Genomic DNA, 57,523 nt, shown 5'->3' on the forward strand with positions numbered 1-57,523 from the left:
CCAGGATGAGACAAGGAACATCCAAGAATACATTGGGAAGATGGCCCCAACTGACCGAGTGCTCAGTGAATACCTCAGGCAGCAGAAACCCAAGAAAGAGGAGGGAGACGAGGAACCATCATGGAAGGACAGGCCCCTGCACGGTATGTACCACCGGCAGATAGAGGAGGTGGCTGATATCCAGAAATCCTACCAGTGGCTGGACAAAGCTGGACTGAAAGACAGCACAGAGGCACTAATCATGGCAGCACAAGAACAAGCTCTGAGTACAAGATCCATAGAGGCTGGGGTCTATCACACCAGGCAAGACCCCAGGTGCAGGCTGTGTAAAGATGCCCCAGAGACAATCCAGCACATAACAGCAGGGTGCAAGATGCTAGCAGGCACGGCATACATGGAACGCCATAACCAGGTGGCCGGCATAGTGTACAGGAACATCTGTGCCGAGTATAACCTGGAAGTCCCGAGGTCAAAATGGGAGATGCCCCCAAGGGTGGTGGAGAATGACCGAGCTAAGATCCTGTGGGACTTCCAGATACAGACGGACAAAATGGTGGTGGCTAACCAACCGGACATAGTGGTGGTAGACAAACAGAAGAAGACGGCCGTAGTGATCGATGTAGCGGTTCCAAATGACAGCAATATCAGGAAGAAGGAACACGAGAAGCTGGAGAAATACCAAGGGCTCAGAGAAGAGCTCGAGAGGATGTGGAGGGTGAAGGTAACGGTGGTCCCCGTGGTAATCGGAGCACTAGGTGCGGTGACTCCCAAGCTAGGCGAGTGGCTCCAGCAGATCCCGGGAATAACATCGGAGATCTCTGTCCAGAAGAGCGCAGTCCTGGGAACAGCTAAGATACTGCGCAGGACCCTCAAGCTCCCAGGCCTCTGGTAGAGGACCCGAGCTTGAAGGATAAACCGCCCGCAGGGGCGTGCTGGGTGTTTTATGTATATATATATATATATATATATATATGTGTGTGTATATATACACATATATATATATATATATATATATATATATATATATATATATGTGTATATATACACACACACACACACATATATGTGTGTGTATGTATATATATATATATATATATATATATATGTGTGTGTGTGTGTGTGTGTGTGTGTGTGTGTGTGTGTGTATATATATATATGTGTGTGTGTGTGTGTGTGTATATATATATATATATATATATATATATATATATATATATATATATATATATATATATGTCTGTATATATATATAAGTAATCGGAGAACTAGGTGCGGTGACTCCCAAGCTAGGCGAGTGGCTCCAGCAGATCCCGGGAATAAAATCGGAGACCTCTGTCCAGAAGAGCGCAGTCCTGGGAACAGCTAAGATACTGCGCAAGGGCGTGCTGAGTGTTTAAGATATATATATATATATATATATATATATATATATATATATATATACACACACACAGGATCCCAGCTAGGTCATCCTTGGACATTTTTTGCCAATTACCTGCTATTTAGAGGGTTTGAATGCATTCTGACTCTAAAACTAGATTTGTACCTACTTTGATTATATCATGATGCGTGAATTTATATTGATTGTTTGAGAAAACAATAATAGCTTGAAATATATGAGTTAACCCATGAACATGTGACAAGTTTGATTCAGTGCTTAAGATTTTAATGATACAGACAAGCCAGAAAGAACAGTTCATTTTTGTACTTGAACCTTTGCTAAAAGTAGCATTTCCATTACACATTCCTGAAAGTGAAAAACTACATTTTCTGTCATTTTATTTGCATTTTTTTTAGCATCACTGCAAAAGAACTGAAGCAAAGATGTAAAATGAGAAGCAGACTCTTTGGAGGATATATGAGACAGTTTGCTTCTTTGCCAGGTACTCCATGCCTTCGTATGAGGTCAGGAATCACCAGATTTTCTTGACGCAGACAGATGGGCGGAGGCAGGAACAGAACACACCATTCCAACACTTTTTTGCTGTAAGCAACAAAAATCACATTAACTGAAACTGATTAATAGCAGTGAGTATTTACTACTACTATCAAATCACAATGCAAAAATTATTGTATATTTTATTCCTATAAAATTTAATGTTTTTATTCACTTGTTAAACAAAAACAATTACATTTGGTATTCACTTGTTATTTAACCCTTTAAAGCCGGTCCAAGCGGACACGCTCTGTTTTGCGTAACTATTTTTAAATCCCGGTAGCACTGCAACCACGTAAGCTAGCGCAATTAGTTTTTTTTTGCATATGAAACAGGAGGAGTTGTACTTACATCTTATGCCATCAGCTAGGTCACAGTTTCCTTCCACATATAGCTTTGCAAAAACTGCATAAAAAGCGCTTGCAGCAACAAAAACATAATATTCCAGAAACACGCTTTGCCGATCCGATCAGCTGTTTGTAATACTTCCTACGTCCATCAGCACGAACTATCGCATGTCCGGCATGACCAGTTTCTATGTCACCATGAATAAAAATCTCATCCCATGGAAGGCACAGCTCCTTTGGGGCATTTGGACATAAACTTTAAAAAAACCCATTTTGTATTCAATTTGCTAATGTTAGTGGTGAATAACTCACAGACAAATTTCAATGCTAACAGTTTTAATTTAAGAATGAGATACAGTTCACTCTACAAAGTAAAGGTCTGCAGAAAGCTTTCTTTTAATCATACAGAACATTCAGCTCCAATTCATTGCACATGATGCCTGATTGCTTGCATCATAGCGATGGTGTGGAAATACAGAGAAAGAAACAGCACTGAGAAAGAAAAACACAGATCTTTGTGCTTTTTACTGATGCATTATAGAGTTGATTCACAATTACATAATAATGTTTCCACAGATAGACGGGAGCTCAGTTTCACAGTCCATGCTCTCTAAGCATCCACTCTTTTCCTCTGCAAGAAAACCAAAATAAAACACAAATATCACACTCAGTCAGTGCTACTCAGACTAAAAAATGTTTCCAACATGGGGTGACAATGTTTAGCAAATAAGTGTAATTTTAGTTTGTTCAGTACTAACTGTGAAATTACAGTATTTGTAAATGGTAATGGTATTTACATTAAAGGGTATTTGTCAAGAAGACTGACACAAACAGTGATTAGCTGTTGTACTTCCTGATTCACAGCCACTTATGTTACTCAAGTCAGTGCTCTGTGCCTATATGTCCCTGTCTTTTTAATCTGTTTCACCCACCATGTTTGTACACAATACTTAGTTATTTTTTGTACCGCACAATTAACATCTTAGTGAGTGGACAGCAATAATCATAGACAACATTAATCCACCTATTAATAACCCAGTACATAGAAGTTTTGAACTTAACATGATAGCTTTGTGTAACTTCAGAACACTGTATTTTTTTTTTTATTTCTAAAATCTCAATTATTTAATGATGCATCACTGGGAACACAAACTGTAAATATTCTAGGATAAGAAACAATGCTCAGTGCAATAATAATATATTTCAAAGAAAAGAAAAATATACTTTAATACATACTTTTAAAACACTTGATAGACTAGTAATGAGTTTGAAGTGATAATCAAAATAAATTAATCCAAATAAGATTGTTTTGTTTTTTTAAACACTTGACAGACTTACCAGTAAAAGTTATTTGCAAACAGTGGTGCTCATCTTCGACTGTGTCTCCATTACAAAAGTCAGCAAAAGCAGACATTTCCATATAATCACTCCAGGACCAAGAAGGATTCTGTTAAAGCAAAATAAAATATTATATAAATTCATATTCATAAAAAAAAACAATTGTTTCTCAAAATCTTAGACATCGTGCTATTTACCCCTGGACTATTATGGCCTCCAACCCAAAATTCTCCATGATCATGTCCAGCACGCTTCAGCTCCGCTTGAATCTCATAAGCTTGAAAGTCATCATACACAGATGCAAGCTGTCCTCCATGAGAGTGACAGTTATTCTACGATGGAGATAAACAGCATGGAGTGACCAAGAAAATGTAACATTTATTAATAGGAAAAAAGTCATCCTTGTTACCTGAGCATCGTCCCACGTCATGTTTTCTGGAACAAAGAGGAGGCACTGTTGACTGTGCATACTCCATCCATCTGGGCAAGATGGATGCCAGCCCCCAAATGAGTCATCTGCAAACAAATAACAAATAAAGAAGAAAGCATGAAACGGAGTCTGCAGTGTAGATTTTCCTTATGTTCAAACTGAATTTTAAAGAAGGAAAAAATAAAATAAATCCATATACTCCAATAAGTATACCCACCTTCTGTAGATGGGGGTGCTGGTGGTGTTACCCAAAAGTCTGCATCTACAAGAGTTAAAATGTTTTTTAGTCGCAATTAATTTTTTAGGGTAATAAATTTATTTATTAGTGGATCAAAAAAATATATTCTCATTAAAAGACAACTTTTAGATTCACCTGGCACAATTGTTTCCTCTGGAAGAGCTGCAAAGACAGTTTGAACCACAGATATTTTTTAGTGTATCATGGCTGTGGTGTCATTGATTACCTTCTATGTTCTACAACATTAAAAAGAAATACAAAATGCAGGTAAATTACAGAAGTGAAGAGATATTAGCAAAATGTAAACTAAGAAATAAAAATGTTACCTAGCATGTCCTTATATACAGTATAATCACTGTATGATTACATAAGCTTATGAAGTGTATTATATAACCTTATTGTACAATATTGTTTTAAACAACTAAATAAAGAATAAAGTATGAAACTGAGTGTTGTGGCAACAGTTGTGGCCAAAAGTTTTGAGAATGACACAAATAATACTTTTCAAAAGGTTTGCTGCTTCAGTGTTTTTAGATCTTTGTTTCAGTTGTTTCTGTGATGTATAGAAGTATAATTACAAGCACTTCATAAGTTTCAAATGTTTTTTATTGAGAATTACATCACGTTTATGCAAAGAGTCAATATTTGCAGTGTTGGCCCTTCTTTTTGAAGACCTCTGCAGTTGGCCTTGGCATGTTGTCAATTAACTTCTGTGCCAAATCCTGACTGATGGCAACCCATCCTGTCATAATCACTTCTTGGAGTTTGTCAGAATTAGTGGGTTTTTGTTTGTCCACCTGCCTCTTGAGGTTTGGCCACAGGTTCTCAATTGGACTGAGGTCTGGGGAATTTCCAGGCCATGGACCCAAAATTATTTGTTCCCTGAGCTACTTACGTATCACTTTGGCCTTATGGCACGGTGCTCCATCATGCTGGAAAAGGCATTGTTCTTCATCAAACTGTTCTTGTATGGTTGGAAGAAGTTGCTGTTGGAGGGTGTTTTGGTACTATTCTTTATTCATGGCTGTTTTTTGGCAAAATTGTGAGTGAGCCCACTCCCTTGGATGAGAAGCAACCCCACACATGAATGGTCTCAGGATGCTTTTCTGTTTGCATGACACAGGACTGATGGTAGCGCTCACCTTTTCTTCTCTGGACAGGCCTTTTTCCAGATGTCCCAAACATCAGAGAAAATGACTTTGCCCCAGTCCTCAGCAGTCCACTCGCTGTACATTTGCAGACTATCAGTTTGTCTGTGGTGGGTTTTTTTGGAGAGAAGTGGTTTCTTTGCTGCCCTTCTTGACACCAGGCCATCTTCCAAAAGTCTTTGTCTCACTGTGCGTGCAGATGGACTCACACCTGCCTGCTACCATTCCCGAGCAAGCTCTGCACTGGTGGCACTCTGATACCGCAACTGAATCATCTTTAGGAGACGATCCTGGTGTTTGCTGGACTTTCTTGAGCGCCCTGAATCCGTCTTCACAAGAATTGATCCGCTTTCCTTCAAGTTCTTGATGATGTGATAAATGGTTGATTTAGGTGCAGTCTTAGTAGCAAAAACATCCTTGCCTGTGAAGCCCTTTTTATGCAACGCAATGATGGCTACATGTGTTTCCTTGCAGGTCACCATGTTTAATAGGAAGAACAACGATTTCAAGCATCACCCTCCTTTTAATGCATCCAGTCTGTTATTCTAACTCAGTCAGCATAACATAATGATCTCCAGCCTTGTGCTTGTCAACATTCTCACCTGAGTTGATGAGAACATTATTAAAATGATCTCAGCAGGTCCCTTTAGGGCATGAAATGCTGAATGATGAAATGCAGTGGAAATTGAATTTTTGAGATTAGGTTCATTTTCATGGCAAATAAGGATTTTGCAATTCATCTGATAACTCTCCAAAACATTCTACTGTAGAGTATATGGATATAAAAACTGAAGCAGCAAACTTTGTGAAAACAAGTATTTCTGTCATTCTCAAAACTTTTGGCCACGACTGTACAGTATAGATTTTTCTTATGCTCAACTTTAATTTTAAAGAAGGAAAAAAATAAAATAGAATAAAAGAAAACCACATACTCCAATAAGTACTCACCTTCTGTAGATGGTGGCGGTGTTCCCCAATTGTCTACATCTGCATGAGTTAAAATGTTCTTTGGTTCCAATTAATTTTGTAGTGCAATAACTTCCATTATTTATTAATGGATTGAAAAAATATATTCTCATTAAAAGACAACTTTTAGATTCACCTGGCATGATTGTTTCCTCTGGAAGAGCTGCAAAGACAGTTCGAAAGACGTTTTATTTGAAACACAATTCTTTTTTGTGAAAAATCTAAGATATTCCATTCTCTGGTCATGTGTTGCATGCATATTCTGTATCTGCAGAGTATATAAATGTATGTATAAAGTAGAAAAAGTGAGAGTAAAAAATACTTGAGTTTTAAATACTCACAGAGACTGTGTGTGAAAGTCATCATGACACACACATGCAGAAACACAGTCAGCATCTTCACGGTGCAGAAATGAAATCTGATGATAACGTTTGAAAAACATATTAGGAAATGTTACTTTTGCAGTCAGCTCATAATGCTGTACTGATATTTAATAGATAACTACTAATTATTCATTAATAATGAAGAAATAAATCGACTGTAAAATTACCTTTTGTTTGTCCTTCTCAGTGTCAGTTTGCCTGCTTTGAGCAACTGTATGCAGCTCCAAGTCAGAAAGAAATGACTAATTCAAACACGATCAAGAGCTTTTATTGGCCTGACAACACCCTCATCCTTGTCCAATGAATTCTTTTTGTTCTGGAGGCAGCTCACCTGACCTGCCACCAGAACAAGTAAGGTAAACTTTATAACGTTAATGTGTATTCAAGGCAGTGGATATATAAACTAAAGCAAATAATCATTGTCTATTGTGGATTTCTCTCTACATGTCACTTGACGTGTACAACACATTATGTTTGTGGCTAGTCCTCACAATAATAGACCACAGAGACACCACACCTGTGCAGCATCCTTTCACAAATACTTTCACATGATGAAGCTGACCCTTCTAGAGGCCAGCTGACAACAAGCCCATGGAAGTCAATTTAAGCCGAGCATACACTGAACACTAATTCTTTATAATGGTAGAATGACAAATTGATTATTATTATTAAAAATGACTACATTATATTGTAAATGTTGGAGGCTCAGCCAATGAAATTGGGGCTAGACTACCCTAGTTTACACCTCGAATGGTAATATCTAGCCAAAAAATGTATTTCCACCCTGCCATCTGCATGTTCTTTCTGGGGTAATTCAGTTGGTTCGGTCTTTTTATTTTAGTGTAACAACAAGACAGCAGCAGCTCCTGGACAGACTTCAGGTTTTATAACGTGGTACTTTAACCTCCAAACACCCGAACTCTTTCATGGCATGCATTTTTAACTTCCAGTCTTGGGTGTAATGCGTTACTAAGTAACTGTAATTAAATTACTTTTCCACTGAAAAAGTAGAGTAACTAATTACTGTTCATTTTTAGGTATTTTAATTACAGTTACTTACAATGCACTTGCGTTACATTGTCAAATAATTAAACTCGCTGAATATCATTATTTAGTTTCAATGATTTATCTTCTAAATGTAGAAGTAAACTCTGCCGCTTTAACATCGCTGTAGTGCAGCTGTACGTCATTTCGCGCCAGTTTGCTGCATAGTCGTATTCTAAAGCGGAAGATGTCGGACTCGGCTGAAGCGAGTGTCTGTGTTTTGAAATGGACATATTCCCGTCTCTTCACTTTTCTGAAACAAGCAGACACGAACATTACAGTAATATGTAAGCTATGTCCTGGGGACAAAAAACTATCGTCTGCTGTTAATAGCACGAGTAATCTACTGAAGCGCCTGACACGACAGCATAGACGAACACTTCTGAGTGATCCTTGTTCATCATCCGTGGATAACACCGCGGCAACTCCTGCTAAGCAGGCAAAACGTGATTTTTACTTCAGCAGCACAGAAAGCGTCTGAAGGTGATCTTAAAAAAATAATTGCAGGCTACATTGTGGAAGAGATGCTACCGCTGCGTACTGTAGAGTCTACGTCTTTAAAAATATTATTTATTATTTAAAGAGTTTAATTTCTATTGTTTGCCCACTCAAGGTTTATAGGGATTTTAAGAAGTATTTAGTTAAATTACTTTTTTAGTAATTAACCCTCTGGGGTCGCCGGACGCACCGGCGCATCAAAATCACATGACCAATTTAAGACGACACAGCTACAACATGCAGCATGTCAGAGTCTCCATTTCAACTTGGGTCGAAAGTGCGGACTTCAAACTATATACCAGTTTTTGAATTGTGTCGATGGGCCACGTAAAACCAGAGTTATAAAGTAAAAAATACACGCAATGTTTTTTTTCTGAACAAAACAGTTGTTTACAGCGGGAAGAATGGTAAAAATTGCGTTTTCTACAGACAGCGCTAGCAAACACTCTCCGCTTGCGACTGAAAAAAGAAAAAACACCCCTTCCCTATTGGTGTGAGTTTACCATGTAAGCCAATCAAAAAAATGATATGGCAACATATGACATTTGGTTGTTTAGGGAGAAGGGGAAGTTTTTAGGAGTGACACTCGCAACGGAAAGCGGGCGAGCAAAAGACAGAGAGAGAGAGTGAGTTTTCATATGTGAGACATTAGTGACGTTTAGCATGTTTGGAGGCTGTAGTCAGTGTGTTGTGTAGTTATTGTCTTGTATTGTGTGTCAGTTATACTGATGAATTTCATATTTGCTCTAAAAAAGCCGTCAAAGGCAGATTCCAGTGTAAACTCTGTTCCCACATGGAAAACTGGACGGATGCACCTTCTGCTGTCAGACCTGCAGGGTTTAGTCCTGTGGTGTCCTCCTCTGTCTTATACTGAGCACAAACTACATTTTTGGACTGGCACAAATAATTTGTGTGCCTCATTATTTGATGCAGCACACCTGATTGTTCTGTAAATAGATTTAAATGGTTATATAAAAAACCCCTGAGGCCTTGGCTGCCTTTTTTATTTAAATAGTACCATATAACTTTGTTGTTTGCAAAACTTGTGCATAATTTTTAGAAATGTACAATTTCTATTTGCATTTCAAGTTATGAAAATGATTCGTTAAACATGTTTGTGGGTTATACAGTCAAAAATATAACTTTTTTCTACTCGGATTTTGAATTTTTTGTCTTAATTTAGATCAACTGTGCTAATATAGTATACCAAAATGAAAGAATAACTCAAATTTCAGATATTTGAGGTTGCGCTGAAAATAATGATACCAAACACGGCAAGAAAAACACATTTTAAAGGTGAAATATAGAGGTCAAATCAAAAGTAGTCAAAAACGGCCAATTAAACCCTGGACCCAGGAGGGTTGAGTTACTTTTCTAACACAGTAATTAGATAAGTATTTTAAATACAATATTGACTAAGTAATTAGTAATTAATTACTTTTTTAAAGTAACTTACCCAACACTGTTAATTTATCTTTGATATTTGAGCATATTGGGACCCAGTGAATGTAAAAACAAAGAATTACCAGATTTCTTTCTTTTTTTACCTGATTTTTGTTCCTAAGAAAAAATGACAGCCACATATGAGGATATTTGTTTAAAATTTCAATAGAACAGTAGCAGTATAATGTCCTCGTAAGCAGTGTTGGTCAAGTTACTTTAAAAAAGTAATCAGTAACTAAGTACTGATTACTTCCCCCAAAAAGTAATCTCGTTACTTTACTGATTTCTTATTTTCAAATGTAATTAATTACTTAGTTACTTAGTTACTTTTTAAAAACACGATTTATAACCTGAATAGGTAATAAAGCGAAAGATCCTTCAGCCCAATTCTACTTTTTCTGCATAATCTCTTTTTAACTTGTTTTATTAGTTTTAATCTTTTAACTTTATGCATCAAGCAAAAACGTAATTATATGCAACATTCTCTGACTGGAAGAAATTTGTTTAAAATTTAAACCTATTTTCTGCACATTCCAGCACATAAAATAAAATATTTTTTGTGTTTACACTCACTCTTTCAAATAGATGCAAGTAAAACACAGCAGAAAATAAATAAAATCAAAGACTCAGCGGTCCTGTTGCTCTATTTTCACCTGTAAAGCAGGAGTGGGGAAGGCGGAGGTTTGTCCTGGTGCAGGTGTGCTGCAGCGATCAGTGGAAGAATCCGCGAGTTTCTCTGTGAACTTCCATTACGTTGCTGCGCACTCGGTGCTTGCTCTGAAGTCACGGTTTTAGTAACGCAGTAACTCAGCGTTCCTACGGGAAAGTAACAGTAATCTAATTACCTTTTTTGCAATAGTAATCCCTTACTTTACTTGTTACTTGAAAAAAGTAAAAAGTAATCGGATTACAGTAACGCGCATCTCTGCTCGTAAGTGGATATCAGACCCTTGTAGAGCAAAATTGATTATTTTGGTCTAAATAACCCAGAATGTGATGTCCACATAGGTGGACGCCAGGTACTAGAGAGTTAATACTCCTCTGTTTTATTATGGAGGAGGAGCTAACCCAACTGCAAGCAGAAAATCGGCAGATGCTACAAGAGCAAGAACCTGATCAACCTGCGACCAGCACTGCTTCCACCAATCTGTCTACTCATAGGTATTCTTCTGCTTCAGTTCCAATAACAGAGAGTGATCTACCTGCCTCATGAAAGGAAGTGCTCATTGTTCAGAGGTAAGACTGTATAAGTATCGTTGAGTGGGTTGAAGAAGTTTAGGCTTAAGGGCACGACCAGCCGAACAAGCCCTTTTCATTTATCATCATCTAGAAGGAGACACTTAAGAGATTAAGTATTGACTTTAAAAGGAAAAAGAAAATCCAGAAAAGATTCTGACTATTTTACAGGAATTGTATGGGTGTACTAAGTCATATGTATCTTTCTTTTCAAGACAAAAACAGGAAGTAGAACCATTGCAGGAATTTTCACATGCTCTTATCTTTCTAATGGATGGAGATGTAAAACAGTCCCCTAATACTCTGCTGAAAAAAAAGCCTGTTTATCACAGAATTAATTTCTGTGATAAACAGGAAGCCAATGAAGAGAGGACAGGATAGTTGAAATATGTTCATGCCTGTGTGTACCAGGCCAGCAACATTGAACAAGCTGAAGACATGAGATGGATGCTTGGCTGTCTCCAGTATAAGGTGCATTGCAATATTCAAGCCAAGTTGAGATAAAGGTGTGTATTATTTCCTTCATGCCTTGACAAAACTGGTTTAAGCTTTGCTATTTGCCTAAACTGGAAAAGGATTTTCTTCAACACAGAACTGATTTGTTTATTCAGTTTAAAATCCAAGTCCATAATGACTCCCAGATTTGTGACATGCTGTTTGACCTAAGCCAACCATAATTAATAACTGGGTTGCATGAGATATTATTAGGCCAAAGTATAATTACATCTGTTTTGCTTTCATTCAAGCTCAAAAAGTTCAGAGCCATCCAAGCCATGACATCTTCAAAACAGTTTAAAAGGAATTGGATGGAGCCTGGACTATTAGGTGCTAAAGGCAAGTAAATATGGCATAGATCTGTGTAGCAGTGACAGGATATTTTGTGTTTTCTAAGAATAGAGTCCAAAGGGAACAAGTACAATGAAAAAAGAAGAGGACCAAAGATTGAGCCCTCAGGCACCCCACAAGAACAGGGGGCTGACGTTGACAAACATCTTTCAACATAAACACTAAACATTCTGTCACTCAGATAGTAATGAAGCCAACCCAGTGCTGCACCTTTAATGCCAACCCAGTGTTCCAAATGGGAGATGAGAATAATGTGGTCACAGTATCAAATGCTGCAGTAAGATCTAAAAGCACAAAAATCACAGAGCTTCCAGGATCATTTGCTAGAAGGACGTCATTGAAAACCTTTAAAAATGCTGTTTCCGTGGAATGTAGATGCAACCAGACTGAAAAACCTGATTAATACCATTAGTATTCAAAATCGCATTCAGTTGGATAAAAACTATTTTTTCCAATAGCTTTGAAAGGAATGGGAGTTTTGAGATTGAGATTGTTGATTGAGATTTGAGAAAATTGAGCAACCAGAGCGGTCATTGAAAGTTTATTGTTTGTTTTGTTTTGTAATAAACATATTTAAAACCATCAGTACCACACTGGAAATAATACTGCTATCTATGATAACGTCTGCGGGAGAGCCAGAGAGTTCAATTTGCAAATGAAGACTGCATTCTGTCTCTGCTTGGGTTTTTTGAGTGGAAAATAATGCCTTTTGGGTTGTGTTATGCCCCAAGTACATTCCAGAGGATAATGTAGTGTTTGGAGGCCAACACTGTCAGTATTCACTGCCAAACACATCATTTGCTAAGAGCTTGCTGACCTGCAGTCTATTTAGACCAAGTGGTTCAGTACCAAAGCCAGGAAAAGACCTCTCCCACCCTGACAATGGGCTCTTCTCACTGTTGAAGTCAGGGAAGCAATTCCACCCCTTGAGACCAACACAGAGAGAATGAGGAGGAGCTTTTCCTCCCAGGCTATTAAGGCCCTGAACCAGGTGTAGGACTGGACTCTCCACATCTCTACTCACCATTGCACATGCGCTTAATAACAACAACAATGATGTACTTCTGATGTGGTCTGTCTCATATCACATCACTGTAGATGTATTTACCGTATTTCCCGGACTACAAAGTGCACTTGAATATTAGCCGCACAAGCTAAAATCAGGGGAAAATCCTGTTTTGTACATACATTAGCCGCACCTGACTAAAAGCCGCAGGTGTTTCAATGTTGACTTATCATATGTAAGAGAATATGCACAAAGCGAATTGTCAGGAAAGAGATGGCTGTTTGGAGACACACCCCTCTTATTAATATTTTGAAAAACAAGTTATGGGTACATATTTGCATAACTTTTTAGGTATATGTACAAGTAGCGGTAATTACAAGTACGAAACATGTACTGTGCTTCATGAATGAGTAACAAATGTAGTACATAACAATAACCTACAGCACACCAGAAAAATAGATTCAGACTACCTTTTAGGCTCAGGTGCAGCGACACGGCTTTAACAACAAGAAAAGTCAGTCATTCACCACCATCTTCCTGCACACTAAAACCACCAAAGTCCTCTTCTCCAGTGTCAGATACGAACAGGCTCAGGATGGCTACGTCATCCACTCTCAGCATCTCTCCATCGTTGTCACTTTCAAAACCAAACAAATCCTCGTTGTCAGTGTCAGAGTCGAACACCCTCTGAAGGGCCGTGGCGGTGTCCTCCTCTCCATCATGCAGCAGTCCAGCCCTTCGAAATCCGTTGGTGATCATGGATATTTTCACACTTTTCCACGCTGTCAGATTCCACCGGTGGAGTTGAGCATAACTTGCTTTTTGCAAGTTTATCGCCGCACAACATCCATGACTCCCGCTGAACGCTTAGCGCTACTTTGAAGTTTGTTGTTCGCACTACTTGTACGGCACTATGTTGCCTGGTGGATGGACACGTGACCAACACACCACTCTTGAACCCCGATACTGTGTGTCTGATCACATGCCCTTCCGCCAGGCAACGTAGTGCCGTTCAACAGCGGAACAAACAAAACAAATCGTCTTACGATATGACAAAAATCATGGACAATCCATAGAAAAGCCGCACCTGACTAAAAGCCGCAGGGTTCAAAGCTTGTGCAAAAAGTAGCGGCTTATAGCCCGACAATTACGGTAATAACAGAATAATGTACCTCAATGACACACCTCATAACTGTTTTTGACTGTTCACTGTGAATCTAAAAACACTGCTGATTTGCACACCTTATTAATTTTGATTTTTTAACATTCATTTTATACTTGATTTTTAAAAGATAAAATGGTCTCACACATTTACACTTAAAAATAACACGAAACTGATTGAAACATTTAAGATGTACTATTCCCCAATCACATATTTTGTATGTAAAATCTAAAACACAAACAAACAAAACAAAACACACACACACACATGAAATTTGGGCAAAAGCCATCATGGTGCACACATGCAGAGGGATAGTAAGCATCTTCATCATGGAACCTTAACATTTAACCTTGATAATGACCTAAAGCGGGGTAAAATTTGAGTGAGTTTACAAACCAATACTGAGAGCATTCATTTCATTGAAAAGAAAGTAAACCTTTGCAAAATGACCTTCAGATCTTCCTTCTTGGTCTCAATCTGCAGATACAGTCTGTCTGTGTGGGGACCTAAAGACAGCTGGGCTTAAGAATCAGAATACTTTATTAATCCCTAAGGAAATTTAGTGCATTACAGTTTCTCCAAGACAGTATCAGACTAAAATATTAAAACGATACAATACAATTCTGAATATGCCTGTTCACAGGGGTGAAAACGAGAAAAGGGGTCATACACACTCATAACACACAAAACAGAAAAGGTAATATAAATTTAACTTGAAAAATGACCCAGCGATTTTACTGGCACATCAATGCCCTCATCCTGTTTCAATGAACTGCTGGAAGATCACCTGATTTTTCTCCAACACAAGCAAAGTACAGTTTATAAAGTTCATGTTTATTCAAGGCTTTGCCAGTAAAGAAATGTAATCCATTTATGTTTGAATATGGGAGATGATCTAACACCAGCCCTGCCATGAACAAAGAAACTTTGTTTAATCCTGAGGTGTCTAAGACATCATTGGTGATGCCCTTAATCCTGACCTCTAAGAAAATGCAAAATCTATTTTCAGTTGTTCCCCAGAATCAGCTTGCATGAGGAGCTGTCATTCTAAATGATTATTTAAAAGTGTTTACATAAAAAAAAAAAAAACATAGAGTTAGGGTTTTGGACTAGGTTGAAGTCTTCATGACATCAGAGCAAAAAAGTAGTTCAGTAAAGATGGATTAGCTATAACTTTCCAACGTCATGACTGTGTGACTACCTAACAGAAAATGACAATTACTTCACACGTCCACATCTATATCTTTACAAATGCTCAGCCACAGTAATTAGCTACATACATCCCTGAACATGGACAAATGTCAGCGGGTATTTTTTTAAAGTAAGGGAGAATTTAAATTAAAAAGAGATGAAAGAAAAAAAACTTAAATTTAGTGAAAACAAATGTACACACCAGTTATGTTTTTTGTGTTTATCATGTCTTTAATTGTTGAATCAATGTTATCCCACTAGACTTCACGTTCTACCTTTAGATGGAGCATAACACTCAGGAGGAATGCAAAGCCCTTTGAGAATGAGGGTTTCTACAAAAAACGTTTTTTCCATGGGCTTCCCGGTGTCATCTATTGTAGTCCGTCTTTAAGTGGGAAGTCAGGCTGATTTGAAAGTCCACTATTATGTCCACTATGAACGACTACCCTTTTTTTTTTTTTTTTTTTTTGGAGGGAACAGAATTGATCCCATTTGACAGACTAGTTGCACAATATGGGATCAACAAGAAAAAATTCTTAGAATATCAACAAATTAAATCCATTATAAAAAAGAAATTTAACCTCAGTCAAGTTGAATTACAAACACCACCAAGTGCGGCACATTTCCTTACTCTTAAATCCCCCAAATTATTATCTAAAATATATAGAACACTTACTAAATTAGATGAATCAATATCCCTTCCTATTGCAAAGTGGGAAGCAGATTTATCAGTCAGTTTAGACCAAAACTTCTGGTCTCAGGTATGCTTAAAAACTTTTAAATTAATTAAAAATCCCAGTCTGCAATTAATACAATACAAAATACTACATAGAGTGCACTATACAGGTCATCGGATGTTCAAGATGGGCTTTACATCTTCCAACAACTGCTCACACTGTCAAAACAATACACCAGACAATTACATTCACGCTCTTTGGTTCTGTCCACCAGTGCAGAAGTTTTGGCACGAGATATGTGAAGACTTATCAAAGTGTCTGAAATGTAACATTCTAACTTCCCCCTTAGTGTGTTTACTGGGCAGCTTAGATAATGTCACTTCAGAAAACAATATAGCCCATATGGTTTTCACTGCCCTATGCATAGCCAAGAAAACTGTCCTCATGAACTGGAAAAATAAAAACAATCTTAATTCTAACCAATATAGAAATTATCTATTAGACTACATTAGTTTTGATACAGCCTCTGCCACCACATCAGATCAATTGCTCTGGGCTCCTTTGATCGGCTCCATCACCTAGTGGGGGTGGGGGGTCATAGTTTGGTCCCGCCTTCAATGTTGTGACTGGTGTGGGGGTAGGGACAGGCTTAGGGCGTCAGGGGATTCCCCGGAGGCATCTTCCTTGGGGGGCTCAACTCGGGGTAGCGGTCATGTCCGGTTGGGGGCTCTTTTCTGACCATTTCCTTGTGGCTGCGTGCAGCGGGGCTAGGGGAGGGTCTGTGGTGATGGACGTGGGTTACTGACCTGGTGGCCTGTCTGCCCCTGGGTGGGTCCGGGATGGGCGTGAGGGTCTGGGGGCGCTCCATCTCTGGGCCGGGGCCCTGGCTGGGCCTCGGGGCCTTGGGTCCTGGTTTGTGTGTTGCCGGGGTTGTGGGCGGGTGGGTGCATGGGAGCCCATCCCTGGCGCAGGGTGCCGCCGGTGTGTCGAATCGCCTGTGGGGCTCTTCAACCGATGGGGGAGATTGTTACACCTTGCAGGAGCTTTCCTCCCCTCAGGAACTCTCTGCAGGAGGGGGAGATACAGGAGAGGTGGAGGAAGATCTCAGCCTGGGCGTCTATTGTCTCATGCTTCACTGAGTGAATGGGTTAAATGCAGAGAGCAATTTCCCCACGGGGCTCAATAAAGTACAATAATAATGTAGTCTGGAAGACGAGTGGATGGTGGGGTGGGTGCAGTTTTCTCTGTGGTGGGGTTGGGTGGACTGTCCCGGGCTCTGTGGGGCCGGGGGGTGCTGCCGCGCTGGGCCCCGGTCTGGATGGGCCTGGGCCCCCTTTTCCCTGGCGGGTCGCAGAGTGTGGGAGTGCCTACTGGGGTCAGCGGGGGAGCTGGCCCCAGGGAGGGGTCACTGCCCCTCCCTTCCTTTCCTCCCCATCTCCAGCTGCCTCCCTCCTCCCGCTCCACCACAACCACCCACACATGCAGGGCCTTGGAGTAGGGGTATGTCACCAGGATGCAGAGGAGGCTACCCCCCCTCTGTCCCCTTCTGGCTGCCTCTGCCTCAATTTTATCCCACAACTTAGACATTCACATTACTCACACCCTCATTACACATACATATAGGATCTTGGGGGTGGGCACAATACACGGAGTCCAAGTTACCATCAGGGTGTACACCTCACCCCTGGCTTCGTTGCCCACCTCTCAATTTTATATACATGTAGACATTGAGGGCTAACAGGAGGGACTATGCGCTTACCTGCTGCTCTCTGGCAGGTAGCTCCATGCCCTCCTGGGTTTTAATTGCACCTTAGAACACACATGCATCAACACTACTATGAGCGGGTGGAGGGAGGTTTGGAGTCTTTTCTCACCCCCGTTCTCTGCGGCCTGCTGGAGCAGGGGGGGCTGGGAGGAGTTGGCCGTCCGGCTGCGGTCTGGTGTGTGGGGCCTCCCTGCTGCTGCGGAGTCGGGGCGGTCTGTCTCTCCCCACCGCAGGGAAAAGGGTAACACAACCTGGGTCTGGGTGCAGTTCCCCCCTCCAGGGGCAGGGGTACCTAGACCCGGTATGTAGAGTACGCTTGGGGAGTGTGATTGCGTATACAGCGTCTCTTTATATTTGTCTCCACGTTGGTTGAGTGTAAAGTGCACATGAGAGCATGAGGGTGGGAATGGATGTTTGTGTCTGTGTGTGCCTGTATGTTTGTATCTATATGTCAGGTTGGGTATCAGACGCCACCTCTCTGGGGACATCTCGGGCCTTCCAAGGTTTGGAGGCCTATCTCCACCCACCACCACTTCCCCTGCCGGTGGCGGACTCCCTCAGGTGTCGGTGCGTTGGTGGTTCTTTGTATCTGGGGGTGGGCGTCCGGGTACACACCGGCTCACTCCTTGGCGGCCGCTTATTGGGGCTCGCTCGGGCCATTTCGGAGGTGGGGTGCCCCCGGCCTCTCGGCCTGGGGCTCGGTCACTCAGGCACAGCTGGCTACCGGCGGAGCCCACGGGCGCATCACTGCAACTCCCCCTGGCTTCTGCTCCGCGGCTGCTGAATGAGCCCTCATCTGGGACTCTCCTTAGCTCTAACTGGGACAGTGGCGCAGCTGCCCCTCTGTGGGTCTTCCTTGGTCTCTTGTGTTCTGGGGGCCTCTGGATGTCTGGAGTTTTGATCTCCTCCATACCCGCTTGATACCATAAAGGACAGGGCTGTGGCTCCCCACACTCCCTAACAGATCATTACATGGAGAAACCTTTGGAATGCAAGCATGCTGATCCACACAGGTATGCACACAGGTGTACACACGGGTATTCACAGACGCGGACTAAAGCTTTCTTGGCTGCTGCCTCAAAGCACACTGTGCGCTGTCTATCTTGCGTAGTAACTATTGATATTTATGACTAGGTAGTTTATTGTGATAGTGCTTTTTTTTTCTTCTATTTATTATGTTGCTCTTTGTTGTTTGCTGTCTCCTCTGTTTGTTTTTTCTCCATACAGGTGACCCAGGAGTTTGGTTTTTTTTTTGTTGTTTGTTGTTTTTTTTCTCTCTTCCCCCCCTTCTCACCGTCTCTTCTCCCCTTTAGTTTTCTTTCTTTCTCTCCCCCTCTTTCTTTCATTCTTTCCCCCTGTCCTATTAAAAAAAAAAAAAAAAAAAAAAAAGATGACAAAGGATGAACTGAAGCTCCGCCATCACGTGATGTCACATGCTGCTGTTTCTGATGTCACTTAAAAAAAAAAAAAAAAAAATGAACGACTACCCTTGAACAGAGGAGGTGGTTTATGACACCAACTGCCATCTAAAATCCAGTTTTGAGATCCCTTCCCAAACACTTTAATGCCCACTCACATCTTGTATAAGATGATCTCAATAAGTCGAGTCTTCAAGAAGTCCAGTCACTTTTCTTTCCAAACTCCTTAATTATGATAACCTGAATGACTGAAAACTACACAGTCACAGTAATCGAGACCACTATGGTTACATTTAAAAATACTCAAAAAGGAGGTGCCGCAGTGTACAACCACAGGACAATTAAACTTCTGATTAGCTAACCCACATTGCACCCTTGACATGTCACAAGACGGTGACAGGATTTGCCTGTTGTTAGCATTAGAGATTATCTGTACTCAAATCTAATGATTATTCAGCTTGAACATCACCTATTTCCTCTTGTTATTTATTTTACTGACTTTCTGAGAACTTGTTTAACCATCAAGAAGAGTATAAATCAAAATAGAAAACCATTTGCAATGAGATGTTTTATGCTGAATTCGAAATACTTTCAAGCAAATTTTTCTGTGAAATGAAAATTTGAATAGTTTCTCCTTACAAAAGCTCCTTTTTTCTTCAATTTAATTTTATACTATGCAGAGTACATCCATGTCTGAGACATAAATTATTTGCTGTTTTAAAGGAGTGGTGTTGCTGCCACCATCGTTGACATCGTTGGCAGGCAAAGGACAAAGGTGGACAATAGAAAGAGAAAGAGGACTTTAAGTGCAGCAAAGGAAATGTTTACATATCAGCTAACTGTAGGACCATAGTAGACTGTTACATCCTGGGAGGCTGTGGGAGTGTGTGGGCGTGGTGTTGTCTTCTCTCTCTCCTCCTCCTCCTTCGTTCTGGCCCCTCCCCTTGTCTCTCTCTGCCCCTGCCCTCTCCTTTAGTTCACACCTGCTGCTCATCTGCTCTCGTTAAAACCAATTACCCTCAGGGGTGATATAAGCTGGAGAAGAGCAGTGTGGAAGAGGAAGGAGAGGTTTCTGGTGGTTTTCCTCTGTGCTGGTCAGAGTGTGCTACTGACTTAGGTGTGGAACAGCCTGCTGCGTGTGACCAGCCTTCTGGTGTGTGGCTCTGGTGTGTGAGTAGTGCTTAACTGAGCAGTGATTGCCCATGAGTGACGGCGGCCTTCATTAGTTTGTGTGGCCTGCCTGGATATTGTTTGTTAGCAGCGTTGCTGTCTCTTTCTGTTGAAGCCTTATTGTTGCTTTCTTTGTTGAGTGGTCATCACCACTTTGGGTTGACCTCCCTGATTTCTTATTAAAGCAGCGGTGCTGTCTCCTTTTGTTGTTGCCATTTATAATTATTGAGGTGTTTTCTTACAATAAAGATCTATTTTATATTAAATACCTCTGCCTGGCGTTCTTTTCATTCCACCTGGATCTAACTGTTACTATCCCCCCCACCCTCATCGCCTAGACATTTAAGAGGGGACGTAACATAGACCAAGCAAATAAGTGGATGAGTCTTAGCTATATACTTTATGAAAAAGGAAAGTTTTAAGCCTAATCTTAAAATTAGAGAAGGCCTTTGTCTCTAAAATCAAAAGTGAAAGTTTGTCCCATATAACAGGGGCCTGAAAGCTGAAGGCTCTGCTTCACATTCTACTTTTAAATACTCTAGATATCACAAGTATACCACAAGGTCTATTAGTATGATATGGTATTATGAGATCTTTAAGATAAGATGGGGCCTGATTATTCAAGACCTATGTGATTAGAAAGATTTTAAACTAGATTTTGAACTTAAAATTAAATTTAACAGTCAAAAAAGAGAAGCCGATATAGGATTCTCTCTCTTTCTAGTCCCTATCAGCACTCTTGGATAAACCAAATATATTTAAGTTAGCCTTTTTAGGAAAGACTGATAATACAAATTAGTCAAGATGAAAAGAAAACAAGTCCATCACTGAAGTAATAACTAAGACGTAAAAAGCTATTTTTTCAGCATCACCCTAAAGTGAAGATGCTTTTTTTTGGTGCATAGAAACTCTGCAACCATTTTTTATGGATTGTTTTCCTGCTGCTGTTCATTTGATAACACATTAAAATTTACTTAAATTAAATCAAAACCTGCTGAGCAAAAATGCAAAAATGAATAAATCTTCTCAGGCTGTTGGCTTAGCATGCATGTTCCGGATGGCACAGTTAAGCAGCATCTGGGGCAAGTTCTTTTTTTGATTTTACTTACTGTCACTTATGAAAAATGCACTTACTGCACTAGATTTGTTGGCAAACTCAAAATCTCAATTTTAGAAGACACATACTGATAATTGTGGCAAATAATTGATTATTAATAAAAGTTTTTCCTTCAGACGCCAAAAAAATAAGCAGACCCCCTGTCTGAGAAGATTTACCACAGTAGCTAATCAGTTTAAACTCTAGTTTGCTGTGTTCCTCCATGCTTTCTTTATGTGTTTGCACATACAGCACTGGGCAGAGATCCCCCACCCCCAGCTAAACATCCAAACACTGTTAGTATGCAAATGACCCAGTGTCAGGTTTCATCAAAGTCAGCAACTGGTGAGATTACTAACAGGATAAAGGAGAGTGGAGCTGTTCAGTTGCAAACAAGTTTAGTTCCCTGCAAAACAAACAAGCTTAAAACATGACAAAAAAGAAATAGCTTAAAATGTTCTGTTCTCAATCCGTTGTGGTTGGTTATGTTGAGAGGTCTTATTTTAGTCTTACCTTATTTTACAAATTTATTTGAGAATTAGTCAATCCAAATCCGTCCAAAGACATGCAGCTTGTGGGGATAGGTTAATTGGATAATCCAAATTGTCACTAGGTGTGAATGTGCGAATGAATGTGAGTGTGAATGGTTGTCTGTCCCTGTGTGTTAGCCCTGCGACAGACTGGCGACCTGTCCAGGGTGTACCCCGCCTCTCGCCCTATGACAGCTGGGATAGGCTCCAGCCTATCCTCGCCTTCCGCTTATCCTTTTCAGGGTAAGGATAAGCGGAAGCGAATGGATGGATGGATGGAATTAGTCAATCCAATGAAAATACATTTCGTCATTATTATTATTATTATTATTATTATTATTATTATTTTGTTATTATGATCCTTTGTTCTAGTTTATGCCGACTGTGTGTTTGGGTTTACACCCTTTGGTTCTGCACACTGTTTTGTGTCTGCCCATGTGTTCCCTCTGTTCTGTCTGAACCGCATCTCTGTGCATTTCCTGTTTTATTTTGAAGGTCTATGTCTTACGTCAGTGTATTCAATTTTACTTCTCCCTGTCTCGTTAGCCCTTATTTCTCGCAGCTTCATCTCACTCCTGTTTACCATTCCCTAATTAGGTCTCTGTGTATATAAGCCCTGTGTGTTCCTTTGCTCTCTGTCGCACTGTTAACGTCTGCTCACCTGCAAACTACTCTGTGGGTTCTGTTTACCTGTTTTGCGTGCCTCTTAGTTTATTTTCCCCCAGTATAGTTAGTCTCCTCAATCTGCAACCTGCAATAAAGCTGTTTTTTTTTCGAGTTCACCTTTGCTCCAGTGAGTGCTGCATTTTTTGGTCCTGCACACAGCCATGACAAATTTTATGTCGATGGTTGTAAATATCTGGATGGATATTTTGGGGGGGTTTTCATTCAATTTTTTTCAGTTTTATTTTTCAAGACTTTGTGAATTTACTTTTTTTTTCATAACTTGGCCTACCCTTCTTAGTTTCGTTAATACTGGCAACAGTGGGAAGTGTATTGTCAAGGTACATGTCATGTTTTTAGTTGTTATAATTTGTCGAGAGATTGTTTTATTTTTCAGTTTTCCCCCTGAGGAATTGCCACCTTAGCGTGGTCAGGGGGTTGTGTGGCTCAGTGTCCCTAAGAGCTAGATCGGCAGAAGCTTAGGGCCAAGCTGGTCAGGTCTTAGAGTAGAGGCCTGACAAAGTGCAATCCGATTACACAACAAAAGCAGTTTTCCAGAGCACCCCACCATCACCTCTTTCCTGCCTCTGTTACCACCATGTGTCCCCATTACTTTTCTGTCTGCCTCCTCATACGTGCCTGTCTAGAACGGACCCAGATGTACATGCATCCACTTCTCACACTAAAATAAAAATTACCTATTAATCTTTAAATAACAATGTTATTGTCAGAGGCTGAGTCTGAGACCCAGCATTTTGTGTTTATTTTTGTATTTGTGACCTCTGATATTATATTGAAAATTTGTTAAGTTCTTGTGTTGGTGTCTTCAGTTAGGATTTAGTTGAGTTTTATTCTAGTTTAGGTTTACATCTATATCCCCTTGTGTGAATCTATCCTTGACTTCTCTGTCAGTATGCCATGAATTTCTGGTTTGTATGTTTCATGTTGTCAAGTCCGTGTTGTCATGTCTACTGTTATTTTGAAAGTCTCGTTTCTATGTTCAGTGTGCTTAGTGTTGCGTTTCTCTGTGGTGTCATGGTGCTCATTTGTGTTAGTTGTTTTCCCATGTGTTTCCATTTCATTGATCTATTCCTGTGTATTTAGTCTATGTGTTTTCCTTTAGTCTTTGTCAGGGCATCTGTTTTGCTTCCCTCAACATCATGTCAGGTTTCTAGTGTTCTCATGAGTCTCTTCAGGGCCTGCTTGTGTTTCAAGTCTTGTTTAATCTTATAGCTACTAGCATGTTCCTGCTCATAAACATGTTCATGCCAGGTATCATAGTTGTCACAGTTTGGTCATAGTTATCATTGTTTAGTTTAGTTCAGTTTAGGTTTTAGTCTAGTTCTGCCCCTGGTTACCTACTGTGTTGATCTCATGTTATCAGCCACAACAAAAGACTCACCTTTTGTTTGAAACTGAGTTCCGTCTCATTCCCTGTCTGCATTTGGGTCCCCTTGCCCTGCCATGACAGTTATGATCTTATAGTTGACAAATAATGTCAGATGTAAAATGCTCTTTCCGCATGAACGTTATCCAAATTTGCAGCTAAATCTTAAACCAGAAATAAAAATCTTGACTTTGGTAGAATGCATTAAATAGTTGTTAACTTAGCTACTGATAAGTTTGTCAACCACAGAGAAACCCTACCTCTTGCACAAGATGTGCAATGCTTTACCAATATTACAAGTCACACAAAAAGCAAGTAAACAAATACTGGCTAAATACTAGCCAACACAAATGTTGAGGTGTTCACAAAATGTCCAGTTTTTTCAATATGGCTACATATCAAAAAAGGGTCCATACCTTGCATTGTAATTTAAAGGAATAACAGCCTGGTGAGCAATTTTGGATAGTTCAATGAAAATGTGCTGAATAGCTTCAAAAGTGTACTTGTATTCCTTTGGACACTTCTTGATAATTTCTTTAAGCATTGGTTGTTTTGATTTATAAACGGTCTGTCTGCAAGAAATGATTTAAGACTACTTAGCTGACAAAGATTAAAAAGAAGAAAACATGACATAAATGCTGTTTGGTAGGCAGTTTGAAGTTTATCAGAATATTGTAACTACAGGTAATGATTTATTACCGAACTCATCGGCACCTTTCAAGCTATCTGATGTATTGTTTCTATGCATCCCTGTTAAACTATTGCTGATAGTTGATATCTTAAGTGTGGACCGCCATGTGTGTGATCTGTAGACCCGTCCTTGCAGGTATCTCTAAATAGAAGGTAAACTCAACAGTATTTTAATGTATTCACCGTTAGGAAGGAACACTATCCTCCTCTCTCCTTTTAGCATTTAAGTTTTGATCAACGTCTGCTGTATGTCACCTACTAACTGGAAGGTTGTTGGTTCGATCCCAGTCTGCTCCAGTCTGCATGCCAAATATCCTTGGGTAGGATACTCACCCCAAGTTGCTCTCCGATGCATTCATCGGAGTTTGAATGTGTATGAATGTTAGTTAGGTAGCACTGAAAACCTAGAAGTGTGATTGGGTGAATGAACAAGTTGTATAAAGCACTTTGAGTGCTCAGATTGAGTAGAACCAGTCCATTTACCATAGAAGACAATAAACAGAGGTAAAATTCACCAAGATGTATTTACCAGTCGCGATAGGAAAAGCTGCTCAGATTTGTCATGAACAAATTTGGGTACCTTCCTGAAACACTACCCTTCAATGCAGCCCAGTTTCAGTTGTCTGATAATAAGAAAACGACACGACTTTTGATTGTAGCAGCAATTAACAGAATTTCAGCATTTTTGAAGTAAGATTAAACTTAATTTCTCAGATGAACAGGATCAATGTCTGGGGGTATCAGATGGATAATTTTACTATTACATTTCAGGCTGATTGTGACTGACTGTCATCAGTCTTAAACATTTTAAATAATAAACTACCTGATAAATGTGCATATTTTTTGAAAAAAAAATAGCTTTTTGAAAGAGAAAACTACCTACTCCTTAAGTCTATTCAAGAGTTCATCCATGTCTTAGCATGGTACAGGTTCAACAGAAGGCTGATCTAAATTACCCAACAGGCCTGTGGTGGTGACATGAAAGAACTCTCTCTCTATATATATATATATATCTGTAGACACAAAAGCACCACAGAAAACAAACAAACAAACTAAAAATTTCACATATGTCCAATAACGATATATGACAAAAAGGACCAAACCATGTCTTTGACCTGTTTTATTGTTTTCCAAAAATAGTTTAAACTTCTGATATGTCTGACCACAGAACAGTTTTCAATTTGGCCTCAATTTAACTATTGAGCCAAATTATTCGCCTTTCTGGATTATGTACACATATAGATTTTTTTTTGCATGAGTTTTAACCAGCAATTGTGGATCACCTAGTGAAATCTGCTGACACTATTTTCCTTGTAAGTAATCCTCCAATACAGTGAACAGAATGTTTTCAATGTAGCACTGCCTGACAGCCCAAAGATCATGTCTATGCAGTTTTTTGTTTGTTTGTTTTTTTGGCCTTTGTCTTGAGCACAGAGATTTCTCTAGATTCTTAAAATCTATTGATGATAAACATAACTGTAGATGATGAGAGACTCGATCTATTTGTATTATTACATTGAGAAAAAAATTTCTAATAGGATTTACTTTTAAGAAAACTGCCTCTCTAAGTTACTATTATTATAGAATATATCATGTTACTACCCTGTTGCCAATTAATCCAATTAGCTGCCAGCTGTTTTTTGTAGTACCACTGACTTTTCGAGCTAGATGTGTTGCTATTAAATTTAAGACGAGTTGTTGTTTTTCATATAATGTTAAGTTTTCTCAGTTCAAGCATTTTTGTATGTTTTCTGTGCTTTGTTATGCATAAAATCTGGATTCATGAGTTTGGGAATCATTCAATTATTGCATTATGTGTATTTATTTATATAATCAAATTTTTTTTCTGTAATTAAACTTCCTTGGAACTGGGGCTGTCTAGACAAATGTCTAGACAATGTTGTTTTGTAACTTCTGTTTTGTTTGACAAAAGGAATTTCATCATAGATTTCATCATACTTTTTTTCAAAAGTTCTGCTTTTTACTTGAAAGTTTTATTAATTTTTCTATGACAAGAAAAATGTAGTTCTCATACTTATCAATTTCTCATGTCTTAAAAAACATTAAAAGTGAAATAACAAGCTATGAAATCCAAATTCAACATTTTAAAAACAACTTCAGATATTCTGTCTGGTTCACTTTCATGAATGAATAAGGGAGTAGGCCTCATCTGGCCATGAAACTGCTTTTAAGGTAATTGTCCAATGAAATACGAACATGGGAGAAAATGGGAGACTGTGTATAAAAATGACTGTGACTGTGATTGTGCTTTTTCTCTTGAGTTAAAGCTAAAGTCTGTACTTCAGTCACATATTGATTTTTTGATGTACAATCCACTGTGGTAGTGTGCAGAGACAAAATGACAAGTGTTAAGTTTCTGTCTCTGTACCCACGCTTCGTGTTGTCTCTTTTGCTCTTTTGTTTATAGTTTAGTGTGCTTAGGTTGTGTGCCTAGTTTTGCTTCCCTTGTCTCGTCCTGCCTAATTAGGCCCAGCTGTGTTTCCCTTCTGTCTCCCATTTTCTCATAACTCTGCTGTGTAATTTAGCCCTCTGTCATCACCTGCTTATTATCGTGTCGTACCCTTACATTAGTGAGAGTACGACAAGCATTATGTGTTTCCTCCATGCTCCTGGTTCTAAGTGTAACTTGTTAGTTTCTTAGTTTCTTAGTTCTCTGTTTCCAAGTTTAGTTTCCTTGTTTCCAGTTATTATGTTCTGTTGCCTGTATTTTGGCATCTGAGTTTTCACAGCACAATAGAAACTGCCTCTTCTTGTTCATCCCTCTTTTTTCCGAGTCTTGCGTTTGGGTCCTTTATCGCAGTGAATCATGGCACTTTCTGCTCCTGTGCAGAGCTGGTTTTAAAATTTAAATTTGTCTCTGGCCACATCTGCAAGGACAGAAACACCAAATTAAAAGACACGCTTGCACTTCAGTAACCCCTCATTGATAATAAGTCCAATATTTATGTGCTAAAACCAACTACGGCCGTTTGGCAGCTTAAGTTAAAATTTATGGTTAAGTTTTCCACTGGTGATTTTTTTTTTAGCAGACTCTTTGTATTTGTTTTGTTGTTGTTGTTTGTTTGTTTTCCTGAGTTTGTTTAAAATGTTCAGGCTAAAAAACAGTCTAATTATTGTTAATTGTTCACAAAGTTACATGAACAGTACTCTGTACAACTTACATCCTTCAAGAGAAATAATTTAAAGCGTTAATATTTGCTGTCAAATACCCAAGCAGCACAAACACCAGTTATGACACCTATGTTGGTGACCATGATGCAGCAGCAGATTGAGCCAGGACTGGAAACTTTTTCCATCATCTCATCTTTGCAGATCTCCATTTAAAAAGCACCAATTACTCAAAGATAAATATTAGCCTGGATAATCTGATAGTATATAAGGCTTTTTTAAAATAAAGTAACAGCTAATGTCAGCTGAAAAACATGTAAGAGTAAAACTTCAGATCCTGATGTGTGTGAGGACATGGAAGGATTAGCTTTATTTCAGATTTGAGAGACACACTTTATATTTCATAGCTTGTGATGATTCTGTTCTCTTTGTTATTACAGAAGCTGGTCTCAGATTCAGACCTCAGGACTTACAACAGTAACTGCAGCTGTTTTACTGATAAAGTTAAAGACAAACAGTCAAAACGATTAAGCATCCATGTAACTGTGACTATATATCAGCAATAGTAGTTCAAACAGTATCTCAGTTTGGTGTTTCAAAAAGCTGCTGATCTCAGATCTTCACAGCTTGTTTTAAATACTGAACGTGCATGAAGAAGACACAATGTTCTCTCTAGCAGCATTAAATAAAACTTTATTTAGGTCAAAGGTCTTCACATGTATGTTGAAATAAAAACTATAATCTGGAATTATTTCACACGTTTTTTTGCCAATAGTGTGTTATTTACCATAACGTAATTCAGAGTCATTCATACCAGAATAACCAGAGAGGATAATATATATTGAATATATATCTTTCTGCAGGACTGAATCCTCTGAGGATTATCTGAGTACTTCTGAAATTACAAAGAGGATAGGTCTCTATCACGCTGTTCATGAAATCTTGGGTTATTCATCTTCTGGGGCAGGTCTACAGTGGAGCTTTGACGAGTTCCCAGGGAGTTGGTGGTGAAGATCTTGAGTCCTGTGTGATGCCTGCGACAAACTTCAGGCTTTCCTGATGTTTCTGAAACGATGCCTCTCTCAATGGGTCAACATGACAGCTGTGATGAAAGAAAGGGAGGAAGTTTCTCCAAACCTCTAGACTCAAGAATCCCAGCTTGGTCTTAATGGTCTCCCTCACTAGTTTCCCCCCATAGTGGATATAGCTGTTGGTAATCAGAATCAGAATACTTTATTGATCCCTAAGGGAAATTATTTTGGTTACAGTGCTCCAGTATAAACAGTAACACAGACAGACAATACACTAAGTACGGAATAGCACAATATATACAATGTATGCATGCATATGCACATATATATACATGTAAGTCACTTATTGATAAATAGCTGAATAAGAAAGAAGAACATGTGCAAAAAGGGTGTAGCTATTGCAGTATACAGTGTGTTAGGTGGAGGAGTTGTAGAGGGAGATGGCCACAGGCAGGAAAGTTTTCCTGTGTCGTTCAGTGGTGCTTTTCGGTACTCTCAGTCTCTCACTGAACATGCTCCTGTGACTGACCGGCATGTCGTGGAGTGGGTGGAAGGTATTATCCAACATTGTCTTTATCTTGGACAGCAGCCGCCTCTCCGACACCACCTTAAGGGAGTCCAGCTCCATCCCCACAACATTACTGGCCTTACGGATCAGTTTATTAAGTCTGTTGGCATCTGCGACCCTCAGCCTGCTCCTCCAGCATGCAGCAGCATAGAGGATCGCACTGGCCACAACAGAATCATAGAAAATCCTGCGCATTCTTCAGCAGATGATGAAGGACCTCAGTCGCTTCAAAAAATAGAGACGACTCTGGCCCTTCCTGTAAAGTGCTGTGGTGTTTTTAGCCCAGTCCAGTTTATTGTCAATGTGTACTCCAAAGGTATTTATAGTCCTCCACAATGTCCACATTGATCCCCTGGATTGAAACAGGGGTCAAGTGTTTCCTGGTCTTCCTGAAGTCCACGATCAGTTCCTTGGTCTTTGCCACGTTGAGCTGCAGATGATTCTGCTCACACCACGTGACAAAGGAGTCGACCACAGCCCGGTACTCTGTCTCATCATCCCTGCTGATGCATCCAACCACCGCAGAGTCATCAGAAAACTTCTGAAGATGGCAGGCCTCTGTGCAGTGGCTGAAGTCTGTGGTGTAGAGGGTGAAGAGGAAGGGGGAGAAGACAGTCCCTTGTGGTGCCCCTGTGTTGCTGATTACCTTGTCAGACACACACTGTGGGAGACGTACATATTGTGGTCTTCCTGTCAGGTAATCAACAATCCAGGACACCAGAGAAGCATCCACCTGCATCGCTGCTAACGTATCACCCAGGAGGGTCGGCCTGATGGTATTGAAAGCACTGGAAAAGTAAAAAAACATGACCCTCACAGTGCTCGCCGGCTGGTCCAGATGGGTATAGGCACGATTGAGGTGTCAGGACTCTCACAAGAGACAACAGCGCTATGTGAAGAGAGAGGGAGGTACAGTGGTGTTGTTCTGGATTCCAGGCTGACTACAGGTGAGGTTTTTTTGGGGGGGGTGGGGGGGGGGGGGGTGAGAGCAGTCACTGCAGTTTCGAATCTGTTGAAGAACAAATTCAACTCATTAGCTCTATTCTCACCTCCCTTACCTCCCCTGCTGTTGGTTGGCCTGAATCCAGTGATGGTCTTCATGCCATTCGAAACCTCTCTCATGCTGCTTTGCTGGAGTTTCCACTCCAGCTTCCTCCTGTAATTGTCCTTAGCCTCTCTGATCTTGTCCTTCAGAAACACCTGAACCCTTCTCACCTCTTTATCTTAGTCACCCACAACGTGTTATTTGGGAAACAATGAACAGTCTGAGCTGGAACAATTGAGTCTGTGCAGAAAGTTATGTAGTCTGTGATACACTCAGTAAGCCCATTGATGTCATCGGCGTGAGGCTCACAGAGTATCTCCCAGTCGGTCACCTCGAAACAGCCCTGTAGTTCCGCCAAGGCCTCCTCTGACCACCTCCTAATAAGATAAGATAAGATAAGACTTTATTGATCCCACAGCGGGGAAATTTTTGCGTCACCTCAGCTCAGGTACAGATATATGAAGGAAATACAAAAATACAAATAAGTACAATCAATGAAAAAAGTAAGATAATACACTATATACAATGGTAGCATACACAGTATGTGATTATGGATATAGTTGGAAATATGGAAGACATAAACTATATAGCTTGGAAGGTCATGGAAGGTCCATTATGCATAAAGTGGTGACTGTGGATGTTCACAGTGTCCAGTGACTTATGACATCGTGATTGAGGAGTTATAGAGTCTAACTGCTGTTGGGATGAATGATCTGCGAAAGCGCTCCTTCCTGCAGCGAGGGTGTTTCAGTCTCTGACTAAAGGAGCTGCTCAGCCCACTCACATACTCACGCAGTGGGTGATGTGGGTAATGCTCCTCGTGGTGACAGGTTCCCTCCTCACCATTGGCACATAGTGGGGGGTGAGGTGAATCAGGTTGTGATCTGACCTTCCAAGTGGGGGGAGGGAGGAGGAGCTGTATGCATCCTTAGCATTAGCATACAGTAGGTCTAAGATTCTCTCCCCCCTGGTGGGACAGTCTACATACTGTTTAAATGCTGGTAATGTATTGTCCATGTAACATGGTTGAAGTCACCCGAGATCAGAATGAAGGCACTTGGGTGCTGAGTGGGTAGTGTCACATGCAGCTCTGGGGTTAGCCGAGGGAGGAACGTAAACAGCCAGCAATCTGACGTGAGCAAATTCCCTGGGCAAATGATACGGCCCGAATCCAACAGCACACAGTTCAATATCCGGGCAACAAAACCTTTCTTTTATTGTTATGTATAACAAAAACAGCAAGCCCACCTCCTTTCTTTTTACCACTACTGATGCTGTCCCTGTCTGCCCGAACAGTATGGAAGCCTTCCAAGGATGTGTTATCGTTGGGAATGTCCTGGTGCATCCATGATTTAGTGAAAGACATAAGACTATACTCCCGGTATTCCCTCTGACTCCGTACAAGCGCTGAGAGCTCATCAATTTTATTTATTAACGATCGCACATTTCCCATACGATAGACGGCAGACACGGTTTATACCTCCTCCTTGCTTTGAGCCTCCGCTGTCTCACCGTCTCCTTCTTTCTTCTCTTCTGTCCTTGACCTCTGCATCCCCGATGTGTTTTTCTCCAAATTTCAGCTGGTACGTCTGCAGGTCTGGCCAGCGAGTAAACAGTCCATGCAGTATATAGGTGTTGTCCCGTTCCTCGACAAAAGTAGCACTTCTGCGTCCACCAGCAGAACAGAAACTCTCTCAATCCACATGATTGAGGGAAAGATAATAAACAGATAAAAGTACAAGTAAGGAAAAAAAGCTAAACTAATGAGAAAAAGCAGGACTAACTGTAACAGGCTACATGCTGGTTGGCACATGCGCACTATTATATTATAGTATAATAGACCTTACTACTCTATTAAATGAAAAGAATAAATTACACATCTATGAAACCTGCAGCTACTGTCTTTATTTAAAGTTGTAAATATTTAAAGTCCATGTTACCAGGTTGTAGAGTTCTCTGTTAGTGTAATGGATTTAAAACTGTTTAAATCTTCAGTTTTATCTCAAAGGACAACATGATATTTCTTCCAGTTTACATTTAACTAACTGCAACAATCTTTTCAGTCACAATTACGTTATCAAGGGGTGGCAATACATTCTTAACTTTTAGAACAGGAGGAAGACGTTATGCATTGTATCTTTTTAAATACTGATAATGACACTAATTACAATGTATTTTAATATCCTTGATCCTTGTAATCTTTGAAACCTCTCTGTTGACTATCAGTAAATATCTGAAACCAAGTCAGCATGAAATCAAATTAGGGATGAGGCAATTGGGTTTTTGTTTGTTTGGTTGTTGTTTTTTTTGGTTAAGAAATAAGTTGTTTCCTGATTTTGCAAGTATACAAATGTAAGAGTATATAAACACTAGTCTCAGAGCTGTTTCTCACCTCTATGGTGGAAGACTGAAGCTACTGGCTCACACTGAAAAGAAAGAAGACCTTCTACAAAAGGTCTGGTACAAACTCTTAAATTATCTTTTCTCCTTTCTTTAAAGATTTGTCAGTACTTATTGTCTTCTGTTTTTTCACAGAGACACCATGAAGCTCCTGGTTGTGGCTGCACTTCTTTGTGGATCGATGTTTCTGACCACTGCTTGTGAGTATTGCCGTATAATGTAAAGTATGTAAATATATGTCAGTATGTACATGTGTAAATAATCAGTCACCATCTATTGTTTTGCTGTGTTCATTTCTGCCACGTGAAGATGTCAGCGGTGGTGCAGGAGGTTTAATTCCAACTGGTCAGTGGACATTTCCATATTTTCACCAGAGTTAATCAGATTTATAAAGAAAAGAAAATCAATTGTGTCATGCATGATGCGACTCTCAGTTTAGAATGTAGAGAACACATTTTAAGGAAGGAAAGAAAAACAAAAATGCATTTTAAAATTTATATTTATATATCACATTTATATGTTTTTTGAAATTTTACTGCCTATTACTTGAAATGATTAATATGATGAAAATGATTAATAATCAATAAAAAAAAAGATTACAGCTGCATTGATATAATTACAATATATAATTGTGAGGTAGTCAAAGTGCCCTGTATATTGTCGATCACTTAAATATGTAATATTTAATTGTCAAGCTGGTATTTGGTTGTTTTTTGTTTTTTTTTTCAAAATTGTACATGTCATAATAAAAAATCAAACAGTACAATATCAGCTGGAGATACATACATACATACATACATACATACATACATACATACAGCTATTTATTTGTTCCCAGCAAAGAGTTACCGGTTCAACATGTCCTCTGGTTGTCCTTATGGTTGGTCTCATTTCAATCAACGCTGCTTTGTCTACATTCCACGATCCATGAGTTGGGCTCAAGCTGAGGTAAGTTTCTCTTATTTGTATTGTCTTCAAAACTTGATTAAAACACATCTAGCCTCGTTGTGACTTTAAAAACCTCTCTCTGTCACTCTTCACTGAAGAGAAACTGCTTGTCCATGGGTGCACACCTTGCATCTGTGCACAGCAGCAGCGAGTACCATCACATTCTGAAGCTGACTGGTGATCATGGCTACAAAGAAACTTGGATAGGAGGAACTGATGCATCTGAGGTACTTTTTTAAATCATTACGTTATGTTTCTGTTTCTCTTAACCCTTTAAGACCTACCATAGAACCAAGTACGCCAGAGCTTATCTTTATATTTTTACATGCTGTAGTCCCATTTTTGGGAGCATTTCAAGTTGCTATACATCAATAAAACCATTATAGCCCAAATTTTAATAATGTGTCTGCATTACGTCTATACTAACTTCATAAATTTAAAAAAAAGAAAAATTGCAATAAAGTCCACAAAAAATAAAATACTTTTTGTTTTGTTTTTACACATATTTCATTTTATCTCTCAAAACTGTAAATACAAAATAGTTGCACAAAATAGTTTCCAACCACAGGAAATTTGTTTTGAGTGTCTTTATAGTTTTATTTTTGAGATTAGTTTTTTATATACTGCAGGGAAATACTAATAATGATAAATAAATAGTATAATGCAAATTAGCAAAGAAAACAGCATGTGCATCAAACTAAACTATTTCCAGCGCTGAAATTTTAGTTCTAAGCATCCCAGAAACTATACAGAAAAGCACCAGCATGGGTTTATAAAGGTCGTTAAGGGAAAACCAAACTAAGTTTCCCACAAAATATGACGTCACTTCCGGTTTTAGCAGGTAATGGCGGACATGCGACAGTTCGCACCGATGTCTATTCTAACATAGGAAGTGTTACGAACAGCTGATCAGATCAGCAAAGCGTGTTTCTGGAATATTATGGGTTTGGTTTTTTTTTTGTTTTTTTAAATGCAAGTGCTTTTTATGCAATTTTTGCAAAGCCATGTGGGAAAGGAAACTGTGACCTAGAACAAGCTGAATGCATAAGATTTAAGTACAACTTCTCCGGTTTGCTATGCAAAAAAATAAATAATAAAAATAATAATGTGCTAACTTATGTGGTTGCGGTTCTACCGGTATTTAAAAATAGATACGCAAAACGAAGCATTCCTGCTCCAATAGGTCTCAAAGGGTTAATGATGACAGATTACCATTATCTCAAAATGTAAAATCAATTGACATGAATCAATTAAAAGCAGCTTAAATTATATTATAAATAAATAATTGAGATTCACCAGCTGCCTACATTGGTTATGTCAATTAAATAAAGCTGATTTCACAAGACTTTGGCTAGGCATGATCTTTTGGCCTGCCCGAAATGATGCTATCAATTTCTGTCTTCTAGGAAAATGTTTGGCTGTGGAGTGATGGGACCCCTTTCCACTATACACACTGGTGCCCCGGAGAGCCTAATAATACAGACAAGCAGGATTGTCTGCAGATGAATTATGGCGGTAATTCAAAGCACAATATTTAACATGATTGCCTAATTTCTGAATGACTTTTTTTTTTAAATGAATTTACTAGTGCCGTCAGCATTAATCTCGTTAAAATGACATTAACGCCATTACCGTGGCTCACGCCGTGCATGGGCTGCATGGCATCAACCTGTCAGTGTGGTTGGTTCATTAACGCTTTGCAGCCGTGTGCAGCACCTTGCATGGGGCGAGCTGCGTTAACTTGCTAAGGGCGATTTGCCGCGTTAATGACGGTATGGCGTTAACGTCATTTTAACACGAATAACGCTGACAGCAATAGAATTTACTGATTTCTGGTTTTGAAATTTGCAGATTCCAAGTGTTGGGATGATATGCAGTGTTACGCAAATCGGCCATCTGTCTGTGCCAAGAAAATATCAAAACACCAGGGCTGAGACTGAAGCATAAATTTTCCAGTAAAACACAAACCGATGTATAAGTGTCTGTGTTATGCTTGCTCCTACTTCTTTTCCTAGTTACATTTTTCCTTTCTTGGTACCAATCTAAACATCAAAATGACAAATCAGCAAAAGCTGCATTGTCTTTTAGGCCTTGTGTCTTTAACAAGAGCAGAGTGATTGTGTTACCACAGCATTTATCCTACAAAACTGTTGTTTCTTTGTTTTTTCTTGTTTTGCAACATTAAAGCTTTCAGTGAAGCATCTGTCTGTGTTACATCTCTTGTGTCAAGGCATATAAATATTCAGCAGTCATAATATACATATATTAAAATTAGGGAATTAAATATTTATCTGCACTTGCTGGTGTTAATAATATGTCCTTCTAGTCCAAGACTTTGGACAGTTAGAAAACAATATGTCATCATGGGCATTACAATTTGATCCCCCCCTTTTGTTTTTTGTTTTTACTACTGCGTGGCTTCTATTAATAATATTCCAAATAAATTAGCCACTTTTTAGATGTCTCTGTACAGTTGAAGTAAGGGGAAACAAATATGAGTCTCTTATTTCCCATTACTCCTGTGGGTGGTCTTTATCCTTCAAGCTTGGGTTCTCTACCAGAGGCCTGGGAGCTTCAGAGTATCTTTGCTGTTCCTAGGACTGCGCTCTTCTGGACAGAGATCTCAGATGTTATTCATGGTATCTGCTGGAGCCACTCACCTAGTTTGGGATTTACCGCAACTAGTGCTCTGGTTACCACTGGGACCACTGTTACCTTAAACTTCCAACTTTTATTTCTTAAGATAAAGTGAACCAATTTTTTTGGAAACGATCATGACTGATGCTGCTGGTATTTCATAAACTCTCAGCTTGAACTTTGACAATGCTGCTACCAGTAAATGAACTGGCCCTAGAGAAAACACTTCTTTCACAACCTAAAAAGAGACAACCAAAGGTAAAGACAGAAAACAACAATTGTTGACACACATGACCAAAACACAGGCAGTTCTGATGAAGAATACACTTACCAAAGGATTCTGTGTTAATGTCTGGAATTGTTGTCCATTTTTGTAAACTTCCCTTGCCATCCATCCCCAGAAGTTCTCAACTTGATTTAGATCATGGGAACACGTAGGATGGTCCAAAACAGTGATGCTATCCTCCTGGAAGGAGTCCCTTGTCCTGCGAGCATTGTGTACTGTAGCCTTGTCTTTTTGAAAAACCCAGTTGTTACCACACAGACGAGGGCCCTCAGTCATGAAGGATGCCCTCTGTAACATCTGGACATAGTTAGCGGCTGACACCCTTGCACCTCCTGAAGCTCTATTGTTCCACTGAGGGAAAAAGCTCCCCAGACCATTATGGTGCCCCCTTCACTGTGGCATGTAGAAAACATCTCAGGTGGGATCTGCTTGTAGATCTGCATCTAAAGCATAAAGGTTACTGTTTTGAGGATGCTGATGTTCACATTTTGGACAGAGAAGACAAATGATTTGTTTTTTGCCCCCCAAGCAAAAAAACAAAAAAATGAGAGAGAAGGAGAGAGAGAGAGCGAGAGAGAGAGACATGAAATTAATACGTTTGAGGCTTACGGGTTTTTTTAAGCTGGTGACCCTCTGAACGAGGAAGGCATGCCCAAGAATGCATTGCTAATACAGGACACCACCTCTAAAGTTTTGGAAAAAATTTTAGTTGTCAAGGTAGAAATATAGTATATATAGCATTGTTTCAGATTTCTGCAAAAACATGGCTGCCAATCTATCAGCTACTGACTCACCTCGTCTTTGTAAGTGTATGCCAACAAGCAGTGCGTTAGTAGTAAATGAGAGACATAGTTACAGTGTTGCTTTAAAGAATGAAAATTGATGATGGAGTCGAACTCAGTCGAGTCGACCTCTGCTTGCATGAAACAGTTATATAATACACTGCCATTTAAGCGATTATATATTGTCTAGCACACTGTATACAGGAACTTCTGTCATATTATGTACTTTGGTTTGCTTATACTGAAGAAAAGACTGGAGGATTGTTTCGTGTTTCACTCATTTCTAGCTGAAATTACTTTATTTTAAGAAAAATACCCAGAAACATACCCCCTTGTATTGTATTCATATCAGCCGAGTTAATCTATATGAACAGAGCAGGACACCCTAACTGCTCTCTTTTAAAACAGTCTCACAATGTCTGGTTTAGACACCGGTACCACCTACATTTAATTATTCTACAAACACAGGTCTACTATGTTTCCATTTGGAAATAAATATTTGTATTTTCTATGTCTTTGTGTGTGAACTTTTTGAATTCTTATGTAACATAATGGAGAATTGGTATGTAATACCAAGGTGGAGTAATAATAATTAAGCAACATGTCCCTCAGGTCCGGAGATGCACAGGCCTACAATACAGCCAGGGCTAAGCTAAAGAGGGGTATCAATAAAGCCAAACACCATTTTAAAAAGAAGGAACCCTTCTCCAACTCCAACCCCCGATGCTTGTGGCAAGGACTCATGACCATTAGATCGATGTTCCCTCTAATTTCTCATGTGTCTGAGTGAACACACAAACTCCCTGAGCGGTCCCTTGGACCACTGTGAGCAACAGCAGACATGTGCACTGTGGTCACGCCAGCATTGAATCCATCCAAGTTACATAGTTTATTAAAATAATCAAATTACAGCATTTACATTTATGTTAGACTACTTTTAATTAACTGCTTTAATCCACTTACAATGAAATTTTAAAAACATCTTGTTCATGACCTGTGCAGTATGTTAACAATATTGGAAGTAAAAATAACTTGAACTCCAATTTTGAAAACACAACTTTCTTTTTTTTATATATATATATAAAGCTCTGACTTGTATTATGAGTATGAATCTGTGGTCTGGGAGAGAGTCCTGTAACTCTGCAAAATACAGTATATAAAGACCAATGTTCGGCAATTGTATAGTTACTTCTTCAAAAAAGTAACTGAGTTATGCAGAAAACAAAGTTTTTTCCAGCTGTTTAACTAAAAATGCAGCCAAGGCATTTTTTAAAATAAACATTTCAAACTATTTACAGAACAATCAGCTGTTCTGCATCAAATTTGATGCCACACAAATTATTTGTGCAACTCCAAAAAATAATTTCTGTCCACTATGAGATAAAGAACAACAGCCTGATACCTGCAGGCCTGACAACAGGAGATGTATCACTCCTGTAACACCTGTAACATTTAGCAGTCGCCTCATTGTTCTGACACACACAACTAAACTATTGACTACACTACACACTAACTACACAGATATGCATTAAATGTCACAAATCTGGCCTGCTTTAAATCCACCTCCATTGTCCTGATACCCCAAAACTCCAACCCATCTTGCCTCAATGACTACCGCCCAGTAGCCCTCACCCCCATCATTACAAAGTGCTTTGAGTGGCTGGTCCTAGCACACTTCAAATCCTGTCTTCCCCCCACCCTGGACCCCCACCAATTTGCATACTGTCAGAACAGGAGCACAGAGGATGCAGTCTCCATCACACTGCACTCTGTCCTCTCACACCTGGACAACAACAACACCTACGCCAGAATGCTGTTTATAGACTTCAGTTCAGCGTTCAATACAACCCTCTCCTCACAACTCATCAGGAAACTGACAGACCTGGGCATCAGTTCCCTCGTGTGTAAATGGTTACTGGACTGCCTGATGAACCTGCCCCAACATGTCCGGCTGGACAACTACTGCTCATCCACCATCACCATGAACACCGGTGTACCACAAGGCTGTGTGATGAGCCCTTTCCTCTACTCCCTCTTCACTCACGACTGCAGACCTGCTGATGGTTCCAACACCATCATTAAGTTTGCAGATGACACCACGGTGATTGGCCTCATCAGTGACAACGATGAGGCCGCCTACATGGAGGAGGTGGATCGTCTGGCTGAGTGGTGCGACACAAACAACCTGCTGCTCAACACCGAGAAGACCAACGAGCTCATTGTGGACTACAGGAGGAATGCTGACTCACATCCACCCATCCACATTAAGGGGACGGCTGTGGAGCGTGTGAGCAGCTTCAAGTTCCTGGGAGTCCACATCTTCGAGGATCTCATCTGGACGACCAACTGCTCCAAGCTGGTCAAGAAGGCTCACCAGCGCCTCTTCTTCCTGAGGACTCTGAGGAAGAACCACCTGTCCTCAGACATCCTGGTGAACTTCTATCGTTGCACCATTGAGAGCATCCTGACCAACTGTATAACAGTCTGGTACGGGAACTGCTCTGCCTCGGACCGGAAGGCGTTGCAGAGGGTCGTGAAAACTGCCCAGCGCATCGCCGAAGCACCACTTCCTGCCATAAAGGACACCTACAGGAAGCGGTGTCTGAAAAGGGCTGGGAAAATCATCAAAGACCCCAGTCACCCATCACATGGACTCTTCACCCTCCTGCCCTCTGGGAGGCGCCACAGGAGCCTCCGGACTAAGACCACCAGGTACCGGAACAGCTTCTTCCCCACAGCTGTCAGACTCCTGAACTCTGCCTCCTGACATCTGACCCACGTTAACACATGGACTGGACATACACACACCCACAACCACCTACTCACACACACACACAATGGACAACTGTACCCTCAGACACACAATAATAACATGGACTGGCCCACATTAAACTTTTTCATGGATTGAACATACACACACCCACAACCACCTACAACTGAACACACAGACAGTGGAAAAAACAAGCAAATGGACAACTGCACTTTCTTACACACAATAATAACATAGACTGAACCATACTAGCACTTTATATAACCCCACTGATCTAAACTGCACTACTGTAAATGCTGTATAGACAATCATTCTGTACAACCAATAATTATAATTGTACAACTGTTTACAACTGTTTATGACTTGCATAGTTCAGATTTCTGTATAGTTTTGTTAATTATATCATTTTCATAACCTGTACATAGCTTACACACTCACTACAGCCTGTACATACTTATTGTTATATCATATTCATAACCTACCTTCATACCATGTACATTGCAACATACCCATAATAGACCCATATTGTGTACCCTCATTTCTATAATAGACCCATTTCTGTAATATATCTATATATCTATGTTATTGCTAATATATATTTTTGTAATATATCTATATCATGGCTAAAGCTCTTTTTGGATGGATGCAAACTGCATTTCGTTGCCTGTACTTGTGACATGTGCAGTGACAATAAAGTAGAATTCTATTCATTCTATTCTATTCTATTCTATTCTAATGCTTAATAGATTGATATTATTCTAAAGTGTTGTCCAAATGTATTACTTACTCTGCGGTGGACTATGAATGTAATAGAACTGAAGATGTATCACAAAACAGACAAATTTATTACAATGCTAATAGTTTTAATTTGCATGCAGAAATGAACTGCAGCTCAATATACAATATAAAGCTTTGCAGAAAGCTTTCTTCATCAGGCAGAATTTTAAAGAGAAAAGCCAGTTCCAATTTATTGCATGTGATGCTTGATTGCTTGCATCATAGCAAAAATGCAGACATACAGAGAAAGAAAAGGTAATGAAGACATTGTGCTTCTTACTAATGAGTTAGAGAATTATTGCAGGATCATATGATAAGGTTTCCAGTTTCACAGTCCATGGTATCCAAGCATTCTCTCTTTTCTTCTGCAAAAAAACAAACAAAACAAACCCAAAACACAACAAAACTGCAATAGTTAGTCTCAGTCTGTGCCACTCAAAGCTCATGTGTAATCAGAATCTCCATAATAATGAAACACATTTACAACAGAGGTGAAAGTGTTTAGCGAGAAAGTCTGAGTATAGTTTTTCAGTACTAACTGATAAAATGTGTTTTTCTACATCTATATCACCTGAAATATTCATTCAAATATTCTGCAGTGCATCAAAAACAAAAGAAAACCATTAATGAACATATGAACATCACTTGATGCTGCTGAAGTGAAGCAGAGCAAAGTTACAGAGGTTTTATTAGAGACACAGCGTTTTGCAATTTTGCATAATTTAAAATTTTTTACATTTGTTCAGTAGCCTATTGAACGGCAGAAATGAGGTTTTCTTTTCGGAAGTAAGTCAAAGGAAAAAAAAACAATGGCCGACAGCACTGTAAGAATGGTAGAGTTGTGCGTAACAAGCAAGCAAATAATGCAGAAAAAAGTTTTTTAGACGGGAAACTGTTCTTGAAGTATACTGAGAGAGAGAGAGATGTGCATGTAGTGTGATTTTATCATGGTGGCAGCAAAACAATAAGAGGGAATTCATGACGATGTTTATGTGAAGCATAGTTTGCTGCTTTTTTTGCTGCTGGTTTACTCAATATTGTTTGGAGAGAGATAAAACCTGCAGCTTCAGAATCAGGGCAAAAAAGGCGTAAAGACAAAGTGCGGACCCGCCGAAACTTCAGAATCAACGAGCTGTCGGCTTTCAGCTCGTGTCTGTGTCCGTGCTGTCGGGAGAGAAAGAAATTTTGTGAGGTTTAACCTGAGACTCTGGCATTTTGGGCAAAATAAATTTATATTAAAAAATCGATTCAGGATTTTAATGGATTGATATCACGTTATCCAAGCAAGAATCGATTTTAATCGATAAATTGATTATGAAAACCCACCCCTACTTGTCAGTGTCTCAGACATTGGGGAAGGTGAAGGAGGCTCACTGTGGTGCTCAACAGGGTTAGCACCTCGTTCAGTTCCAGCCCCAGCTCGGACAGTCTCGGTTATTGTGTCCTTGGGCAAGACACTTCACCCGTTGCCTACTGGTGGTGGTCAGAGGGCCCGGTGGCGCCAGTGTTGGCAGCCTCGCCTCTGTCAGTGCACCCCAGGGTGGCTGTGGCTACAATGTAGCTTGCCATCACCAGTGTGTGAATGTGTGTGAAAGCGCTATACAAATACAGGCCATTTATCCTTTTCAGGGTCGCAGGGGGTGCTGGAGCCTATCCCAGCTGTATAGGTGTACACTAAAAATTACTTACTTCATGCTGTGCTTTGAATATAGTAGAACTATAGCTGTAACATGGAGCAACAGACCACCAGTTTCTTTCAATGTTTTAGTGTTTTAATTTACATAAGAATATGAAATACAGTCCACTTTCCAAAACAAATGTGTACATTGTGTGAAAGCATTCTTTTATTTTTAAAGACTTTCCAAACATAAAATCCTTCTGCAGTTTATTGTATGTGTCGTTTGATTCCTTATGCTGTAGCAACAGAACAGAAATACCAAGAAAGACTCAATAGCTGAAAAACACGTCAGTGTTTTTACTGATGAAGTATTGGTTTGCATTAGTGATGAGATCACATGATAAGGCTACCACAGATAGATGGGAGCTTAGTCTCACACTTCTTGTCATCCAAGCATCCTGCCTTTCCTTCTGCAAAAAACATACAAAAAACAAAACAGGAATCGGTCTCAAACAGTGACACTATGACTCAACGATCCTCTTTCATCAAAATTTATAAAATGTAACAAAAACTTTCTGAAATGAGGGGACAATTTTTAGCAAAAAAATGAGTGTAGCTAGTTGCTAAGACACAACTAAATACAATATTTGTCAACTTATTTTAATTAATTATATTTGGCTATATCATCATTGATGCATGTGCACAGTTAAAAGCAGAGGACAGTTCTGTGGATTCAGAGGAATATGCATCAGTGTTCACCAGCTACATCAGCACATGCATTGACAATATTGTCATGCTACAAAACGTATCCAAATCAGAAGCCACGGTTGAACTGTACATGCCATGCTACATGCACGCTCCGCTGCATTCGTCTCTAGTGATGCAGATAGAAACAAAAAGGCCAGACATGATCTGCGTAGATACATCATGGAAACCAAGAGGCAGTACAGGCTGAAGCTGGAAGGATACTACAACAACAGGAAGGCTTTCCAGCGTGTCATTAAAAAGGCACACTTCATCAGTAGAGTGCCCCTCCCACCACTACAGGACATTTACAACAGTCGGGTCAGGAAAAGGGCACACAACATCATCAAGGACCACACACACGCCCACAACACACTGTTCACACTCCTGCCAACTGGCAGACGCTACAGGAGTGTGAAAGCAACGACAACCTGACTAAAGAACAGCTTCTATCCACAGGCCAGCAGTCTACTGAATCACTCACTAGTTGTTGATTATCTTTGACCTGAAAAATTGCTATTTTGTTCATATACAATCAATACAATACAACTTCATACAATATAAACATGTTAATATTGCATACTCTGTAAATATCACCACTGTGACAGTGTTGCAACTACTTGCACTTTATTCTAAATTACCCACAGATAAGCTACAAAGCTCTTGTTTTACTTTATTATCTTCTGTGCTATGTTCTACGCTCAGAGTTAAGTTTACTCTTTATTTTAGTTAGTTGATTATTTAGTTGTGTGAAGAGAACCTGCAAAGTAAGAATTTGTTTGCTCTGCATCACCACTTGTGTTTTGCAGTGTATATGACAATAAACTTCTTGAATCTAGCAGTTTTTTTTCTTTTTTTTGATGGGGGTTGGGGGTAGACTTACCACCAAAAGTTATCTGCAAACAGTGGTGCTTATGTTTAGCTTCCTGTCCTCTGCAAAACTCAGCAAAAGCAGACACGCCCATATAATCACTCCAGGACCAGGAAGGATTCTGTTAAAGCAAAATTTAAACAAAATTGCTAATTCATATTAATTAAAAATGCAATTGTTTCATAAACTGCTAGACACCATGCTATTTACCGCTGGAGTATTATGGCCTCCAACCCAAAACTGTCCATAGCCACGTCCAGCACGCTGCACCTCCTTTTGAATCTCGTAAGCTTGACTGGCACTATACACAGATGCAAGCTGTCCTCCACGAGACTGACAGTTTCTCTACAGCGTAGACAAACAGACAGAATTAAGTGACCAAGAAATTTTACATCATTAATGTACTCCAAGCTTTCATAGTATACTTAGTGTAAAAATTAATATCTTTGTTACTTGAGCCTGAGCCCAGGTCATGTATCTTGGAACAAAGAGGAGGCACTGTTGACTGTGCATACTCCATCCATCAGGGCAAGATGGAACCCAGCCACCAAAAGGGTCCTCTGAGGACAAATGGACAAGAAATGCTGATATTGAGCTGCCAGTGAATAGTTAATCTGTTGTCACTCTTCATTTTTTGGCTTTTACGGGAAAAACGAAAATAAATAAATATTGTTATATTGCATCTGTTGTAAATGGTTTCATTCACCAAATGTCTGCATCTGCATGGGCTGAAAATGCTTTTGGTTGCAGTTACTAATGTAGAGCATGTGCTGTTCTAATTTTTTACAGGTGGATCATCGAGATATTCATCCTAAAATAACCATCTTACATTCACCTGGTACAGGAGGAGCATCTGTCAAGGGTATATTACTGTAAACTGGAACAGTTGCAGGGACAGCTTCAGCCACAGACAAGAAATAAACAAGAGAGTTAACACAGTATCATAAATTCAGTACCACAAAGATAAAATGCTCATGAACAATTAACTGATTGAAACATCTAAAATCTGCTATTTTTCAATCACGTTTTGTATGTAAAATCTAAAAACATCTACACATTTGCCTTTAAATACTCACAAGAAACTTGGGCAAGAGCCATTATGGTGCACACAAGCAGAGGCACAGTAAGCGCCTTCATCACGGAGCCTTAACCTCTGATAAAGACCTGAAGGGAGTTTCATTTGCATTGGGTTCACAAACCAGTGGTGAGAACATTCATTTTAATGAAAAGAAAAAACTTTTGCAATGTTACCTTCTGTTCTTCTTTCTTGGTCTCAGTCTGCAGATCCTGTGTGGGGAGCTGGAGACTGCTGGTCTTAAATATGCCTATTCACAGGGGGGAAACAAGAAAAGAGGTCATACATACTCATAACACACAAAGAAAGAAAAGCAAATATAAATTTAGCATGAAAAATGAACCGGGGCTTTTACTGGCACATAAACGCCCTTATCCTGTGTCAATGAACTGCCGGAAGATCACCTGATTTTTCTCCAGCACAAGCAAAGTTCAGTTTATAATGTTCATGTTTATTCAAGGATTTATCAGTAAAGAAATGTGATAGATTTGTGTTTGAATATGAGACATGACCCAGCACCAGCCCTACCATCCACAAAGAGGCTTTATTATTTAATCCTGTGATGTCTGTAACTCTTTGTTAAAAAAGCAGCAGTTAGACACCCTGCATGTCTGTTTAGGGACGGGTATTGATAAGATTTTCACGATTCCGATTCCATTTTCGATTCTGTTTAACGATTAGATTCTTTATCGATTCTTTTTAAAAAAGGAGAACACTAAGGTCAATTAGCTTAGAACTTTGTTTTATATCTTCTCTTTGAACAAGATAGAAATTTACAAGTAACATGGCCTTACAAACCCAGCAGTGAGATCTTAAGAGATCCAGCCTACGGCTCTTCAATGGAGTGTCACAGGGTCCCCAGGAAAAAAAATTGTAAATGTAAAATAATAAAATAAATATTCTTCTGTAGCAATAACAAAGTATAACATAAATTATTCAGTAGCAATTACACAAGAATATCCAGTAATGTCCTTGCCTACAATTAAACACATTCACTTACCAAAAATTGGGGGCATCTGCTGTGGCAAATGGGTGCAAGCCTTTTACCACAAACTTAGTCTCTGCTCGGTGACATTAGTCTATCCTGGCCTGAAAGGAGACGCTACCGGTAGACTGCAGCGAGAACTGCCAGCATCTGAGCCAGACAGACTCTGTCTCTCTTATCATGATCACCTAAATGCACAGTAATGGCAGGTTTTGTAATAAGGCAGATCGCGCTAACATAATATGCACTGTTAGTTGATTATTTACCTGCTGCATTAATGGGAGAGGACGTGCAAACGTTACCGCTGCTGCTGGGTTGAGATTCACGAGTCCGGAGCGGAATTAAAAACACGACATTCATTTAAGGTCATCGCGTGTTTTGTGAGCAAATGCTTTTGCATATTCGTAGTGTTTCCTCCCTTAAATGAAATATCTACTTTTCAAGTTGCCCTGTTGTCATCTGTTCTCATAAAGTATAACCAAACTTTTGAGCATTTGAGCCGCTTTCGCGCCGTGTTTCCTGCCAGGTAAATGACGCTCCGCAACGTGATGACGTCATTCGGGACGACTGGAATCGATAAGGGAATCGTTTGCAAAAATGGCAAACAATTCCAAGGAATTGAAACAGTGGGAACCGGTTCTCAACAAGAACCGGTTTTCGATACCCATCCCTATGTCTGTTTACTTTATCTTTGACCTTTTCCTCCAACTCCATTCTTTTAAATGTTTTCTCCCTCTTTTCTATTTCTACCCTGTCTTTCGCTAGTCTGTCTTATTATTGCAATCAACCAGAAAACCACTCTGCTAACACTGCACATCAAAAATAAACTATGAGCATGTACTGTGTATTTCTCTCCTCTGTGAATTACACACAATATGTTTGTAGCCAATGCTTATAATAACAGACGTCACAGTCATGACTTGCATGTGTTTAAGGTCCCCGTGTTGCATAAACTGTACTTGACAGCTTTTCTGACTACCCTGTGTCACCCTACCCAGAAAAACTTCTCCACCCATATTTGCATATCCAGTATTTGATATGAGGGTGTCTGTTGGTCAGTGTAGCAGCATGCAGCAACAGTGCCAAACAGCATTATAGTAAACAGTAAACCCTCAAAACTGCAGATGATCTTTGGCGGAATGATTTTAAAAAGTTTATTTAATTGTTTCGAGGTTTAATTCACCGTGTTGGTTAAAGTTGATTTTTAGAAATAACATCTGACGATTGCTCCCATTAAAATATAATCTCTTAGAGTAGAGTTATCTACTGTGAAAAGCAGCTCCTTACCTTGCATTATCAAAAATAAACATGTCTTTGCATTTAGGTTGTGAACACAGATTAGGTTCAGCAGAATATGTGTAACCTGTGACACATTTGGAAATCATTTAAATAAATTGAACCAGAGAGTAAAACTTGTAAAATAAATGACCTTGAGGATGTTACTATTTACAACAGATGTGTATACACAAATATTTATTTATTTTAGAACATCCTGTTCCCAGTTGCACCAGCACCAGGTTTCTTTTTATGTTCTTGGAAACACAAGCAGAGGAACTCTGTCACTGCCACGTGTTACTGGAGCAAACACAGCATCTCACATCTTCACTCTCTATCACACACACACAGTAAGTGCAGAATGATTAAAGACCCCAGTTGTGTGTGTATAGCCTGGAAATAACTAATTTTCAGTTCAAACATGCAATATTCTTATACACAGTCTTCAAATCTTAATGGATATGTATGTTATATATGCTTCTAAAAGTATGTACTTTTTAGTACATATCAGTATGTTTAACTGCCATAAATGTAAATTATGTCAGTTTGTTTAATTTATTGTGTTCATTTATGTTATTTATTTTCTTTATTTATTGTTCCTTTTGGGGTAGGAACTAAGGTTCATTCTGTGTTGCACACAGGCCTTTTTAAGTGACGTAAAGGGAAGTAAAAAGCATGTGCAAGAAGCTAAGTTAATAAGTTAACTAAGGCAGAAGAAGGAATAAATAAGCAGTTTAAAGTAAAAGAAAGCTGCAAAGAAGAAGAAATTGGGAATTATTTTTGTTAAGTTTTGTTCCTGAAGCGGACTCATTCCCTCACGGTTACGTGCAGCCAGCGAGGTACGTTAACTGTGTTTGTTTATCGCGTATATGTTAACTTGGGTTTAAATGTTTATTTGTAATATTTATGTTGGTCATTCTGTACTTTTATGTAATAACAGTTTGACGGTGGATTTTATGGTGTTTCTGAGGAGAAGTGTGACAGAAGAATAAATCCATCTGTGAATGAAGAACCGTGGTGTCGTGTATTAACTGGAGGGAGTGATAGTCAAACTCGGACCTGCCCAGACTCGCCCTATCAGCGCAAATTCGACAGCTCATCAAGACGGGAACACAGATAAGCCACTGTTTAGGACACACAGGTTCATAAGGTTTTCATGAAGAAGTCTATAAGCCAGACTCTAAAGTTTTTGGTCTGAAAAGTAACACAAGAGTTGGAAACTAAAAGGAACTGTGTATAGCCTGGCAGCCACGCTGTTTCACGTATATGAATGTGCATTTACGTAAGAGATGTAAATTCATGTTCAGCTGAATAATTATAGTTGGCTCTGAAAGGGCAGAAGTAAACTTTGTACATTTTGACAGAAATTCAGTTTGTATTTATGGTTCAGTGTCTTTTAAGAACTCTGTTAAGTGTACTTACTCTGTAATATTCTACATGTATGGGCTAATTTGAATGAGAGTGACTTCATTTAGTTAAGCTCATTCTTTCAGTATTCACAAATGTTGTTGCAGCTTGCTCTTCTATGCTGCCTGTGTATATTTGTGTCTAAATAATCAAAATGTCACATACAAGTAAAGAAGCTCAGGGTGCAGTAGCTGCTCCGGAAGAAGAGACTGAGTTAGAACAGACAGGTGAATCAAATATCGGGCAAAATATAGCACCACCTGAAGAGCCTCGTAGAAGTGAAAGAGCCCGAACATTAACAGAAAAAGGAAAAGAGTTTCAGAAAGAGCAAATCAAAGGGCTATTGCTTCGCTTTGACAGCAAATATGAACGATGGAAAGCTCTGATTAAGGTAGCTAAAAGATCTGTATTAAAACAGGATCCTAGTGACATCCTACAAGAACACATCACCAGTATTCAAAGGGAATTATCTGAGTTGAACATTGCTTATGATGATTACAGAAGAATTGATCAACCAGCCCATGACATGCGTCGCAAGATGGATAACTGCATCTCGATCACAAAGACTGTAGTACAAAATGCTCAATCTGAAATGCAGGGAACAGCGGAGGAGTTGATTTGGCCAGATAATAGTTCTGTATTCTCATCGTCAGCCTCCAGTGTTTCACTTCCTGCCTCTAATGGTTCTAAAGCTTCTTCTATTCACTCAAACGTATCTTCACTTAGAAGACAAGAAGCTGCTGCCGAGTATGCAGCTACACAGGCTGTACTGCAGATTATGGCTGAACAAGAGGGCCACGAAGAGAAACTGCAAAACCTTGAAGCTGAAGAGAGGTTGATCATTGCAGACCAAGAAGCAGCAGCATTAGCTCGTCGTCTTGAAGGAGAAAGGGAAGAAACTGAACGTAGGCTAGAAAGAGAGAAACAAGAGGCTGCTCTCTTAAAGAAACAGCAAGAAGAGAATGCTGCAAGAAGAAGGTCTGTAGAAAACCTAAAGAGAGAACTTGAGCGTTTGGAAAATTTGAAAAGGCTGAATGCAGCCAAAGCAAGGCTTCAAGTATATGATGAGAGTGAGCTCAGTCCAGCCCAAGGGAATGCTGCACAGAGCCTGGATCTACATAAGGTTATGCAGCCACTCAATCAGGTGAAGACTGAGGACCAGCACTCACAACCACCAAAGGATGCAGTGCTAACACATGTGCTCCACGATAGCACAGGAGAGCTCGTGAAGGTCTTAGCTGAGGCTATATCAGCAAATAGGCTACCCATTCCAGAGCCCACAGTTTTTAGTGGTGATCCACTCAAGTTTAATCATTGGAAGTCATCCTTCCAAACTCTTATTGAAAAGAAAAACATTCCAAGCTCGGAGAAAATATTCTTCCTCCAGAAATATGTTGGAGGAGCAGCTAGAGAGGCATTAGAAGGTTATTTTCTGATTGGTTCAGATACTGCATATGTTGCTGCATGGGAACTCCTCAATGAGCGATACGGCCAGCCTTTTATGATTGCCAAAGCCTGCCGAGACAAATTACATGCCTGGCCAAAGATAGCATCAAGAGAGAGCGCTGACTTAAGGAAATTTGTGGACTTTTTACGCAGTTGTGAATGTGCCATGGCTCACAATGAGAGTCTGCGTATTCTTGATGATGGCATTGAAAACCAAAAACTGACAGCCAAGTTGCCTGATTGGTTAAGCAGCAGATGGAACCGAAAAGCCACACAGTATCAGCTGGAGCATGGAAGGTTCCCAGATTTCAAGTATTTCGTAACTTTCCTGACTTTGGAGGCTAGTATTGCTTGTAACCCTGTTACATCTTACTATGCTTTGCGGCAAGGGGAGCCAGAAAGGACAAGATCTAAACCTCAGAATGTAGTGACCTCTAAGAACCAAGCAGCAAATGCAAGGATTTTTACAACTAACACCACTGAGAAGAGCATAAGCACATGTATGTTTTGTAAGAAAACAGGGCATGTCTTGCACAAGTGCCGTAGACTAACTGCAAGGCCAGTTGCTGACAGAGTGAAGTTCATACAAGGTGAGAAACTGTGCTTTGGCTGTTTGAGTCCTGGCCATCAATCCAAGCATTGCAGCAACCGGATGGTCTGCGACACCTGCTCAAAGCGCCACCCCACATGCTTACATGAGGGTCGCTCAAAGCAAAAGGAAAATGACGAGACAAGTTGCAGTAAAGAAAGAAAGCCACAATCGCCGCAAGACACCACTCACGAAACCACATCCAATAGAGTTGTGCATGATGGTAACAGTGCTCAGACTTCAGCAATAGTTCCTGTTTATGCATCAATGCCAAGTGATTCAAACAAAGAAGTCCTTGTCTATGCTCTGTTAGATTCACAAAGTGATTCTTCATTCATTCTTGAAGAAGTGGTAGATGCTCTTGATGTTAATGCAGAGCCAGTCAAGTTGAAGCTGTCTACAATGTCTTCCAAGGAGACAATTGTACCATGCAAAAGACTCAAAGGTCTACAAATAAGAGGGTTATCTTCTTCTAAGAAGATCACAGTGCCAACGGTCTACACTCGTGAATTCATACCTGCCAATCGTACACACATTCCAACACCAGAGACTGCAAAGGCATGGCCTCATTTAGAGCATCTTGCGGAACACATTGCCCCGCCGAAGAAATGTGAAATCGGTCTTCTTATCGGGTATAACTGTCCACAAGCACTAATGCCTAGAGAAGTTGTATGTGGTGAGGACAACCAGCCCTTCGCACAGAAAACTGACGTAGGCTGGAGCATAGTGAGCTATGGTGATCCAGGTGAACACTACAGTGATGCAATAGGAGTAAGTCACCGCATCATTGTAAAGCAAGTGACCCCTGAACCCAAAGTAACAAGTAAGTTGAAGAGCGAAGTTCATTATGTTTGCAAAACAAGAATTAAGGAGATGACTGCTCCAGAAGACATACTTAAGGTGCTGGAATCTGACTTCAGTGAAAGGCTTGGAGAAGAGACAAATCTCTCGCAAGAAGATCTCCGGTTTTTGACTAAAATGAAAGAAGAAATTAAGCACAAAGAAGACGGACATCTTGAAATGCCTCTGCCTTTTAAACAGAGCAGGCCAGAGCTACCACATAACAAGCCAAGTGCTGTTCAACGCCTCATGTGCTTGGAAAAGAAGCTCAAGAGAGACCAGAAATATCGGAGAGACTACATGAACTTCATGGAAGACATTATCAGTCGTGGTGAAGCAGAAAAGGTCCCAGAAAAAGAGCTTGATAAACGATCAGCTTGGTATATTCCCCACCATGGCGTATACCACCCTCAAAAGCCAGAGAAACTGCGAGTGGTCTTTGATTGCTCGGCAAGATTTCAAGACATGTCATTGAATGACTACCTTCTTACAGGGCCAGAGCTCACAAACACCTTGGTGGGAGTTCTTTGTAGATTTCGAAAGGGCCCAGTCGCTATTATGTGTGATGTGGAACGAATGTTTCATCAATTCCATGTAAAGCCTGAAGACCAAGACTACTTGAGGTTCTTATGGTGGGAGAATGGTGATCTTGAGTCTCCGCCATCAGTTTTTCGGATGAAAGTCCATTTGTTTGGAGCAGCTTCCTCACCTGGCTGTGCCAATTTTGGACTTAAACATCTAGCCACAGAAGGTCAAGATCGATTTAACCAAAGCACTGTCAAGTTCATCCGAAGAAATTTTTATGTTGATGATGGACTGGTGAGTGTAAGGTCTGATGCTGAGGCAATCAAGCTGATCAAGGAAGCAAGAGAGCTTTGCAGCACAGGCAAGCTTAGACTACACAAGTTCATTTCCAACAGCAAGAAGGTATTGGAGTCAATACCAAAGGAAGAGTGTGCAGACAGTGTCAAAGAACTGGACATAGATTTAGGGGAGCCACTCCTAGAAAGAGCACTGGGCGTGCAATGGTGCGTATCCTCTGATGACTTTCAGTTCAGAGTAACTGTCAAGAAACACCCAATGACGAGAAGGGGAGTGCTATCCACAGTAGCTTCCATCTACGATCCTTTGGGTTTCGTAGCACCGTTTGTTTTGCGTGGGAAGTTGATCTTGCAACAGTTGAGTCGAGAGAAAGCTAGTTGGGATGAACCACTTTCAGAGGAGTGCAGATCACAGTGGCAGTCATGGTTACAAGATCTCCATAACTTGTGTCAAGTAAAGATTAAGAGGTGCTACATACCAGCAAGCTTCATAGATGTCAAGCAGTACGAGTTACATCACTTCTCAGATGCTAGCTTCACAGGTTATGGGGAGTGCACTTATCTAAGAGCAGTGGACTCTAATGGCAGCGTACACTGCTCACTTGTCATGGGGAAAGCACGTGTTGCCCCCACTAAGGTCACAACAGTTCCAAGGCTTGAGTTGTCTGCAGCAGTGGTTGCTGCGAAGATGGGTGCCATCTTAAAACATGAGCTCGAAATAGACAACCTTAAGGAATATTATTGGACTGATTCAAAGGTTGTTCTCGGGTACATTAATAATGATGCCAGACGCTTTCATGTTTTCGTGGCAAATAGGATCCAGAGAATCAAAGCCACCACAGATGTCAACCAGTGGTATCATGTGCAGTCCGAAGACAATCCGGCGGACCATGCTTCGAGAGGGTTATCGGCAGATCGGCTCGTTGCTTCAAATTGGTTCACTGGCCCAGACTTTCTGTGGGAAAGGGAGCTACCCACAAGAGATGCTAAGGTGGGAGAGGGTAGTGATACTGATCCAGAACTTCGAAGGGCTCAGGTGCTCAACACCAGCGCAAGGATAAATAGAACATTGTTGGACCGCCTGACTAAGTTTTCTGACTGGAAAAGAGTTGTTAAGGCTATTGCTTGTCTTAAACGTCATGCTAAGCAAGTTAAGGGTCTTAGTCCCAAACTCAATGGAAGTACAAGTGTTGAGGAAAGACAACAAGCTGAACTTTTCCTAATCAGATTGGTCCAAACAGAAGTATTCAGCAGTGAAATCAAGAATTTACAGCAATCCAAGGACGTAAAATCCAAAGACAAATAATAAGCATGTGTTAAACTAAATGCTTATAACTTGAAGATGCAAATCTGGGAAGAAATCTCAAGTTGAGATTTGGTGGGAGTTTAACTGCCATAAATGTAAATTATGTCAGTTTGTTTAATTTATTGTGTTCATTTATGTTATTTATTTTCTTTATTTATTGTTCCTTTTGGGGTAGGAACTAAGGTTCATTCTGTGTTGCACACAGGCCTTTTTAAGTGACGTAAAGGGAAGTAAAAAGCATGTGCAAGAAGCTAAGTTAATAAGTTAACTAAGGCAGAAGAAGGAATAAATAAGCAGTTTAAAGTAAAAGAAAGCTGCAAAGAAGAAGAAATTGGGAATTATTTTTGTTAAGTTTTGTTCCTGAAGCGGACTCATTCCCTCACGGTTACGTGCAGCCAGCGAGGTACGTTAACTGTGTTTGTTTATCGCGTATATGTTAACTTGGGTTTAAATGTTTATTTGTAATATTTATGTTGGTCATTCTGTACTTTTATGTAATAACAGTTTGACGGTGGATTTTATGGTGTTTCTGAGGAGAAGTGTGACAGAAGAATAAATCCATCTGTGAATGAAGAACCGTGGTGTCGTGTATTAACTGGAGGGAGTGATAGTATGTGTTTATATATTGTATTTTTATTGTATTTATGTCAGTAAATGTCAGTGTTAAATGTTAGCTAGATGTCAGTAAAGTGCAGATATCAGGTCAGATTTCTTATCCCTCCAGATTAAAAGTGTAAAGTCCTAGTTATAGGACATATGTGTTTTAGTCAGCCAAGAGACACAAAAACAGTGCTGTGTGATACTACAGATTTTAGTATTGATCTGATACCAAGAAAATACAGAGGCAGTATTGTTGATGCCAGTACCAATACTGATACTCTTAACCAAAAAAAGGCAGCTTGTACAGGAGAGCACTGTGTCATGATTTTTATTTCTATTTGGAAATTATGAACGGATTTTAATGGCCACTAAAATCCTTAATTTTGAATTACAAGCTTCCAGGCAAACATGGTCTGGTAGTTTGTGGCTGTGGTAGGAACATTGTTGAGCATCTGTGAGTAATGATGTCACTAGAGGGAAGCAACAATCGCCTGCTCTTCAGTGACTTACCGTATAAAAGTAGAAATTGCGATATAACCACACAAAGGTTCTTTCTCTAACTTCGAGTGGTTTAAATTCCTTCAATCTTACTACACTCTTGGTGTCTTCTCTCAGTATAGCAATCAACAATTGATTCTATTAGGAGATCAGGTTGCCTTAATCTTACTACATTATTAAAATAATTTAAGATGTTTATGTTTTTTTGGCATTCCTGTTTTCTATAATTTTCTTAAACAAAAGTTAAAAAGAAAAGATTTGAATCATGTTTGAGGTTGATGTCTTAAAATATAATATCAATAATGCAAAAGTAAGGCTCTGGCTAGACAGCTCTAAATGTTTAAGCCTTCAGAAAAAAAAGAAAAGAAAAAGAAATCATCCGTAACAGTAAACCTGAGAGTCTGATTTATTCATATTAATATTCAAACTAGAAACAAACAAACAAACAAACAAAATCCCCCCACAAATTTCACATTATGTGGCCTTGCAGCAACCAGCAAAACATGTGTTAAACATGTACTATAGCGTCACCTTGTGGAAAAAACTGGAAATAATTAAATCAGAAGCGAGCCCATTTAAGCTGTACTGAGGTGTAACCCTACTAAAGGTTTATTAGCAAGAAAAGTCCTAAAAGGCCAGTATAAGATGATCTAGGATTGGCAGGAAGCCAAGGTATAAACATCAATAAGGAAGGACCACACCAGGGTAAACAGTGCACAAATTGTTATATTTGACTATATCAGCTGCAAATAAATGTACTTAAAATAATAAAATAAAATGCTAAATACCCCCCCCCCCAAAAAAAAAAAGAATAACAAACTAAATTAAAGTATACATATAGCTTTTCTCTGAGTCATATGTATGAATGAATAATGTCTGATAACTGATGGATCATTGGGACCTGTTCTGTTTATTTAACTGTTGTCCTACTGCTGAAAAAAGAAAGTTTGTAGTCTTGCAGGTATCTGAAACTTTGATGGGAACGAAGCTCTGGATTCGATAAAACCTCAGCAAATCCTATCCACTTTTGAACAATAAGTATCAGTGTAACTTTTATCTTAATATAATAACTATTATATTGGCCATATCATATTTACACTGACATAAGTCTCATGAACAACATTAGCTAATTGTTATTTACTAGCTAATCTTAAATGACTGTTCAGTACAGAAATGAAGCCCAATAATCATGTTTTACAGTCCTGTGGTCTCAGCCTCAGATACTTATTAGATCACACAAAGCTTGTGTAGAAACAAACAAACAAATGAACAAAATATGCTCTCCTTCATTTCTGTCAACCACACGTTTCCAGCTATCATGGTTGCTAGGCGACCTGGGCAGCACGACAGAGGCTAGACCGTCCCGTTTCACAAGCCTCGCACTTCAGGCCTTAGCGGTCTTTGAGTACATGGCCCTTGAGGACCGTTGAGGCTGCGTACTTTAAGGCTGCAGACCCTGAATTGGGATACAGCCTGTGTCTGAACTTCTCTGTGCCATAATGGTTCTGAGAACTACTCACATTTCTGTTATGTTGCCTTTGTGTTTTTTCTAGTTACGATTGTCTCGTCTGTCTTATCTAGATTCCCTGGTCCTGTCCTTGTTCCCGGTCCCTGCATTAGTTGAGTGCAAGTGTGAATCGCAAGAGTGGAGTGAAGTGGAGCATGGCAGAAGAGGATCGTGTGTCGAATTCCCCTCACCATTCCCCGTGGAGCCTTGGACCCCCTTTCCTTCCCTCACCTCTTGTATATAGTTACAGCAATGAGTGTTATCAAACAAAAAAGAACGAGAAACAAGAATAGACTGTCCACTTTCACTCTATGATGCAAGTGGTTCATGGTTGGCTAGCTGAACTGAAACTAGAAGATCCACCTGTTAGCTGCAGCATTAAGGTCGATAGAGCACTCTCTAAATGAGGACTGTGTGAGGACTGCTTGTTTGACACGGGTGTTGATTCCTGTCCCAAAGAATCTGGGGGGAAAGCAGCCTAGGTACTTCTGTTGCATGAGGAGTAATAAGTAACTGAGTTAATGATAGAATGACTTTGAATTGAACTTTGAATGGGGTGATCATGGCTCAAGAGTTTGGAGTTCGCCTTGTAATCGGAAGGTTGCCGGTTCAAACCTTGGACAGTCTTGTTCGTTGTGTCCTTGGGCAAGACACTTCACCCGTTACCTACTAGTGGTGGTCAGAGGGCGCCAGTGTCCGGCAGCCTCGCCTCTGTCAGTGCGCCCCAGGGCAGCTGTGGCTACAATGTAGCTTGCCATCACCAGTGTGTGTTAATGGGTGGATGACTGGATGTGTAAAGTGCTTTGGAGTCCTTAGGGACTAGTAAGATGCTATACAGGCCATTTACTATTTGAATTTAAAAATTGTTTCCTCTGTGAAGATCTGACTCTTACTCCACATTGTTTGTCCTCCATTTTCCACAGAATCCTGGGTGTTGGGTGTGTAATCAGGCAGCGGAGG

General features: G+C 39.8%; 4 protein-coding genes across 7 annotated transcripts; 2 read left to right on the plus strand and 2 right to left on the minus strand.

Moving 5' to 3' along the window:
• Nucleotides 1-2,608: 2,608 nt before the first annotated feature.
• LOC113009163 (type-2 ice-structuring protein-like) lies at nucleotides 2,609-4,241 on the minus strand. Its single transcript, XM_026147334.2, has 4 exons — nucleotides 4,031-4,241; nucleotides 3,819-3,953; nucleotides 3,622-3,730; nucleotides 2,609-2,914 (listed from the first exon to the last, which is right to left on the minus strand). The coding sequence occupies exons 1-4, from the start codon at nucleotides 4,088-4,090 to the stop codon at nucleotides 2,838-2,840; spliced, it is 381 nt and encodes a 126-aa protein (XP_026003119.2). The 5' UTR covers nucleotides 4,091-4,241; the 3' UTR covers nucleotides 2,609-2,837.
• A 28,472-nt stretch (nucleotides 4,242-32,713) lies between these two features.
• Nucleotides 32,714-35,932, plus strand: LOC113009136 (type-2 ice-structuring protein-like). Of its 2 annotated transcripts, XM_026147271.2 has the most exons (7): nucleotides 32,720-32,836; nucleotides 32,917-32,981; nucleotides 33,091-33,126; nucleotides 33,620-33,729; nucleotides 33,828-33,956; nucleotides 35,136-35,244; nucleotides 35,581-35,932. In XM_026147271.2, the coding sequence occupies exons 2-7, from the start codon at nucleotides 32,924-32,926 to the stop codon at nucleotides 35,661-35,663; spliced, it is 525 nt and encodes a 174-aa protein (XP_026003056.2). In that variant the 5' UTR covers nucleotides 32,720-32,836; nucleotides 32,917-32,923; the 3' UTR covers nucleotides 35,664-35,932. The 2 variants fall into 2 exon arrangements, with proteins under 2 accessions (XP_080149413.1, XP_026003056.2); XM_080293287.1 differs by lacking the exon at nucleotides 33,091-33,126 and having other exon boundaries at nucleotides 32,714-32,836.
• Nucleotides 35,933-42,731: 6,799 nt separating this feature from the next.
• LOC113029731 (type-2 ice-structuring protein-like) lies at nucleotides 42,732-45,691 on the minus strand. 2 transcript variants are annotated; one of them, XM_026180725.2, is made up of 8 exons: nucleotides 45,645-45,691; nucleotides 45,466-45,539; nucleotides 45,291-45,378; nucleotides 45,050-45,112; nucleotides 44,668-44,774; nucleotides 44,425-44,559; nucleotides 44,227-44,335; nucleotides 42,732-43,069 (listed from the first exon to the last, which is right to left on the minus strand). In XM_026180725.2, the coding sequence occupies exons 3-8, from the start codon at nucleotides 45,349-45,351 to the stop codon at nucleotides 42,993-42,995; spliced, it is 552 nt and encodes a 183-aa protein (XP_026036510.2). In that variant the 5' UTR covers nucleotides 45,352-45,378; nucleotides 45,466-45,539; nucleotides 45,645-45,691; the 3' UTR covers nucleotides 42,732-42,992. The 2 variants fall into 2 exon arrangements, with proteins under 2 accessions (XP_026036510.2, XP_080149350.1); XM_080293224.1 differs by lacking the exon at nucleotides 45,645-45,691 and having other exon boundaries at nucleotides 45,466-45,596.
• A 2,378-nt stretch (nucleotides 45,692-48,069) lies between these two features.
• Nucleotides 48,070-54,576, plus strand: LOC113009123 (uncharacterized). 2 transcript variants are annotated; one of them, XR_013903406.1, is made up of 2 exons: nucleotides 48,070-54,361; nucleotides 54,463-54,576. XR_013903406.1 is itself a non-coding variant. In XM_080293226.1 (2 exons), exon 2 carries the CDS (start codon nucleotides 49,111-49,113, stop codon nucleotides 53,956-53,958), a length of 4,848 nt encoding a protein of 1,615 aa, XP_080149352.1. In that variant the 5' UTR covers nucleotides 48,070-48,388; nucleotides 48,490-49,110; the 3' UTR covers nucleotides 53,959-54,570. The 2 variants fall into 2 exon arrangements, 1 of the variants encoding a protein (XP_080149352.1); XM_080293226.1 differs by having other exon boundaries at nucleotides 48,070-48,388; nucleotides 48,490-54,570.
• Nucleotides 54,577-57,523: the final 2,947 nt, after the last annotated feature.

The sequence above is a fragment of the Astatotilapia calliptera genome, chromosome 3 (genome assembly GCF_964374335.1).
Source record: "Astatotilapia calliptera chromosome 3, fAstCal68.1, whole genome shotgun sequence".
Taxonomy (NCBI): domain Eukaryota; kingdom Metazoa; phylum Chordata; class Actinopteri; order Cichliformes; family Cichlidae; genus Astatotilapia; species Astatotilapia calliptera.

What these genes read in the sequence shown, in the direction of transcription:
- LOC113009136 (XM_026147271.2), top strand. Translation starts at nt 32,924, where the DNA reads ATGAAGCTCCTGGTTGTGGCTGCACTTCTTTGTGGATCGATGTTTCTG. An exon ending in TGAGTTGGGCTCAAGCTGAG is followed by an intron (nt 33,730 to 33,827) that starts GTAAGTTTCTCT and finishes TCTTCACTGAAG; the next exon opens with AGAAACTGCTTGTCCATGGG. An exon ending in TCTGCAGATGAATTATGGCG is followed by an intron (nt 35,245 to 35,580) that starts GTAATTCAAAGC and finishes TGAAATTTGCAG; the next exon opens with ATTCCAAGTGTTGGGATGAT.
- LOC113029731 (XM_026180725.2), bottom strand. Translation starts at nt 45,351, where the DNA reads ATGAAGGCGCTTACTGTGCCTCTGCTTGTGTGCACCATAATGGCTCTT. An exon ending in TGACCTGGGCTCAGGCTCAA is followed by an intron (nt 44,560 to 44,667) that starts GTAACAAAGATA and finishes TCTACGCTGTAG; the next exon opens with AGAAACTGTCAGTCTCGTGG. An exon ending in GAGGCCATAATACTCCAGCG is followed by an intron (nt 44,336 to 44,424) that starts GTAAATAGCATG and finishes TTGCTTTAACAG; the next exon opens with AATCCTTCCTGGTCCTGGAG.
- LOC113009123 (XM_080293226.1), top strand. Translation starts at nt 49,111, where the DNA reads ATGTCACATACAAGTAAAGAAGCTCAGGGTGCAGTAGCTGCTCCGGAA.
- LOC113009163 (XM_026147334.2), bottom strand. Translation starts at nt 4,090, where the DNA reads ATGCACAGTCAACAGTGCCTCCTCTTTGTTCCAGAAAACATGACGTGG. An exon ending in TGACGTGGGACGATGCTCAG is followed by an intron (nt 3,954 to 4,030) that starts GTAACAAGGATG and finishes TCTCCATCGTAG; the next exon opens with AATAACTGTCACTCTCATGG. An exon ending in TTTGCAAATAACTTTTACTG is followed by an intron (nt 2,915 to 3,621) that starts GTAAGTCTGTCA and finishes GTTTTCTTGCAG; the next exon opens with AGGAAAAGAGTGGATGCTTA.